Raw genomic sequence first — 72,089 nt, forward strand, 5'->3', positions numbered from 1 at the left:
TCCGAGGCTTACACAGGTGGAAGCAAAATAAACTGTAATATAAGTTTTGCAGCAACAGTCACTATTATGGCAAAGACATGGCTACCCTGCATGGTTTTAAAGGATATTTTCTTTGGTCAAGGCTTTAAGTTACAAAATATCTTTAAAAGTTTACTTAAAATTACAGTGTCTTTCCTTATGGACTTTACCACTATTCAATAGTTGCCATAAATTTGATGCATGATTTCATCATTTATTATAAAGCCAATAGTCTACTGCTGTGGATAAACTGCAGTTGCATGACTCCAGTCAACAAACCACTGGAGGCTTTAAGATTCAGTTGGGACCAAGGGGAAGGGTTGAAATCAGTATATGACTGCGTGCTTTATAAGGAGAAATATGGGTAGGTAGGCAGGAGAGGAAGCTTGTTACAATACATTTTGCCATGCTAATCAGTAGTATTAAATTCAGTGGAGTGCCATACGGCCTGGGGGGGAGGGGGTTTAGCTCTTTTAACTATAAGATTTAGAGGCATTCAAGGCATCTAGAGAAAAAAAGAGGCAGCGCACAACGTGCCACATCAAATAGTGGTTGTGGCAACAAAGTGCAGTGGTAGGGGCTTAAAACTTGAGCCTACTTCATGTGTCAGAAATATGTAAAGTATAGAGTGCAGGTGTCATGAGTATGTGATGTAAAAAGTGCAGGGGTCAGATATGTGTAATTTACAGATTGCAGGGGTCAGGAATGCATATCACACATGGCGCAGGGGCCAGGAGTGTATAATACACACAGTGCAGATGTAAGGTGTATGTAAGATACACAGTGCAGAAGTCAGAAGTATAGACAGCCCAGCACCCCTATGATTTATTTTGCCACTATTGCCTTATGCATAGCACAACAGGACCACACAATGTTATAACCTTATGCACATGCATGCACACAAACACTGCATACCTATACAGTAAAACCTTGCATTGAAAGTAACTTGGTTTGAGAGCATTTTGTAGGACAAACAACATGTTTTAATAAACTTTGACTTGATAAGCAAGCAATGTCTTGATACACAAACAGCAATATGTCACAACTGATTATGAAAGAGAAGAGAGGCGCCTCTAAGTGTAGCAATATGGTTACATTTAATGAAGGTACAACATTTAACAACTCACATAATTGATGATTAAAACAGGTACATCTAAGTATGCAGGCATCTGGGGCAAAGATGTCCACATAGACCATCTTCCACACTGCCATCAACGTCATCCCTTCCACACTGCGCTCCTCGAGCGTTTCAAGCCTCGTTTTTTTGGATCGCTCTACTGCAGGATAGTCTTCCTGGTCATGGCTCTACTGCAGGATAGTCTTCCTGGTCATCACTGCAGACTGACAGTGCTGAGAACCAGCGGTGCAGAAGATGGTCAATGTGGACAGCTTTACCCCGCATGCCTGCATACTTAGATGTGCCTCTTTTAATCATCAACCATGTGAGTTGCTAAATGTTGTACTTTCATTAAATGGAACCATATTGCTACACTTAGAGGTGCCCTCTTCTCTTTTATATACTGTAGCTTTCTGCTGGATTTTGTTTCTAATCCCCTTGTGGAGGCTGCCATTTGTGGAAGGACATTTTATGGTTACACAACCTATCACATTGCTATAATCTTTTTATATGGACTATAAACTGAAGGCCTTATGAATAAATGGTTGTGGAATGAATCATCTGATTTTCCATTATTTCTTATGGGGAAATTTGCTTTGATATGAGTGCTTTGGATTACAAACATGGTTCCGGAACGAATTATGCTCGCAATCCAAGGTTTTACTGTACATATATTTATGCACACACACTATCACATACCTGTATGATGACATAGCTGCTGGCTGTCCCTTCAGCTGCACTCTCTGGCGTGAAAGCGTGTCTCATGTTTAAGGCTACCTCCTCATGCCTGTATACTAACAAAAATGTGGCTGGCTAAAAGAAGCATGTTGGGCAGCTACACCCAAGCAATAGAGAAACATTGTCAATGGCATTGGAACCTGGAACACTAGACAAAAGATGCAGGGCAACTGCCTCGGATGCTCGGATTTGTCCACCTGTAAAACATATTCATTTTAAAGTGTGCAAAGTAGTCCTCAATAACACAGTGATGTGGAGCAGCTCTGCATAGCAACCAATCAGCTTAAAACTTTCATTTTCAAAGCTTAACTGAAAAGATAAAGATAGAAGCTGATTGATTGCCATGCACAGCTGCCCTAGATGCTGTCTTCTTCAGTTTTGATATTTTCCCCAAGAGTGTCTTCCCTCTTAATGCTGGATCAAGTGTTTGTGTGGAAAGTACTAAGAGGCTAATAGACAAGTCCTATTGATACTTGTATTTAAAACTACAGTTCATGATGTTTTAAATCATACAGTATGGCCAAAACTTTTTTGGACACCTAGAGTGTGTCTGTGAAAATGTATGCACTTTTAGCCAAATAGAATTTGTATGGTCAGGCAATGATGTTGGCTCAGAAGACCTGGCTTTCAATCAGAGTTCCAGTTTATTCTGAAAGTATTCATTAGGGTTGAGGGCACTGTGCAGGTCACTCAAATACCTCAACACCAAACATTTTAAACCATGAGCACTATATTGTCAAAAGTTTTGAGACACCTGCCTTTACACGCACATGAGCTTTAATGACATACCAGTCTTAGTCCATAGGGTTCAATATTTAGTTGGCCCACCCTTGGCAGCAATAACAGCTTCAACTCTTCTGGGAAGGCTTTCCACAAGGTTTAGGAGTGTGTCTACTGGAATGCTTGACCATGGTACTGTGGCTTTCCACAAGGTTTAGGAGTGTGTCTACTGGAATGCTTGACCATGGTACTGATGTTGGATGAGAAAGCCTGGTCTCCACTCTAATTCATCCTAAAAGTGTTCAGGTTTAGGTTAGGCCAGACAAGTTCCCCCTAAACTTGCTCATCCATGTCTTTTTGGACCTTGCTTTGTGCAATATTGAACCCTACGGACTAAGACTGGGATGCTATTAAAATTAATGTGTGTGTATAGACCGGAGTCCCATTACATTTGACAATATAGTGTATGTGCACCTGAACTTAGTGATCTAGAAGGTGTGTCCACAAACTTTTGTCCATTTGTGTACATAATGAGGTTAAATCCTTTTTTGTTTTGTTTTTTAATCAATTCTTTTTTTTTTTTTTAAATATCTACCTGTAGGCTAGTTTTGATATGAGGGAAAAAAACACATTATTTCTGATTGGAACGCTTCAAGTGTCTAATCTTTGATTCCTAACTGGAAAGGGGGTTTCCAAAACTGATTATAAAAAGAACATGTCAAAAGGCTATGCTATTTGGGAGAAGTAATTACTGGGAAATTCCAATCACGTGACAACTCACAATGCACTGAGCGCATTGGTTACCTATTAAAAATAATTTGTCTTTGCTTGAATTTTTGTGCATTGTGTTAAAGATTAAAGTAAAACATTCATTGATGCATAAAAAAAATTCAAATATACGCTAAGGTTGCATTCACACTGTGACTAGGGCCTAAAGGCATGGAAACGTACATGTTAGTGCATTGCAGGGCCAATTATTTTGAAAGGCACTCCAACAGATTAAAGCAAGGCACTAGAGTTGCAGTGCATCTGAGGTAATGCACTACTGTGTGGTATTGTATACTTTATTGAAAAACATTGTTTCCAGTTTTAGGTTCATTGTTCAATGGGCTGACTTAACATAATGCACAATAATGCAACAGTTATTTCCTTTTGCTAAGTGGTACTCATGCTGGTCCGCAAGGTGGGAGAGAGACAATGAGCACCTCTTGCACTTAATTTCTCAGTAATGTGCAAATACTGCACAAACTCAATCTCCCATGAACACATGCTCTATACTGTCACACATTCTGTGAATCAGTAACCTGGGGGGATCGAGCTGGGAGTGGCTAGTTGCTGGCCTGGCATGCAAGCTAGAGGGTGAGTATTCAAATTTTTAAATAAGACTCTGCATAACTGGTTCTCTTTAACAATATGGATCACCACACTTCTTTGTATAACCACCTCTGTTACAAGGCTGCTGTATTTTACATGTGAACAGCCTAAATATTTACGTTAAGGAATCCTGTGTGCACAGTAATGGCTGTCAAACCAGGAGTATGAAAAGTAGACACAACACAAAAATGCAAGGGGGAAAATAGGATATTAAATGATATTAAAAAAAAATTAAAAGAAAATGTCTAAAAGGTAAAAAAAACTGAACAGGTGACCTAAAATAAAAACCAAAACAAAATTGACAGTGCTCACTTTAAAATGTGTCTACAACAAATTGGAAAGCCACAAATAAAGTGAGTTGTAAGGAGGGATGGGTGCGCTGATAGTGTGTTGAAGCTGCTCCCGGTATTCAGTGCTTTTGAATATAAATAAATGTATATGTGGTGTGGGGTGCGCTAAACAACAAATAAATAATGAATATATATCATATATCTATATGTGAACCAAATCAACAATAATAAGCATATAACATATATCAATCCGTGACGCCAATTAATAATACAAATCAATTGGTGCATAAACATAAAAGTTCATAAGTGTCCATAAATAATGTGCAGGTGAGTAGAACTGTATTCTATCCAAATAGTACGTGTATCCACCACCGAGTGAAATTCATCCTTACCAAAGATGGCTCTCCTGTCAGACAGGCACAGTGAGATAAGCTGAAACACCAATCTCTGTGTGCCTTTCACAGAGCCCTCCCCCCACAGTCAGCAAGCACAATTAGGCTCCCACTTAACCCCTTGATCACCCCCAGTATTAACCCCTTCCCTGCCAGTGTCATTTATACAGTAACAGTGCATATTATTTAGCACTGATTACTGTATTAATGTCACTGGTCCCCAAAAAGTGTAACATAGGGCCGGATTTAAAGAAACTGCAGCTTCAAACATCTATGACGTGTTTCAGTTTCGCCGCGTTCAAATCAATTAACTGGCGCTGCGGCGAATTGGCTAGTGAAACAGCAATAATGAATTCCGCCGTCACCGGGATTCACTTACGATCGCGGCTTCGCCAATTCGCAAACTTATGTCTTCGTGCTTATAGCAGTTTCACATAGCGATGTGGGCTAGTGGATTAGTGCACACATCACACGTCTGTAATTCATCTCCCTCTGCTGTAGGTTCGAGGCTTACCATCTCCACCTACTTTTTTTATTTTCTTTTTTTGTTTATATTGCTAAAATGTAACGGATTCGATCATATATATTGCTAAATAATGTTACACTTAGAAGCGCTTGCAAGCTTACACCATTTTAAGTGTTTTTTTGATCTTGTCTGTGTGTCAAATCGATCTTATGATTGAAAGTACCAAAGGCAAGTGACCAAACCCCTACCCTACTTCAGGGCAAGATGAAACCTCACAATTTTACCATGGTCTTCTTCCCACATTCCATACAATGTTTAGTTCTTTAGCTATATGTGCTTTTTAGCCTTAACACACTCCTTTTTTTCCACCATACAGCTTTATTCTGCACAATAGCTAAGTGCTTTGCAACTTCACTGCAGTTAACAACGTCATGGGTTCAAATCACATCACTACACTTGGGATCTCTTTTCACTCTCATTTTTTTTAACAGTTTTTTTTAACTATCTTGAATTTGGGGGGGGGGGGGGTGTCCTACCCAAATTTCAAGCACATCAATGGAAACAACACAATTTTGATTTTATGAGTGTGGTCCTAGTTTTATCGAGATGCAATTCTTTACATATTTACCATGGTTCTTACAATTTCTTGACCAATAAACATAGGTGTCTGATATTGGACTCTCTCCATATTTCAACAACACAGACCCTCATAGTCCAACACTACATTTGCCTCACACCTCAACACAACACTGTCACATCCCTACTCTACATTACAACCCCTCACATCACCAGTACAAGCAGCATGCAAAGTGCAAAACTCCGGCCTTGGCAGCTTAATGGGCCATACACTAACAATTTGTCTAGACTTTTTCCTGTAGACTTAACCAAACCATATAATATAAGCTCAAACCTCAACACTTTCAATTTGGATGCAATCAGGCAGGCCCTTGCACTACATAGAAAATGTCAATCTGAAGGATAAAGTCTTCTCTAAATCTTACAGTGTGGATGGCCCTTTTGTCTGTAGGCACCCACACAAAACAAAAAAACACATGTTCAATTCTAAAGTCTTTATTTATTTGAGAATGACAGCAGAAGGAGGGATGCAGCAAAATAATATTGTCACTCTCCAGTCCGTGTGCCTTTACAGCGCCAGACCACGATCTTTGCTCCATGGCTACGGGATTCTGATGTCTTCCACAACTTCAGGCAGAGTTCAGAATCCATTCTGCACCTCTACCAGCTCATAGGGGACAGGCATGGCAAGGTTGCTGGTCAGCTTCCAAGCCACTTTCGAAGTTCCAGGGTGTTCATGTTGGTCATTGGCCATGTGCCTTACCAAATATCCACTGACCACAAAAGAAGATGAGTGGAGTCCATCAAGGTGGGTTTCTACCACCTACACCCGCAAGCAGTACCACTCCTGGAAAAATAAAACAAAGGATAAGACATTTCATTATGAAAATCACATCTTAATGCCTGTTTGCTTCATTCTGAACTTCATTTAATTTCGACATCACGAGTGAAATAACACATTTTATGCCAACTTACACAAACCAGAAATCATTAATGTAAACATTTGAATACACACCTGTGACGCCAGACAGCCCATCACCACAGGCTTCCCATGGTACGTGCCATGATTCCAAGATGTTGATGTTCTGGAAAATTACAACACCATAAGATACCAAGCAGCCGTTCATGTTATCAATAACTACACAGGTGGCATAGACACAAATAAACACCTGCCAGCTCTTCTCAGCCCTTTACACTATTCACAATACCAACATGTTTATGGTTAGAGGTGCATGTTTTTGCTCAAGTAACACAATTTTACCAATGTTGACTACACTTTATCTACAATGGCAAGTGTCATTGGCAGATGATAATGACCCTCTGTCTCCCTGTGAGTGGCACCTCTGCTAACTAGCTAATTAATACACATGCCCTATCTTGACCGGTTACAGTACTTACATGTAAAGTGGCTAGCAACCAGGGTATTCCGGGTGGCCATACCGGCAGCGGTGCTCCGCCGCCTGGGGGCCGCCGGCTGACGGACCTCTGGCTCCCTCTCCTCCGTCAGCTCCCAAGATTCATCCCGGGCAACGCACATGTTGTGCAACACGCAGCACGCCAGGATGATCTTGGAAGCCTTTGTAGGAGAGTACAGGAGTTCACCCCCAGGCCGGGCCAAGCAGAGAAACCGGGATTTGAGAAGACCTATGGTCAACTCAATGATACTCCGGCTTCTCCGCAAGGCCCTGTTGTAATTCCTCTCTGCTGGGCCCTGGGGGTACCTGATTGGAGCCATCAGCCACGTTAGCTGCGGGTAACCAGCATCCCCTGAAAAATAAGAAAAATATACATTAGTTCTTCCTATCATGTGACTTTAGATGACTCCTCAAAATGGGAGACAATTAGGCATTATACTAAACAACCTGCTCGTCTGTTTGCAAAAAATCATATGAAACATCTCAACTCTGTCTAACTGCCTAAATCACTAATACAAATGGGAAAAAGGACACACAAAGTGGTGGGTTTCTCTTGCAAGTTCCAACTTGGCCCCTATTTTGTTCCTATTACATTAGCCTAGGTCTTACTTCTGGAATATATCTGCAACTAGAGTGAGGAAACCAATATTGACTCACTTATGCAAAGTACTTTGGGGATATGGCAATACCATTGGAATCATTTGTAGGTTTTCTTTGGGTGGCTAGAGGACACCATTTACACATTGGTTAACCACCTTCATTGGACTCAAAGACAACTTTGCAAATCTTTCTTTTGTGAGCTGCTAAGCTGCTGATCTGGTTGTGTGTGAACAGCCTGACAACTCCTAACACATCCATTTTAGGTAGGCTTTGCTTAAATCAGGGTGTACACCGATGTAGCTTATTCCTATGTCTATGTAATCTTACAGTTTATGTTGTTAAGACAAAATACTTTACCAATAAGCCACCCTTCGGGCATTTGTCCACTTTCAAACACCTCGTACAGAGTACTGGTTCTTAACATACTGGAATCATGGCACGACCCTGGGTGACCAGTGTTGACACTCATGATGCGCTGTTTGGCGTCACACACTAATTGGACGTTCACAGAGTGGTACTGCTTGCGGTTCCGGTACTCACTTTCGTGGCTCCTTGGTGGCCTAATGGCTATGTGGGTGCCATCGATTGCCCCTAGGATTTGCGGCATGTGTGCCCGCAGGTAGAAACCCAACTTGACTTCATTCCACTCATTTTCATTCTGTGGCCAGTGGATAAAATTGGGCACTATATCCACTATGGCATTAATGACCAACATGAACACCCTTGAAACTGTGGGCTGGCTAATGCCCATGATACTTCCCGAAGTGGCTTGGAAGCTGCCACGCCCTAAAATATACAAAGTGGCCAGCAATCTGGCCATGCCGGGCACCGCATGGCCGCGCTGTGTGTCCGGGTCAATTTTGTCTGCTATGAGCTGGTAGAGGTGTAGAATAGTTCCTCGCTCGAGCCGGAACTTCCTCCTGACATCAGAATCCCGCAGCTTGTCCAAATAGATCCTTGGAGCAAAAATGCGTGGCTGGCGAGGTAAGGGCACACGGACTGGAGGTGCTGCTGCTGGAGGTGCTGCTGCTGCTGCTGCAGCTTCCCCACCTTCTGCTGCAGCTTCCCCACCTTCTGCTGCCTCCTGTGCCAGGGCCTCCTCAAACAAGGCACCGATAAATGCCAGCATTGCACCATCTAATGCGTCTGGGATATCGTCCTCCATTTTGAACGCGCAAATTCGCGAATGCGCAGATATATATAGAAACGGCCGCTAATTATCACACCTGTGAGCCAGCTATAAAAGGAGCACATGGCCAATATGGCTGCTGGATGTTATAGATCGATGTTTCTTATGTGCTAGCAAGACCCTGTGACCCACAACCTACATTATCTGGAGGTAAGACAATTGTATCTCTCTCTCCCAAAAAAAAGGAAGGAGAGAATTTGTACTTATCTTGGGTGTGCTTAAGTTGTCTATGGTGAATCCCCTCCAACCCACAATAGCTTGGGAACCCCTCAAGTGTCTTTTAATCATTGGCAGTTGGCCCCATGTGCATGTGGTTTGGACATGTGTTTTCTCATGTTTGTTAAAGGTGTGCAGTCTAGATTTGGCATCTAAACCTGCCCCCTTACCTTCCCAGCTTCCAAAGACACCATTTTTGCTTTCCTGATAACTGTAATTTATTATGTGCACGTATGTAGGTCATGCGATTTCTCATGTATGTTTAATGTTTGTAGCCTCCTTTTGCCTATAAAGGATTACACCACCCCCCCTCCACCAAGTCTGTTTGTGCCATTAGGTAAGTGTTTGGAGGGCCTTGTGTGATTTGTACCCATATGCGTTTTCTTATGTGTTTTTTTTTTCCATTTCTTTGCAGCCTCTTCTGCTTTTTTTGCCACCACCACCACCACCACCGTGTTTGTGCCATTAGGTAAGTGTTTGGAGGGCCTCGTGTGATTTGTACCCATATGCGTTTTCTTATGTGTTTTTTTTTTTCCATTTCTTTGCAACCTCTTCTGCTTTTTTTGCCACCACCACCACCACCGTGTTTGTGCCATTAGGTAAGTGTTTGGAGGGCCTCGTGTGATTTGTACCCATATGCGTTTTCTTATGTGTTTTTTTTTTCCATTTCTTTGCAGCCTCTTCTGCTTTTTTTGCCACCACCACCACCACCACCGTGTTTGTGCCATTAGGTAAGTGTTTGGAGGGCCTCGTGTGATTTGTACCCATATGCGTTTTCTTATGTGTATTTTTTCCATTTCTTTGCAGCCTCTTCTGCTCTTTGCCACCACCACCACCACCACTGTGTTTGTGCCATTAGGTAAGTGTTTGGAGGGCCTCGTGTGATTTGTACCCATATGCGTTTTCTTATGTGTTTTTTTTTTCTATTTCTTTGCAGCCTCTTCTGCTCTTTGCCACTACCACCACCACCACCGTGTTTGTGCCATTAGGTAAGTGTTTGGAGGGCCTCGTGTGATTTGTACCCATATGCGTTTTCTTATGTGTTTTTTTTTCTATTTCTTTGCAGCCTCTTCTGTTTTTTTTGCCACCACCACCACCGCCACCACCGTGTTTGTGCCATTAGGTAAGTGTTTGGAGGGCCTCGTGTGATTTGTACCCATATGCGTTTTCTTATTTTTTTTTTACATTTCTTTGCAACCTCTTCTGCTTTTTTTGCCACCACCACCACCACCGTGTTTGTGCCATTAGGTAAGTGTTTGGAGGGCCTCGTGTGATTTGTACCCATATGCGTTTTCTTATGTGTTTTTTTTTTCTATTTCTTTGCAGCCTCTTCTGCTCTTTGCCACCACCACCACCACCACCGTGTTTGTGCCATTAGGTAAGTGTTTGGAGGGCCTCGTGTGATTTGTACCCATATGCGTTTTCTTATGTGTTTTTTTTTTCCATTTCTTTGCAGCCTCTTCTGCTCTTTGCCCACTACTACCACCACCACCACCACCACCACCAAGTCTGTTTGTGCCATTAGGTAAGTGTGTTCTGTAACTGTTCACTAATTATACTGTATATGAAGAGCAATCTGCAAATCCTGTTTTTTCTGTTTTCTCTTTTGTCATTTCAGATTTAGGAGTTTGGGGCTCTTTGCTGCTGCTGGACAGCCAGATTCTCTGCCCACCTCGTGCTCCCACGGCCCCACCCACTGGAAGGATGAGAAGGGGCAGGGTGGCCAGGGTGGCCAGGGGGGGCAGGGTGGGCAGATCGTCTGGCTCTGGTGTGAGGGAGGCTCCAGCTGTATCCATGAGGGAGTCCACCATCCCCATCCCGGAGGAGGAAGCCGGGGGAGGTGGTAACACACCAAGTGGACAAGCTGGCTCTTCTGACAGTAGTCCTGGAGCGGGTCCGTCCACCAGAGTCAGCTTGTCCACATTATCCCGGCTTCCCCGTTTCACCCACAATCAGTGCTGTGCCCTGGTCCACGCCTATATGGCCAGATATCAGGCGATACATGGGACCAGGGCCGCGTCTTACTCAGTAACAGAGAAGAACAGATTGTGGGATGAAATCCGGGATGCTGTAAATGCACTGGGTGAAGCACCTCGCCACCGTGACAGTGTGCGGAAGAAGGTCAACGACATCTGTGGGTCCGTTCGGAAGAAGCTAATTGCATGGGCTGCGGAGGGTCTTTATGACCGACAAGGTCGGCTGGATGAACGTGCACGAAGTTCTCTCTGGGATTATCAATTACCTTTCTTGAACATCATAGGACCTGATACCATCTTTACCAGAGAGGACTTAGATTCGGATGCTTTGCACCGAGGTAGGATATTATCTTGGATGTCAATTGTGTGAGTTGTTTGGAAAAGATTAACTACTATCCTATGTGTGACATTAATAGAATGTGATACTTGCCCTTCCAATTGTCCTTTTTTTGTTTTCCCCAACCTGCAATTTGTTCATCTGTAGCACGGATCTCAGCCCCTCCACAGCCCATGCAGCTTGGCGAACCAGACGGACTCACAGGTGTTGACATCAGTGCTGACCCTCCTCCTGGTAGGTCCAATATCATACTGTGCCAAACAATGTAGATGTTTTTTTTTTTCCAAGATAGCTCATATTGCTATGTCCTTTACAGAAGATCCGCAGCAGGGAACACACCCAGTGCAGCTAGGCCTGGAGGAAGGTGTTGGTATGTCTAGCCAAATAATGTTTTTTGGAATCTTATTAACCCCATTAACACACATGTTTTTTCTTATGAAAGAGTGTTGCCTTTTAGATGTTTACCCTGCAAAACACAGTTGACAGCATTAATGGGTGCCGTCATTAGTAGGCAGACCAAGCCTTCTTAACCTTTGGGAGGGTTTAGCAAGTGTCCTATGAGCCCAGGAAAGCACTTTTGAATGTTTGGCCTCAATGCTTCATTCATGAAGCTAGGAGGGCAATCTGGCCATAATCATTACTGACTAAGGTTATGTACTAAACATGTTTTTTTTTTTTGTTTTTAAAAGAACATCAGGCCCCTCTTGACGTTGCAGCTGGAGTTGGATCAGGAGCTGGCGACGATTCTGCATCCAGTGCTGTGGTATGTGATATAAGGGAACAAGGTGCACATGTAACATTTCAATGGTAGCATTGATTTTGGACTAGATGTGGCTTACATTGTGTGTGTTAAATTAGTGCTATGACATTCTGACGATGCACCAGCACAACAAGAGTTCTATCTTGAACATCAGGGAATTATGTTATAATTTGGTGTGCCACTAATGTTCCAAAAACATCCAGGATCTTTAAAGTCCGGCCCGTCTTTGATTTTCCAGGTCCAAATTCATGGGTATCGTTTGGTTGGGTTGTCCTCTAGCCGATTGATGGCAAGATTTTAGACAACATACGTAGATGTATAAAGTCATTGGTGTAGTAACAGATTTACCAAAAGCATAAACAACCTACCACACCAGGGTTAATTGGGAACACCTTCATGTTGAATCTTTTTTGCCTTTGTCATATTAGTCCTACCAATATAATATGTACCCATTATCAGAAGTGTTGCTAGCTTGGATAATCTTACAATGAACAAGTACTCATTAGAAGCACATCAAACTTTTCAACGTTCTGCTTGGGGTGTTAAGTTGTCAAACTAATCTGAAATATTTAGTCATGATGTTTGATAATGATTTGGTCTATTTCTTCTGCTTTCAGGTAGCCTTAGATGCAGAGGGATTGTCACCTACCCAACTTCGTCCATCTATGCTGGATGTAGCCGAGAGGCTGCTTGATGAGTATCAGGTCCAAAATGAGTTAAGGAGGCGTACTCAGCAATCTACTGAGGCAGTACGTCTGCTCGGGCTCATACAGGAATCTGTAGCAACAATGGTACAGGTTCACCAGGATATGTTACAGGTTCAACAGGATATGCGTAACAGCTTGGTAAGTTTAGCAGACCAGCATCAACGGGATCGGCAAAGTGTTGACACTCAGGTGCTGGCCACACGCCAATGCCTGTTTGGATCTGAAGATGCCCCATTGGCAGAGCCCTCCCAAACATCTCACTCACCTGCCACTGCAGGTTGTGGTAGTGGGAGGGTAATGCCAGTGTTGGCCACTTGTCAGGCAGCTGGGGATGGGACAATTCCTCCTGTAGCCACTCCTAGCACTTCACACTCCGTTCGGACTCCCACACCCCTCAATGAGCAATCCTCCTGCACAACCTCAATGCGCACTGGTTCCACAGTACCCCTTCCACCTGACTACATTCCCTCCACACCTTTATCACTTCACTCCTCCCCAGGCCATTCTTCTTTTTTGTCACCAATGCGACATGTCGTTTGCCCCCGCACCGTGGACCACAACAACCAATCAACCACCACTCCCCACACATCTTCACAACCCTTGCACCACCAGCAGCATCAAATAGCCTTGGAGCAGCAACGATCCCATCTCATGTTAATGGCACACGTTGCCCAAATTCTTAGGCTGACCCCAGAGCAGATGAGACTATTGGCACAACATCTTCTGTCTGGGACATTTCCAAGGTTCAACACCCTGCATCATCAGCAGCCTCAGACACAAGATATGATCCTAATGGGCCACTTGACCACAACTCTACAGCTAACCCCAGACCAGATGGAACTATTGGCCCACCATTTGATGGCAGGAACCTTAACAGTGCTCACCACACTGCTTCAGGCACCACCACCAACTTAATTTTTTGTTTTTTTGTTTAATTTGGTTTAGTTTTGTTAATGATTGTTACATTGGCCAATTTGTTGGGCCATTTTTTTTTTTTAATTTGAGGGTGGCACAATATGATTTATTATAGTGCTTCTTTTGGGGATGAAATAAAATTTTATGCAAAATGATTAGTTTGTGTTTGCTCTTTGGTTTTTTAGGAGTGTTGGTGGCCAAGTAATGGCCCTGGTTAATGTAGGCATTTATACACACGTGCTTCTCGATCTCCAAACATATGATTTCATGTAAATTTAGATAACTCAATGTTCACATAACGACCCAAGAAAACAAGGCTTTTTTTGTTTTTTTTTGTTTTTTTGGGTCCCAAAAAAAGGGGTTTTTTTAAAATTTTTATATTTTTTTTGGTTGCCAAAAACAAGGCTTTTTTTGTTTTTTTTTGTTTTTTTGGGTCCCAAAAAAAGGGGTTTTTTAAAATTTTTATATTTTTTTTGGTTGCCAAAAACAAGGCTTTTTTTGTTTTTTTTTGTTTTTTGGGTCCCAAAAAAAGGGGTTTTTTAAAATTTTTATATTTTTTTTGGTTGCCAAAAACAAGGCTTTTTTTGTTTTTTTTTTGTTTTTTTGGGTCCCAAAAAAAAGGGTTTTTAATTTTTTATTTTTAATTATAATTTTTTTTTTAAGGGAGAAATGTCACATTGCTGGGTACAATAACAAAACCAATGAAAAAAAACTATGATCTTTTTAACGGGGTGACATTCCTCACAAATGGCTCCTTTGGGTCTGGAGCAACCCCCGAAATGTTTTCTAAAACTAGAATTCGGTCAATACACCATGTCACATACTCCAAAAGATCCTCATATGTGAGGTGGGTGTGCCCTGGGTAGAAAAAGACATAACAATTAGTTTTAGCCAAAATGATCCAAACAACGATTGTAATTAATGTGCCTCAACAAATATGCTTAGGAGTCTATTGTTTGGCTTTTATCAACACTCTGAAGCAAGTATGCTAAATTGCTGTTGTAAACCTTGAACTCAAACTTTCACAGCAAATTGGTCAAAAGGTTACATAAGATGGCTTGGAATGTTAGTAGCAGTTCCACCAAAGCTAAGTAAAAGGCTTTTCTTCATGTCAACACAAGCAATCATTTAGAAGAATGTAAGGTGTTTTGGGTTCAATTGGTCAACACGATACATGTGCACACATTTATCTCTATCACCATTGGAGTTTGTGTAGCGTTCTCTCTCCCTCTTACTGTCTATAGATTGAACCTGACACATAGTAGAGACTTACCCTTTGGAATTCGGAGGGCCAGTTCTGGCCGGAGGAGATATGTCTGCTCCCCTTTATGTTTTTCCGCCATCCCAGCTGTGTTAAGAGAAAATAAAAAATGTATCTAAAAATCGAATCACGCTAACTGTAGGTTACGCAGTCATGAAAACGCTCTAACACCCACTCATTACCCCTGACAGTTAGATTTAGACTTTGATATGGTGGTGATGCAGATTTGTACAGTGCAAGCGTCATTCTACTGGGTGAAGCTTGTAGCGTTAAGGATACGTACTCCCTGCTTTGGTGCTGATTGTGTTTTTCGGATGTTTTTTGTGCCTCAGCCCTGCCTGTTCTAAGTGTTGGAAACATATCATTTTGGGAGGGCTGCGGAAAACTAATCAGGTTAGACTTACACTCTCTAGGTTTTTGGGGACAAGAGAAATAACAATCCTCCTTTTTACATGGCCCCTGTACACACCTCTAGGCACCTCCCTCCTGTTGTTTGACCCCACAGCAGGCAGCTTGCTATGGAGGCACATGAGATGAAGCCAAGCACCCTGTGCCTGTTCAGGCACTAGGCTGTGAGCCAGCCTTGCCCCCCTCCCTTCCAATGGTCTCAATGATTAGGAGTGACAGCATCAGGAGGCAATATTGGCATGCTGTCACCTCAGTTAAGGAGGAGGGGGAGTCTGTTCCAGACAAGTATTAGTGCAAAAATTTGGACCGTAAAAAATGGTCCCAGTAAGTCTTAGGGGGAATATGCACACCTATCACTTGGAATACTAATGCATAGAATGCATTCACATAAAGAACCTGCTGCCTTTAGAACAACTTGAAGCCTGAGCGGGGACATACACAGTTAGCATTTCTCCACTTACTAAGTAGACACATTACTGGAAAAGCACACAACTTACCATCATCAGGTTTTTTTTGGGCCCCTGAAGTGGATGGCGTGGCTGGCGTGGCTGGCTCTGGAGAAACTGCACAAAAAGAACACAAATTGTGAACTGGAATGTGTTACATTACCGAGGAAGAGTATTTATGAAAGATTGACAAACACACATTTTCAGTGTTGACTAAATCAGGACATGATTAAATTACAATGTCCACAAAAAATTTACAAGTACAAAGCACACCATTTCCAATGTAGAGAAACTAACACCAATTTAGAATAGGGTGGCTTGAGATAACTTACAAAAGATAACATGTCCTGTAAAGCTCCCCAAAACCACCTTTCAAACATGAAGGTTAAGCAAGAGTGTTTCATGACCAACCTTCCTGTCACATATAGCAAAACTACACTTGCTTAGACTCCAACTTAGATTATCCTAGATACACATCATCCTAGCACACACAATTCATGTGAGAATCTAATTTTAGGTACTTACAGACTAGTTCAGGGGAGCCTGGAGTGGGGGAGGATGGGGGAGACCCTACATGGGGGGATGGTGTCCCTTCATGGGGGGATGGCGTCGTATCTCCTAGAAACACAAAGACACAAATACAATCCTTGAACCAAAGCTATTTGATAAAGGCACACAGAAAGTAGTTGGGAAACATTGAAGGTAGTAGTTACTTTGGACTGGGTAAGCAGCGGCCCCTCTTCCCCAGTCCTCCACAACTAACATCCTCAATGTCAGCTGCTACATAACCCCAATGGCAAAATATAGATATTACAGCCCTTAGATTTCCCAGGACACATTGAACACACAAACACATGTAGAATACTTACTTCCCATTTGAGGAGAGCCCAGGTCCTCATCCGGTTCAGACCAATTGGCCTCTTCTTGGGCAACAATGTGTTCCTGGCCCGGATCCAGGCGACTTGGCCCTGCCTGAGGCTCCTCTCTTGCTGAAGTTACATCAACCACAAAAGAAAACAAAACAAACAATCATTCCTCCAAGTTCGACCTAATACACAACACACCAGCACATCCACATTACTTACAGTGGGCCTGAGAAGGCTGAGCCTCCACATCCTGATCACTGGTTTCTAAAATAAAAGAAAAACATTATATATTATTTATGGACACAAATAGGCAGTAACCTCTCATCATGCTAGCACCATACTCAATGCCCCTACAATTCAGAACATAGAAGTGCACTTACACCAATGAGATGCATTGACCATGTTTTAAAACAGGAGGGCACCATGCAAATTAAGCGGGCGCCTAAGGCCTCGCACCTACAGGGGCCTTGCGGCCAGTGGTGGAGCACCAACATTTCGAAGGGCGCAGTCAGGGAAATCTCCCAAGTAAAAGATTGCTTTCAATCCTCGGATCAAAAAGTTGCAGCAGTGTGCTGCAGTCCCTTCACTGCGTCTGCCAGGTGTCTGTTGTCCGCTGACACTTACTCCTCCTTCTCTGCCTGGGGATTGGCCGTCTGATCATGTTATCCTAAGATGTGGAGGAATCGGTAGGTGTGTACCTTCACCAGTAGGAAGTGACTGGCCGGTCAACTCACTCTGCTATCATCAGTTGTTGCTCTGGGAGGAGAGCTCCGCCCTGGACCCGGACCATACAGGTAACCAGGCCCAGACTTGATATTTTGCAGGCTGGTCATAGATTTGTTGTGTCCACTATGCAAAGGGGTTGAGTAGCCCCAGGGAAGTTGGAAGAGTCTGAAAATGGTTGGTGGAGGAGGAGGAGAAGAAGGCCCTGGGTGGCTGGGGGACAAGGAGAGGGCCCCTGGGGGTTTTCTAGAGGAGGAAAGATCCACAATGACGCCAGAGTCAATTGCCAAGGAAGAGAGTGGAGCTGAGCAAGTCCTGCCTATCTGACATGAAAGCCAAACATGGTGTAGATGGAGCCCTTTGCCCTACACAATGACAGCACCGGAGGTGGAAGGTGAGTGGTAGCGGGTATTTGACATTATAGAGCATATGGACTCTGTCCATTATTGGTAGTTTTGTTTGGAGTTGTCCTTTAGATGTTTAACTGTGTTGTTTTTGACCCGAGCTGTGAGGGACTGAGGTATGACAGCCCACTATGCTGAGACTTATAGTGCCCTAGAATGTTGAGGACTGAGGAATCCTTAGTCACTAACAGAGGGCACTACAAGTCTTAGCATAGCAGGCAGTATTTCCTCATTCCCCTACAGAGAGCATTACAAGTCCAAGCAGGTAGCCTTCTGCAGTGGGACTTGTTGTGCCCTTGACTGTGGTGGACTGAGGAAGGGAAGTGTAAGAGGGTCTCTGTAAGCTCAGATTTATGGGGGAGTTTTGGGGACCACAGAGTTCCCTTTTACACCAGAGTCCACAGCTTCCCCCCTCAAATAATGGTTCCCAGAACTCTCATTACATCAGAGTCTTCACACTTCCCTCTTACAGTGTAGTAAGTCTGGAGACTCCGATGTAAAGGGGGCTCTGTAAAATGTGATTAGAGATTTGAAATTTCTACCATTTTTATTTTCTACTTACGATCCACAATTTTCAGCTGCTCAAATGGCTCGCTGTCTCTGAAGGCATATTGGAGTGTGGCCGTCCTCCTCCTCCCCTTCTTCATCAAAAGCACAAGAGGGTGCCGGCCGTCCGCTTTGGCTAGAAGCAGAAGAAAAAAAAAAACATAAAAAATACGAATGTACATAGTAGTATTAAAGGTTGTGAAGAGACACTTGATGGAGGTAGGAAAGGTAGGAGCGAGAGGGAGGGGGGGGGGGTGTGTTGGTATTAGTGTTGTTGCATAGCTAAACACATGTCCACCTACCCAAAAAATTGTAACCTATCTGGTCACATGTAATGTATATTTTTACTTACCGGAGATTTGCTCCACAGCCTTTATCAGGAGCCTGGGTGAGCGCCTTTTGGCATCACTCCAGGCCCGCTGCAGATCCACCATATCAGCCTGGAACTGAAATCTCCGCTGCAGCCTCATCCGGACACGACACATCATCTTGTGCTTTTGGTGAAGATGCATGTTCACCTTATCATACCCCCAGAGGAGGAGGAGCTGTGGAAAGAGCAGTGTATGTTTGAGTCCAAGTATGTCCAAAATAGTACAGTCTTCAAATAACATGCTAGGTCGTCTTTGAGATATTGTAGAACAAAGAATTCCATTTCTGGTGATACATATACATCGATGTCCAAATCTAACTCCATGACATAGGTTGCCCCACACTGGTGATTTCCTCTACATGATATAGCCATTTTCTCAATTGGCCTTTCATGACACACCCAGGGCCGCCATCAGGGGGGGACAGGCAGTCACTGTATTTACAACCTTATTGCTGTCCATTTAGCAGGGTGAAAGTAACTTTACACACATGTAGCATAGGTATCAACTTTTGTCACCATGTTAAAAGGACAGCAGTATGGGTAGCATTACAGTGACTGTTATTAGTCCAGGCTCACTAAACTAGCCAATGCTTGGAAAAGCAAGCCATGCAGATTGCTTTTCAGGTCCCTTTTAACATGAGCTGTCTGATTGGGTGTGGCTGTTAATTTTTGACGCAGACCTGATAAGCTCCTCAATTCTCCTTTATGGAGTGTTATATGTAAATGGGATTGCTTCATTTGAGATGCAGATTTAAACTATGTATGGCCAGGCTGAAGGTACCCAAGTGGATTGCTCGATCACCTGGAGGACAACGTACAACCAGTCTGTCAGATTTTACACACACTTATCGCTAGCATCTCTTGTAGCCACTAGCAATAATCACTGTGTTTTCCTGGCAGGGGCAGCACCGGGTGAACACAATGGCTCCGCAGGAGGGTTTCCCCTGTCTGTGTTGATGGTGGAATCAAGGCAAAATGTTTTTCCTGCAAGCCACGGGACAAACAAAGATAGTTTTGTAATTAATCCATGATTTTGCCAAAATGGAAAAAAAAGAGGTTTGCTTTGTATATTCTTAAGTTTGCTACATAACTAGAACATGTAACAGTGTTATATCATTGCATGAGATTTCCCCTCACTTCCTGTCTTGGTGTCACCACGACAGGAAATGAGGGAATCTCCCGTGGGGATATAGCCAGCAATTCTTTCCTTTTATATATACTATGGACATTATAAGGCAACAATTGCAAGCTATTTCCCCACAGTGATATTCCCCTCACTTCCTGTCTTGGTGACACTAAGACAGGAAGTGAGGGGAAATCTCATGCAATGATATCACCCTATTAGAAATTGGAGTTCCGTCTAAAAAGTATACATAAAGTAAGCACTTGGTTTCCAAAGTGGCAAAATTATGGAGGAGTTAAAACCCCATAGTGTGATTGGGGAATCTGACGGTGTGCTCCTACACTCCTCAATGTGTCTGTTCATTATGCTGTGCTGAATTATCCTTGATTCGCAATTCCTGCAAGAGTTGCACATGGTATGTGGGATATGCGATTTTAAGGTGGCATAATTATCCACACAATCACACATAATCCTTTTTAAAGGTCCCCAGCAGAATTTGATGGCATAGTGGTTCACAGCAGTGCCATCAAATTCCAGTTAGATCTGTAAATTAACAAAGCAATGTGATCTGGGGGTGTATTTAACTTGCAATGGACACCCCCATTCATTATCATATGGCAGTGTGAGATGGGTGTGTTGGGAATGTGATCCATTAAGAAAAGTGATTATACACTCATGTGTTCTTTTAGAGGTGATTTGTTCAAGGCAATCCTTTGAAGACATGACCATTCCAGATTTTTGGGATCACTGATTCCATCTCAGGTGAACCAATTAGCTGCTGTGTGCAGATCCAGCTTATGATGGTAAGAGTGTCAGACAAGACAAACAGGGCCGAGCTTGCAGTGTGTATGGATGTATGTAAGGCAATAATTTTTGGCATTATGCATTTAGGGAATATAATAATGTTTCTAATCTTGCATATATGAAAAGGGTCAATACATTTGTCTTTATCTAGACAGATTCCAAAGCGTCAGAGCAATCTGTCACAGATAATTGTGTTTCATTTTGTGTAAACGTTGAAACTAATCAAATCTATCTATATACAGGCATAGCCCACTTTAAGTACACAATGGGACCAGGGCATGTATGTAAACTGAAAATGTACTTAAAGTGAAGCAATCCCTTTTTTCTTTTCTCAATGCATGAAAATACACCAGCTCCATTGTAAATTTTGGCCACATTGACATAGCCTTACTCCGAAACCATGTGGGAGCATGTTAAGGGGATCCAGGACTATGACATGATAGATTACCTAGGCAAGCTGCCCAGCCACAAAATGGATATGGTGTAGTCCTGGGTACCCTCTCGTTGCTCCCTAAGTTTGTTATCCCTGTCACTTATGGTTTGTGAGCAGTGTCATGGCAAGCTGAACAAGCTGTGTCCTTACTCACGATTGTATATAAAGTGAGTGTACTTAAAGCAGGGTATGCCTATCTATATCTATATAGAAAGATCAGAGATGTGAACCTGTTCCCTATTATATACACTAATATATGGTATATAACATATTCTATAATGTATATATTGTATATAATGTATATATTGTATATAATATATACATAGTATATATATTGTCTCGAATATATATATTTTCTATAATATATATTTTGTGTATATATATATATATATATATATATATATATATATATATATATATATATATACATACATACATACACATACATATATATATATATATATATATATATATATATATACATATATATATACACATACATATATATATATATATATATATACATATATATATACACACACACATACATACATTATATATATATATATATATATATATATATATAGGGAACAGGTTCACATCTAGGAAGTTTCTATAACAGGAAGCTTCTAGATCACGTCTAATAGGCAGAAAGTGCATGCGCAGATCAGCAGACCAAAAGTTTCTTGCACACCCGCTAGATAAGCGACCCACCCACCCACCCACCAACCAACCCACCAACCATCCCCCATCCCGCACATTCACACCCCCTCCTTACCTTACACACAAATGCCACAATTTCGGACGTGTAGAGCGCAGGAGCCATGATTGCGATAAGGGCCGGGACAATTTCCGGAAACGTGTGCACGCACCAAAAGTTTCGTTTCCGGTTTCATGTATAAATGTGAGAATGTGGGTTTGTATATTCGCGAATTCGCGAATAGTCACCATACACAACCATTAAGCATATTTAACTTAGAAAAAGAAATACAAATACATACATTTGTGGACACCAGAAAACTTTATTTAGACACATGAAGACATTTGTAAAAAAGATTGTAAACATGCTGTTTAATACACAAATACACAGCTCAAACATTTCACATGACATATTTTTGGCACAGTCTCCACAGTATCCCATTGAAGCCACAGATTTGTATTTTTCAAACAAAAACAACCTTTGTACAACATTTAGACCATATACATCGACAAAGAGCCCATAATCAACAGATGCATGTGCAGATTGACAGAATTATGTTAACAGCAATAAATACTTACAGAGAGTCAACACACAACACAGCCAAATCTCACCTCCATAAATAACAAAGGGCCACAAATGTGAACCATAAAGCATGTGACACACAAATATTTTGGACCTCTTCGTAGGTCAAATCTTTCCTGATGTCTGAGTGAGCTATATATAATCCAAGCAAACACACACCCAGAATGGTAACGCCCAGTCCAAAAATTAACTGTGTGTGTTTTGGAGCATGCTCAGTTGCCAAAACAAGGGAAATAGAAATGAGGAGGAGGAGAGAGACCTAAACTGCCCAAATCCATGTATGTATGTATGTAGGTGTGTATAGTATATGTGAATTGATAAAATTCTCTCTTCAAGTTTGCTAGTCATTATTTAGAATGTTTAGATACAGGAATACATACATATATATACAATTACATGAGAGAGCGAGAGAGAGAGAGAAATATATATTTAGGGAAACAATTGAAACACACCTTTTGGGATTTGGGAAGTGAGATTGTGACGATTGAACAGATATGTAAGCCAACAATCTGACTCATCACTCATGAACATCCCTAAATTTGGCGTGGCAATTATATCAGGCGTTCTTATGTGCGTTTTGGCTGGCGTTTTCACAGGCGTTTTGACATGCATTTTTTGGGCAGGCATTGTTATATGAAATCACCTAAAAAAGCCCCAAAAACAGACCACAAACACCTACATGTGAACGTAGCCCGTTTGGGGGCGTTTGAGGGGGATTTGTCCAGCTCAAGGATCAACTCCCAAAACAGGCAAAAAATCCAATCCTATTCAGTTCAATGGCCCCTGTTCCCATGTGAGCATTTTGCCGGCATGAGGAAAACACCCAACGCTCACTGAGAAATAGCACAATGATTAGGGAGTCTGCCTTCCTGCTGTAGGTTTGTAAGTTCGAATCCGGAAGGAGCCCTCTGTATGGGCAACACTTGGATATCTCCAATTCTCCAAATGTTGACATCAATAATTTTGTTCATGTTTGAAAAAGGCATGTGTATCAGCAAACTTTTAATCTAAAGACATGAACAAAATACAAAAGATGCCAGTCAATATGTAGCAATATCGTGAGCTAAAGCTCTATTTGTTTGTTGGGCATACTTTGCTAATTAGCCAAGTATGAGATATATATATATATACCTTCAGTTAAATGTGTATTAAAATGGTAACACTTGGCCATACCCATATGGAAGAAAATGTAGTATTTGCAATATATTTCTAAAAAAATTCTTTGGAAACACATAAAATATTGTCAAAATTGTGACATTTCCTTGATATGTGTGAAATGCTAATAATCTTTCTTTGAAATATGTTTTACATCTATTTTTTTTATATCTGACGACCAATTCCCCAATGTAATATTTTGTGGGTTTTTTCCGATAATGTGGAGGTTCTATATAAACACTGTAGATTTGACTGCTATGATTTCTGAGTTAGCAGGAAAGGTGTATGGAATGTGATGGTGTTTACTAAGGGATCCCTTGTTGGAAGTGTGCATGTTTTTCCAATTCCGCCGGTTTTTGCCATTTTCTATGGGCGAGACAGCGGATTTCCAAGCGGTATTCAAAAAAAATTTGACCCAAAATCGCGCTGGCGAAATTTTTGGAGCCTATTTGGCGTTGCGCATGCGCACATTCGCGCGTTCGCAGCTCGAGGCTGGAGGAGCTGTTTAACCTTTCTACACTTTCGCAGATATCTCTCTTTCTAAGTCAGTTTTTGACATTTTTTAAACGCAAGTCATCTCCAAATTGACTTCCACACCTTCCACAGTGATTTGGGATTTTTGGGGGTACAGGGGAAAATTTGGCTAAACTTTAGTCGAGCTTTTAGCTGGCGTGGTTTTAAGTCGCGCTCTGACCATATTGCATCTTAATGAATCTCACACTAGGCGCTATTTTCCGCCCGCCGTTCTTTGAATGCCAATTTCAGACTTAAATAATCGCCGGTTCGCAAAATCCCGCCGAAACGCCAATTCGCCGTACTATGAATTAGGCCCTTAGTGTCAGTTTGTCTGCCGCATTGTCACAGTCCCACTAAAAATCGCCGCCATTAATAATAAAACAAAAAAATAAGTCCAAAAATCTATCCCATAGTTTGTAAACGCTATAACTTTTGCGCAAAACAATTAATATACGCTTTTTGGGATTTTTTTTTTTACCAAAAATATGTAGCAGAATGCAAATTGGCCTAAACTGATAAAAAAGTTAGATTTTTAAAAAAAATTTTATTGGGAATGTTTTATAGCAGAAAGCAAAACATATTGTGTTTTTTTCAAAATTGTTGCTCTTTTTTTTGTTTATAGCGCAAAATGTAAAGACTGTAGAGGTGATTAAATAACACCAAAAGAAAGCTCTATTTGTGGGGAAAAAAGGACATCAATTGTATTTGGGTATAGCGTCGCAGGGCCGTGCAATTGTTAGTTAAAATAACGCAGTGCCGAATTGCTAAAAATGGCCTTGTCATTAAGGGGGTGAAACCTTCCAGAGCTGAAGTTGTAAAAAAAAAAGCTTCTAACCTCAAACGCTCATAACTGCTGCTAAACCCGCATAAATTTGGTATGTAAGAGCTGTAAACTGGACGTTTTTCACTGTTGGGTTCCAGCTGTCAAGTTTCCAGTGCTCAGAAAAGGTTTTCAACCTGTGTACATGATCCCTAGCTGGGTATACATGTACTCAAATTTGGCTGGTTCAGCAGGAACAGGCCAACTTTTGGTTTGTGTGCACTCCACTCTGTTCAACAGAAGCCGGTTGGTTATATAGTTCTACTTCGATGTTCTACTTAGTTTTTTGAAATGTGATCCGAAAGTACAGTTCTGTTATAATACTTTAATAATCACCACACAAACATGCATCCAACTGAGCTATAAACATAATTTTAGATATTGAACATGTCTAGCATACATCTGATTAATGTGCATGACCAGTTCTGTATAAAAAAAGGCCCACAGAAAACACAGTCAACCTGCTCAGGGCCTCAGTCTGTTGTGTGAGTATTGCTGCTGTAGTATAACAGTCCTTTCCCGATGATAAGTAAACTTGTGTTTAGAAAACCCTGCTTGTGACCAAGTCCCACTTTATGTTCAGTATTCAGAATAAAAAAAAAAAAAAAAAAAGACTGGAGAACCTCTGTAATTAAAACAGTAGATTGTATACAGAGGGGATCAAGCTTTAGATCTTACAGCCACATTTTTGGTCACTTGTGAACAAATGAACATGTAACCCTTGATGACTTCAGACGCACACTGACAAAACGCCTAGGATGGGAAGGAAGGTGACATGTTTCCTGGAACGCAGGTGGAATGCATGTGGAACGCATTACGGCGTCCTCTGGTTTATGATCATGCTCGTGATTATTACTGATTGTAAGTGTGTTTTTATTCAAATGTATTTGCACATACCGCACTGCGGGATGCTTCTCTCTTTTACCTCTACATAGGTTACCATGAGCATTTAGACACACAGGAAAACCGCCATTAACAGGCTCTCCAGGATTTGCCTATCTACAAGTGGGAACTTCTATTTACGCTGGTTTTGACTACCTGTAATGGGGGTCAATACCATCTGGTGAGTGTAATGTACATACAAATGTTGGTGGAGAGGAGACACACCAGGTCACGGGGGATTCGTCATCATGGGTGATTGGATGCTACTAATCACTTATGGGACTGTGTTTGTTATGAATTGATCTTGTGGGACTTTCTGCACTTTATTTCACTTGTCACTTTATTTGTATATGTGGTGTGGGGTGCGCTAAACAACAAATAAATAATGAATATATAACATATATCTATATGTGAACCAAATCAACAATAATAAGCATATAACATATATCAATCCGTGACGCCAATTAATAATACAAATCAATTGGTGCATAAACATAAAAGTTCATAAGTGTCCATAAATAATGTGCAGGTGAGTAGAACTGTATTCTATCCAAATAGTACGTGTATCCACCACCGAGTGAAATTCATCCTTACCAAACGGAAATAAATAAGGTGCAACTATATTTTCTTGTGCTGAAAAAATATACAATCTCCTTGTAAACAAATACCATGTGTAAATCACCAAGAATTAGCCTCTTACCAGATGGTAATAGGTATACACTGGTTCAGTGAAACCACCGCCTTGCTTCCTCTTTAAAATCCTGTAGTGGGATGTAGAACCGCTCTACCTTTCTTTCTCCACTAGATGGCAACGAGTACCAGCAAGAAACAGCCTCCTTCACAAGCTCACAGAACCACCATGTATTAAAGGAAAAAGGAGGACTAATAGTGTATTACCCTTGAGATTTATTCAAAAACAGTTGATAATGCACTTACAATTAGATGTCTTGTATTCAGCATAAACATAGGCATACGAATTCCTGCAAAGGCTTGCGGCCGGCTGCAGCACGGACCGCAAGTTGTGTGTGACGTGTGCGCCTCCTAATCTGACCGGTTTCTTCCCATAGGACTTCTACTGAGACAGGAGAATTCGTATGCCTATGTTTATGCTGAATACAAGACATCTAATTGTAAGTGCATTATCAACTGTTTTTGAATAAATCTCAAGGGTAATACACTATTAGTCCTCCTTTTTCCTTTAATACATGGTGGTTCTGTGAGCTTGTGAAGGAGGCTGTTTCTTGCTGGTACTCGTTGCCATCTAGTGGAGAAAGAAAGGTAGAGCGGTTCTACATCCCACTACAGGATTTTAAAGAGGAAGCAAGGCGGTGGTTTCACTGAACCAGTGTATACCTATTACCATCTGGTAAGAGGCTAATTCTTGGTGATTTACACGTGGTATTTGTTCACAAGGAGATTGTATATTTTTTCAGCACAAGAAAATATAGTTGCACCTTATTTATTTCCGTTTGGTAAGGATGAATTTCACTCGGTGGTGGATACACGTACTATTTGGATAGAATACAGTTCTACTCACCTGCACATTATTTATGGACACTTATGAACTTTTATGTTTATGCACCAATTGATTTGTATTATTAATTGGCGTCACGGATTGATATATGTTATATGCTTATTATTGTTGATTTGGTTCACATATAGATATATGTTATATATTCATTATTTATTTGTTGTTTAGCGCACCCCACACCACATATACAAATAAAGTGACAAGTGAAATAAAGTGCAGAAAGTCCCACAAGATCAATTCATAACAAACACAGTCCCATAAGTGATTAGTAGCATCCAATCACCCATGATGACGAATCCCCCGTGACCTGGTGTGTCTCCTCTCCACCAACATTTGTATGTACATTACACTCACCAGATGGTATTGACCCCCATTACAGGTAGTCAAAACCAGCGTAAATAGAAGTTCCCACTTGTAGATAGGCAAATCCTGGAGAGCCTGTTAACCACTTAAGCCCCGGAAGATTTTACCCCCATTCCGACCAGGGGGTATTTTACGACTCGGCACTGCGTGACTTTAACTGACAATTGTGCGGTCATGCAATGTGGTACCCAAACGAAATTTACGTCCTTTTTTTCCCACAAACAGAGCTTTCTTTTGGTGGTATTTGATCACCTCTGCGCTTTTTATTTTTTGCGATATTAATAAAAAAAGAGCGAAAATTTTGCAAAAAAATGACATTTTCAACTTTGTCTTTTAAAAAATATCCAATATACTCAATTTATGTATTTTTTTTTGGCCAAAATATATTTAGCTACATGTCTTTGACGAAAAAAAATTCAATGAGCGTATTTTTATTGGTTTGCGCAAAAGTTATAGCGTCTACAAACTATGGTGTAAATACAGAAATTTACGCAGCTTTAATTTTTGACTGCCTATCTTATTTCATGAAGTGCTAAAATGGCAGGGCAGTACAAAACCCCCCCAAACTACCACTTTTTGGAAAGTAGACATCCTAAGGAATGTTCTGAGAGGCATGTTGAGCTCATTGAATATTTCATTTTTTTGTCACAGGTGTTTGAAAAATGACTAAAAATTTTTTTTTTTTTTTTTTTACACAAAGTTGTCATTGAAATGATATATTGCTCACACATGCCATGGGTATATGTGTAATTACACCCCAAAATATATTCTGCTGCTTCTCCTGAGTACAGGGATACCACATATGTGGGACTTTTTGGGAGCCTAGCTGTGTACGGGACCACAAAAACAAATCCCCACCATCAGAATTTCAAAGGGCGTACATTTTTCATTGCATTTTCTCACTACCTCTAACGGTTTAGGAGGCCCTGAAATGTCAAGATACCACAAAACCCCCCCAAATGACCCCATTTTGGAAAGTAGACACCCCAAGCTGTTTGCTAAGAGGCATGGTGAGTCCATGGAATATTTTATATTTTACCACAAGTTTTGGGAATATTACTATTTTTTTTTTTTATTTTTTTTTTTTACACAACGTTGTCACTAAAAGATAAAATTCTCACACATGACATGGGTATATGTGGAATTACACCCCAAAATACATTCTGCCACTTCTCCTGAGTATGGGGATGCCCCATGTGTGAGACTTTTTGGGAGCCTAGCTGTGTACAGGACCGCGAAAACCAATCAACACTCCCAGGTTTTCTAATGGCGTAAATTGTGCATGTCACCTCTGCACTACCTGTCACAGTTTCGGAGGCCCTAAAATTCCAAGATAGCACAAACCCCCCCCAAATGACCCCATTTTGGAAAGTAGACACCCCAAGCTATTTGCTGAGAGGCATGGTGAGTCCATGGAATATTTTATATTCTGCCACAAGTTCCGGGAAATACATATATATATATATATTTTTTTTTTTTTTTCACAAAGTTGTCAGTAAATGAAATATTGCTCACACATGCCATGGGTATATGTGAAATGACACCCCAAAATACATTCTGCTGCTTCTCCTGAGTACAGGGATACCCCATGTGTGAGACTTTTTTGCAGTCTAGCCGAGTACAGGTCCCCGAAAACCAGTCCCCGCTTTCAGGCTTTCCAAGGGCGCAAATTGTTGATTTCACTCCTGACCACCTATCACAGTTTCAGAGGCCCTAAAATTCCAAGATAGCACAAAACCCCCCCAAATGACCCCATTTTGGAAAGTAGACACCCCAAGCTATTTGCTGAGAGGCATGGTGAGTCCATGGAATATTTTATATTTTGCCACAAGTTCCGGGAAATATATATATATATATATTTTTTTTTTTTTTTTCACAAAGTTGTCAGTAAATGAAATATTGCTCACACATGCCATGGGTATATGTGAAATGACACCCCAAAATACATTCTGCTGCTTCTCCTGAGTACAGGGATACCCCATGTGTGAGACTTTTTTGCAGTCTAGCCGAGTACAGGTCCCCGAAAACCAGTCCCCACTTTCAGGCTTTCCAAGGGCGTAAATTGTTGATTTCACTCCTGACTACCTATCACAGTTTCGGAGGCCCTAAAATTCCAAGATAGCACAAAACCCCCCCAAATGACCCCATTTTGGAAAGTAGACACCCCAAGCTATTTGCTGAGAGGCATGGTGAGTCCATGGAATATTTTATATTTTGCCACAAGTTCCGGGAAATATATATATATATATATTTTTTTTTTTTTTTTACACAAAGTTGTCAGTAAATGATATATTGCTCACACATGCCATGGGTATATGTGAACTGACACCCCAAAATACATTCTGCTGCTTCTCCTGAGTATAGGGATACCCCATGTGTGAGACTTTTTTGCAGTCTAGCCGAGTACAGGACCCCGAAAACCAATCATCGCCTTCAGGCTTTCCAAGGGCGTAAATTGTTGATTTCACTCCTGACTACCTATCACAGTTTTGGAGGCCATGAAATGCCAAGACAGCACAACCCCCCCCCAAATGACCCCTTTTCGGAAAGTAGACACCCTGAGCTATTTGCAGAGAGGCATGTTGAGTGTTTTGCAGATCTCACTTTTTGTCACAAAGTTTTGGAAATTGAAAAAAGAGGAAAAAAAATGCATTTTCCTGTTTTTTCTTCATTTTCCAAAAAAAATTAGAGCTGCAAAATACTCACCATGCCTCTCAGCAAATAGATTGGAGTGTCTACTTTGCAAAATGGGGTCATTTGGGGGGGGTTTGTGCAATCTTGGCTTTTTATGGACTTCAAAACTGTGATAGGTAGTAAGGAGTGAGATCAACAATTTACGCCCTTAGAAAGCCTAAAGGTGCGCATTGGTTTTCCGGGTCCTGTACGCGGCTAGACTGGCAAAAAGTCTCACACATGGGGTATCATTGTACTCAGGAGAAGCAGCAGAATGTATTTTGGGGTGTCATTTCACATATACCCATGGCCTGTGTGAGCAATATATCATTTACTGACAACTTTGTGTAAAAAAATAAAAAAAAATAAAAAAAATTTTTTTCCTCGAAACTTGTGGCAAAATATAAACTATTCCATGGACTCACCATACTTCTCAGCCAGTAGCTTGGAGTGTCTACTTTGCAAAATGGGGTCATTTGGGGGGGTTTTGTGCCATCTTGAAATTTCAGGGCCTCTGAAACTGTGACAGGTAGTCAGGGGTAAAATCAGCAATTTACGCCATTAGAAAACCTGAAGATGTGGATTGGTTTTCGGGGGCGCGTACACAGCTAGGCTCCCAAAAAGTCTCACACATGTGGTATCCCTGTACTCAGGAGAAGCAAAAGAATGTATTTTGGGGGGTCATTTCACATATTCCCATGGCATGCATGAGCAATATATCATTTAGTGACAACTTTCTGTAAAAAAACAAAAAAAAAAAAAAAACAATAATTTTCCCGAAACTTGTGGCAAAATATAAAATACTCCATGGACTCACCATGCCTCTCAGAAAAAAGCTTTGGGTGTCTACTTTTCAAAAAGGGGTCATTAGGGGGGTGTTTGAACAGTTCCGGCATTTTATACTCAATCTTATCCACACATCACCCACTCTTCTAACCACTTGAAAACCAAGCCTTTTCTGTGCCTTTTTGTTTACATGAAAAAATATTTTTTTTTTACTAGAAAATTACTTTGAACCCCCAAACATTATATATTTTTTTAAAGCAGAGGCCCTATAGAATAAAATGGTGGATGTTGCAAATTTTTTTGTCACACGGTATTTGCGCACAGATTTTCCAAACGCAATTTTTGCGAAAAAAATACATTTTTTTTAAATTTATTGCACAAATACACTATATAATTCCAATTTTTTTGGTAAAATTTAAAAGATGATCTTATGCCGAGTTCATAGACACCTAACATGACATGCTTTAAAAATTGCGCATGCCTGCGCAGCGACAAAAACGTATGTACATTTTTGAAAACCTTTAAAAGTCTCTACAGGTTACCACTTTAGACTTACAGAGGAGGTCTACTGCAAGAATTACTGCACTCGATCTGGCGATCGCGGCGATACCTCACATGCATGCTGCAATTGTGGTTTACATATGACACTAGACCACCGCTTGCGTGCGCCATTGCGCGCAAGCACCGGGGGTAAGGGGGGGGGCTCAATTTTTTTTTTTTTTTTTCTTTTTTCTTTTGCTTTTTTATGTTATTTTGACACCTTTCCTTTAATTTTTTTTTTTTTTAAATCATTTTTATTGTTATCATAGTGAATTTAAATATCCCCTATGATAGCAATCTGTAGTGACAGGTACTCTTTTTTAAAAAAATTGGGGTCTTTTAGACTCTAGATCTCTCCTCTGACCTTAACGCATCTGACCACACCAAAATTGGTGTGATAAAATACTTTCCCAATTTCCCAATGGCCCTGTTTATTTCTGGCGAAACAGAAGTCATAAAATGCTCGTAGCCTCCGGCATCTTAGGCCATAGAGATGATTGGAGCCATTCTCATCTCCAATTAGCTCTATGGTTAGATAATTGAACCACCGGCTGCACTCTCGGGTTAACCGGTGGGACAGGAGAGCCCGAGAAAAACCATGGAAGGCTGCGGAAGGCAGCGGTGGGGGGGGGAGGCCCCTCCCACTGCATGTAAAAGCAGTCTAGCGGCCAATTACCTGCTAGAATTGCTTTTACATGTAAGCCGACCGCTGGCTGTAAAAAACGATACCAAGATGATGCCTAAATCTGCAGGCATCATCCTGGTATAACCACTCAAAGTCCAGCAACGTACCAGTACATTGCTGGTCCTTGTTTGGCATATAGGTTTTTTTTTTTTTCATGCAGCCTGTGGGCTGAACGGAAAAAAAGAGAACCTATCAGAAATCAGCACAGGAATAATGCGTAGTATTACTCATCATTAACCGCCCAAACAACCACCCACTGAATTTAATGATGGGTATACACGACACTATCCACGTATACCAAAATAGGATTTTAACTGCAGTGCTGAAATCAGAAAATCACCACAGCTGCTATCAGCAAAGGTATCCATATATGCTGAGCGCAAACGCTGTTTGTGTCAGAATATATAAAATCAATGCGTGGTAGCCGACGAGGGACCTGCAAGAGAAACAGGTCACAAAAGAATGAAAAAACAAACAAAGGACATTGAAAAAAAGTATAGTAGGAAGGAGTAGAAGGACATATAAAATGACTGACAAAAACAGTTTTTGGATCTTCATCATTAACCGCCCAAACAACCACCCACTGAATTTAATGATGGGTATACACGGCGCTATCCACGTATACCAAAATAGGATTTTAACTGCAGTGCTGAAATCAGAAAATCACCACAGCTGCTATCAGCAAAGGTATCCATATATGCTGAGCGCAAACGCTGTTTGTGTCAGAATATATAAAATCAATGCGTGGTAGCCGACGAGGGACCTGCAAGAGAAACAGGTCACAAAAGAATGAAAAAACAAACAAAGGACATTGAAAAAAAGTATAGTAGGAAGGAGTAGAAGGACATATAAAATGACTGACAAAAACAGTTTTTGGATCTTCATCATTAACCGCCCAAACAACCACCCACTGAATTTAATGATGGGTATACACGGCGCTATCCACGTATACCAAAATAGGATTTTAACTGCAGTGCTGAAATCAGAAAATCACCACAGCTGCTATCAGCAAAGGTATCCATATATGCTGAGCGCAAACGCTGTTTGTGTCAGAATATATAAAATCAATGCGTGGTAGCTGACGAGGGACCTGCAAGAGAAACAGGTCACAAAAGAATGAAAAAACAAACAAAGGACATTGAAAAAAAGTATAGTAGGAAGGAGTAGAAGGACATATAAAATTACTGACACCACAACAGTTTTTGGATCCTTTTATTTTTCTTTCTAACTGTTCCTTTACTTCTTGATTTGGGAGGGACTGCGATCATCTGCGATCTTCTCTTCCAGCTTGGGTCTCTCAAAATGTCGATGGACATCCAACATCCTTCGAGACCCTGTGTTTATGTGCCCTACACTGTGTCGTGCTGTACCCTACGCTAATAATCCACTAGTGTATGGTAGCGCTCGAAACATTCCCCGATGCAGAGACCAGGTTGGTCAGGACATTTGGGACAATAATAACGGGTGTCACGCCTAAATCCGCGCTTGCTACAGACACGACATCTTCTTTGGGGCCATCTTTGGGTAGGGGTACTCGGGAGGACATGTGAAAAATGCCTCTCATGCAGCCGGCTCACTGCATCTGGAAGGGGAAGTTGGGCAGGCATGCCTCCTGGGTACAGGTAGGCAAGGATGATCTCTTCCTGGAATTCCCGGAAAGATCCAGTTCGTCCTGACGCCCTGTATAGGACAAAGGCGTTCAGCATAGCCAATTGGTATAGGTAAACAGACACTTTTTTGTACCAGCGTCTGGCTTTACGGGCAACTAAATACGGCGCCAAAAGCTGGTCGTTAAGGTCCACCCCTCCCATGTTAAGGTTATATTCGTGGACACAGAGGGGTTTCTCCATAACGCCAGTTGCCGTAGGAATTTGGATCGTCGTGTCTGGGTGAAGGGAGGACAGAACATAAACATCCCGTGTATCCTTCCACTTCACCGCAAGTAATTTGTCCGTTTTCAAGCAGGCTCTCGCCCCCCGACTAAGACGGGAATCTACAAGCCGTTGGGGGAAGCCCCGGCGATTAGGTCGCACGGTGCCACATGCGCCAATTTGTAAATCGAGAAGGTGACTAAATAGTGGCACGCTTGTATAAAAGTTGTCCACGTACAAATGGTACCCCTTTCCGGATAAGGGTGACACCAAGTCCCAAACGATCTTACCGCTGCTCCCTATGTAGTCTGGGCAGTTGGGGGGCTCCACACAGCTATCTTTTCCCTCATAGACCCGGAAACTAACTGTATAGCCTGTGGCCCTGTCACACAATTTATACAGCTTGACCCCGTACTTGGCACGCTTGCTGGGGAGGTACTGTTTCATAGCAAGGCGGCCAGTAAATTTAATCAGGGACTCGTCAACGCAGACAACTTGTTCGGGGGTAAACAAGGCTGCAAACCGCTGATTGAAGTGGTCTATGAGGGGCCGAATTTTGTGGAGCCGATCGTATGCAGGGTCTCCCCGAGGACGACAGAGTTCATTGTCGCTGAAATGCATAAATCGCAGAATTTGCTCGTATCTCGTCCTGGACATAGAGGCAGAGTACATGCGCATATGGTGAACTGGGCTAGTGGACCAATATAGCCGCAATTCACTCTGTTTAGTTATGCCCATGTGAAGGGAAAGGCCCAGAAAGATCTTAAATTCGGAAACCGTTATAGGTTTCCAGCCGAATTGTCTGGCAAGGTGTGAATTTGGGTTGGCGGCGATGAACTGTTGTGCATATAAATTTGATTGATCCACAATAGATCTGTAAAGATCTTCCGTGAAGAACAGCTCAAAAAAGTTCAGGGGCGTAAAACCAGCTGTCTCCACGTGGATTCCAGGTTGGGCGGTGAATGGGGGAAGTACTGGCGCTGTAGTATCAGTGGGTTGCCAATTAGGAAATGCCAGCGCATCAGGGAGGGCACTATGGGCTCTACGGGCCTGTCTTCGAATACGCGGTGGCCGCGGGCCACTACTTGTGCTAGCCACCGCACCAGCTTCAACTGCACTTAGGGGACTCGCCACGTCACCAGGTCTTACTGCAGTGCTGGTTGTACTAGGTCCAGGTTGTACTAGGCCGCTGGCGCTTGCCAGGTCGCCAGAAGGATGAGCGGCACTAGTACCCACACTCTGCTCCATACGAGCACCCTGCGATTCCTGCATCACAACAACTTCAGAATGGGGTCGGGTACGCCTGGGTCTAACAGGGACCCATCTGTCGTCGGAGCTATCTGTCAGGGAGCCGCTGCCGTCATCAGGTTCATATACTGACACTAATTCGGTCATTGTAGCTTCCCCTTCGCTATCAGATGACTCGGTCAGCATATAACTGAGAAGCTCTTCATCCCTGTACGAACGTTTGGTCATTTTGGTAACTAAATTTACTCGTACAGTGATGCGACTCACAGGTAATAAAAGCACCTGGTTGTCGAAGATTATTTCAAGCGCTACAAAAAAAACTGCTAATGCTAGCAGGGATCAGGCCTGACTCTGCTAACACAGCGGTTTTGTGTCTTGTGTTTTTTTGCAAGTGACAGTAATCTATTGATTACTACACTTGCCTGGGTGAAAGGGTTAAACGCAGGTGCTGGCCGGAATCAGTACTGATCGTGCAAACACCGCGTTTTGGGAACCCTAAACTATGGGGGCGCTAGTATAGTTCTGATCAGATATTGATCTGTTCAAACACTATACTAGAAATGGAAGTGTAGGTGCGTGCGTGCGTGTGTGGCAATCAAGGGGTTACTTCTAAACTATGCGCTGGGGATCTGGGGGGGGTGGCGGGGACCCTAAACCTCCTTTGGGAAAGAAACTAGCTAGCTAGCGCAACCTCAAGTCACAATGACACCAATACAAAATACAGTAAAAACAGTATATTATGTGTGTATTAGTGCTAATGTGACAGAGGGTGTAGGGGTTAACGGGATGTGATCAGGGGGGGATCAGGGGTTTAAATCTTTATTGGAAGGGACTGGCGGGTATCCTAAGGATAAAAGGAACGGTGGCAAGCGCTAAACCTGGTCACAAGTCACACTTATACGGGTATATAGAAAATGCTATATACTGTATACAGTGTGCGTTGTGGCAGGGGGTGTAGGGGTGATCAGGAGGGGATCAGGGGATTAAATCTTTATTGGGCGGGTGGCGGGGACCCTAAACCTCCTTGGGACACAAACTTAGTCGCCTGCGCTAATTCTGATCACAATCACACTAATACAAAAATACAAAAACACAGTATATTACGTTTGTATTAGTGCTGATGTGACAGAGGGTGTAGGGGTTAACTAGCGGTGATCAGGGGGGGATCAGGTGGGATCAGGGGCTTAAATCTTTATTAGGGGGGGGTGGCGGGTAATTCAAGTGGAAAAAGGGGGGTCGCAAGCGCTAGACCTGACCACAAATCACACTTATACGGGTATATAGCAAAATGCTATATACTGTATACGGTGTGTGTTATGGCAGGGGGTGTAGGGGTGATCAGGGGGGGGTCAGGGGCTTAAATCTTTATTGGGCGGGTGGCGGGGACCCTAAACCTTCTTGGGACAGAAACTTAGTCGCCTGCGCTAATTCTGATCACAATGACACTAATACAAAAATACAATAACACCGTATATTGCGTTTGTATTAGTGCTGATGTGACAGAGGGTGTAGGGGTTAACGGCGGTGATCAGGGGGGGGTCAGGGGAGATCAGTGGGTTAAATCTTTATTAGGGGGGGGTGGGGGGTAATTTGAGTGGAAAAGGGGGGGTCGCAAGGGCTACACCTGTTCACAAATCACACTTATACAGGTATATAGGTATATGCTATATGCTGTATATAGTGTGTGTTGTGTCAGGTGCTGTAGGGGTTAATTGGGGGGGCGATCGGGGGTGAAATGTGCCTATCTAACTGTGTGTGGGTGTGCTTGGTGCAGTACTCACAGTAAGATGTGCTCTCCTCTCACGCTGGATCCAAAAAGACCGTTGTGGGGGGAGGGCACATCTCCTCTAAGCCTGTGTTTACATTTCACAGGCTTAGAGGATGATCTGATTGGGCAGGACCGATCAACAGGTCCAGACCAAAAATGATTGGCCTGGACCTGATGACTGATCGGTTCTGAACCCAATCGAGTCATCATCGGCGGCGGGGACGCGCGGGAGCGCGCACAGGGCCGGCAAATTGTGCTGACGTAGGCCTACGTCAGTTTGCCTGGCCGGGGCTGAGTGCCGACGTAGATCGTCGTGCGCCGGTCGTAAAGTGGTTAATGGCGGTTTTCCTGTGTGTCTAAATGCTCATGGTAACCTATGTAGAGGTAAAAGAGAGAAGCATCCCGCAGTGCGGTATGTGCAAATACATTTGAATAAAAACACACTTACAATCAGTAATAATCACGAGCATGATCATAAACCAGAGGACGCCGTAATGCGTTCCACATGCATTCCACCTGCGTTCCAGGAAACATGTCACCTTCCTTCCCATCCTAGGCGTTTTGTCAGTGTGCGTCTGAAGTCATCAAGGGTTACATGTTCATTTGTTCACAAGTGACCAAAAATGTGGCTGTAAGATCTAAAGCTTGATCCCCTCTGTATACAATCTACTGTTTTAATTACAGAGGTTCTCCAGTCTTTTTTTTTTTTTTTTTTTATTCTGAATACTGAGCATAAAGTGGGACTTGGTCACAAGCAGGGTTTTCTAAACACAAGTTTACTCATCATCGGGAAAGGACTGTTATACTACAGCAGCAATACTCACACAACAGACTGAGGCCCTGAGCAGGTTGACTGTGTTTTCTGTGGGCCTTTTTTTATACAGAACTGGTCATGCACATTAATCAGATGTATGCTAGACATGTTCAATATCTAAAATTATGTTTATAGCTCAGTTGGATGCATGTTTGTGTGGTGATTATTAAAGTATTATAACAGAACTGTACTTTCGGATCACATTTCAAAAAACTAAGTAGAACATCGAAGTAGAACTATATAACCAACCGGCTTCTGTTGAACAGAGTGGAGTGCACACAAACCAAAAGTTGGCCTGTTCCTGCTGAACCAGCCAAATTTGAGTACATGTATACCCAGCTAGGGATCATGTACACAGGTTGAAAACCTTTTCTGAGCACTGGAAACTTGACAGCTGGAACCCAACAGTGAAAAACGTCCAGTTTACAGCTCTTACATACCAAATTTATGCGGGTTTAGCAGCAGTTATGAGCGTTTGAGGTTAGAAGCTTTTTTTTTTACAACTTCAGCTCTGGAAGGTTTCACCCCCTTAATGACAAGGCCATTTTTAGCAATTCGGCACTGCGTTATTTTAACTAACAATTGCACGGCCCTGCGACGCTATACCCAAATACAATTGATGTCCTTTTTTCCCCACAAATAGAGCTTTCTTTTGGTGTTATTTAATCACCTCTACAGTCTTTACATTTTGCGCTATAAACAAAAAAAGAGCAACAATTTTGAAAAAACACAATATGTTTTGCTTTCTGCTATAAAACATTCCCAATAAATTTTTTTTTAAAAATCTAACTTTTTTATCAGTTTAGGCCAATTTGCATTCTGCTACATATTTTTGGTAAAAAAAAAAATCCCAAAAAGCGTATATTAATTGTTTTGCGCAAAAGTTATAGCGTTTACAAACTATGGGATAGATTTTTGGACTTATTTTTTTGTTTTATTATTAATGGCGGCGATTTTTAGTGGGACTGCGACAATGCGGCAGACAAACTGACACTAAGTTACACTTTTTGGGGACCAGTGACATTAATACAGTAATCAGTGCTAAATAATATGCACTGTTACTGTATAAATGACACTGGCAGGGAAGGGGTTAATACTGGGGGTGATCAAGGGGTTAAGTGGGAGCCTAATTGTGCTTGCTGACTGTGGGGGGAGGGCTCTGTGAAAGGCACACAGAGATTGGTGTTTCAGCTTATCTCACTGTGCCTGTCTGACAGGAGAGCCATCTGCTTTGTTTACATAGGCAGCAGCTCTCCTGTCAGTTTCCCTGAAGATTGCGGGAGGCCGGCGGCGATTGAGCGGCTCCTCCCGCAGTCTGGCTCTCGCTGTGTCTAATCACAGCGGGAGCATGGTTTCCGACGGCGTGCGCGTACCGCCGAGACCGCGTGCACATAATCACTTAGATTTACTTGATTATGCGCAGCGGAGCCGCCCTGCCGCAGTAAATCTGCATTGGGCGGTCGGCAAGTGGTTAAATATAACTTCAGGAGACCCTTCCAAATGCCCATAATGCATGAAAAACAATTATTAACTATTTCAGCCATTCTGTGAAAGAAGAGAGAAAAGCAGCAGAGAGAGCAGTGTGCTTGTAGGTAACTGTGTTTTTTTTGTGTTTTTGCTATGGATCCTATCATGAGCATGTGTGAGGAAATGCTCCTGATGTTACTCTTGCTGAGCCTCTGAAGACATATAAAATTGGGTGAGAGATCCAGAGCTTTTCACTACTGGACTCATTCATTGATGCAGCCAACAGCATGTGGTAAAATTTGTGTTTTTTCAACATTTTTATGTTAAAATATGTATTTTTTTTTAATCCAAAATTTATTAGAAAACAAACAAGAGTGGGTGTGGTTCGTCAATGGCTCCGTGAGAGGCCGAGCAGTGAGGAGCTCTGCTTGGTGGAGGAGAGCGCCGTGCAGTGAGTGAGTAGGCTCCCCCCCTCCCCCGCTAGGCGCAGAGCGGGGCCCGAGGCTCACAGAGGACGGTAATGGGGAAATCCAGGCTCGGGGAGCCATAAAGCAGCGGTGGTGGCAAGGAAGCAGGCGGTCATACGCTGAATGTGCGGGACCCTGCCTCAGAGTGAGAGAGGTACAGCATAGGGTGAAAGACTGTGCGGGTCGGCGCGGGGCTGAGGGGCTGTGGAGGAGGAGAGCCGGGGTCGAGTGCCAGCTGGGACAGTAGATGCGGAGGTCGCTGGTCTCCCCTGTATATATGACTCAAGCAGCCAGCCCGGAGCAGAAACAAGCCCTAGAGAGAAGGACAGACATTACCTCATATTTTCTGAGACACACAGTGGCATCACGAAGCACTGTTGGGACCAAGGCATCACAGAAACGCCAAACAAACTCAGGAATGGCAGTTCAGCAGAAAGGGCCCAAAGCTACAAACACTCAATCTATTGGGGTCTCTGCTGGTGGGAAGAAGCCTTTAGTAATGGATATATCGCAGGAACAAAGGAACGAAGAGCCCAAAGAGTCCCTGACTATGCCGCAACAGCCCCAAATACCATCAACAGCGGAGTGGGGTGAGTTTGTAAAGCTGATCCCGACGAAACAGGATATCCAAGATATGGCTGCAGCAATCGTGAGTGACATTAAAATGGAAATATGTGGTTTAAAACAAAAAGTTGACCAAATTGAAGGCAGATTGGTGAATACAGAGTCAGTACAATGTGATTTTGAAGCCAGAATCTCTGAATTAGAAAGTTCACGAGCACAGTTTCAAAAACAAGTCACCTGGTTGCGGCTGCAGCAGGATGATGGCGAGAACCGCAGCCGGAGGAATAATATTCGACTGCGGGGCTTGCCTGAATCCGTAAAGGGCCTAGAGCTCAGAACCACGGTAGTGGGTATTTTGAATGGTGTGTTGGAGAGACCCCAAATGGAAAAAATGGAAATTGACAGAGTGCACAGGGTTAAAGCGCCCCGAAGGACGGTAACAGAACTAATCCCAGATGTCCTCATTAGGATTCACCTGTTTTCACTTAAAGAAGACATAATGAGACAAGCATGGGCAAAAGGGCAGATTGAGTATGAAGGTTCTCAGCTGAAACTGTTGCCAGATCTTTCACGGGGGACCCTAAAGATGAGAGCCGCAATTAAAACCCTCCTAGAGGTCATAAGAAAAGTGGGAGCAACCTATTTTTGGGGACACCCCTTCCATTTGAAAGTGGTGAAAGACAGAGAAACGTTCTTATTGAAATGGCCAGACCAGCTCCCCGGGCTCTTTACATTTTTGGGGTGCGCCCCGATCCATGTGAGTGACTGGATAGATGTCCTAGGAAACTCCGTGAACTATTACATGAATTAAGTCATACAACATGGGTGAAATTTGGAGCAGATAGGTGTGGGAGCAAAACAGATGCTCAAGACAAGGAGACATTAATATAACGAACCTAAAAGTGCTGCACACAGGTTCCTGGCCTATTCCATGTTTTTTTTTTTTTTTGTTTGTATTTATTTTTCCGGTTTTTCCCATGCGTTTTTTTTTTCTTTTGTTTGTTTCTGGGGTTCTCCCTATCTCCTCCTCTCCCTCTCTTTCTGGGAGGGGGGAAAGTTAAGATGTGTGGAGGTCCCTGGTATCCCCACACCCGCCTCGAACATTTGCTTTGTCAAGATATGGGCGTTTTTTCTGCATTTTTTTCTGTTTTACTTCTTATATGTCCTTACTATCTGAGTCACCCTCGAAGGGGAAGGGGGGGGGGTTACTTTTAGTGTGATTTGTGTTATTTTTTCATGTTTTTCTCATGGGGGATTTGTGGTGTGCGTTTTTGGATTTTTTTTTTTTTTTCACAGGAAAGTTGGATATTATATATTTGTATCTGTAGAAATCAACTATAACTTCACATGGTGTTTTTTTTATATAAATTTTTTTTTTTTTTTTTGTTTCTGTTCGTGCCCCCGCCAGCCATGGAGGGCCGGAGCACGATCTTAAGGGTTAAGAGGGAAGGGGGCACTGAGGTAGAGGATAATTTGAGAGTGTTCCCTCACTTCGTGCGGGACACGCTTAAGACATAAAAAAGAAGATATGTGAGACTTAATAATACCGAATTTAAATCACTATTAGGGTGTATACAGAGGATATAGTGACTCAGGGAATAGTTATGGTTAATAGCAACTAGAAGTGAGTAAGAGAGATCCTCCCAGGACCTAGCGTAAGTCTGAAGGGTTAAGATGGAGTTGAGGGGAGGGTAGATGTTTTGCAGAAGGGGGGGTGAGGGGGCCCCGGGCCCCTCAGGAAGGGAGATGGGAGAAGGGGAGGGGAATCCATAGTGATAGGAGTAGAAGGCACAAGCAAGGGATCTGACCATGTAGCAATCAAGTCCCCTTTATCTGCGACCTGGCTCGGGGTAGTTTGACTAGATTGGGAGGCGTAAGAGGGGGTCTCTGGGGCGGGGGGGGGGGGGGGAGTAGGACATTGACATTATGTGAAGGGAGGCGATCATCCGCCGAGTTAGAGCTCCTCTAGCTGGACACTTTAAATTTATAGTTTTACTGTCTGCCAGTGATAAGATAGGGACTTCATCCTTACCACCACGGTAGGGGTGAGAGGGAATAGAGCCCATTTTCTTAGCTCCAATTTTTGGAGCCCAGCCTTTTCTTCTTTTCTTCCCTCTTGTGTTCTTGAAGGAGAGTGTCCAGGTACAGTGGCTTGCTCGCGGGGTTTTGGGAACCACGGCCCCCTCAGTAGATAGCGCCTGGTTGCGCTGGTTTAGATAACCATTAGAGCAGGGGCGTAACTACAGGGGTTGCAGGGGTTGCAATCGCAACCGGGCCCCATGCTCCAGGGGGCCCATGTGGCTCCCCTGTACACCTGAATAGGAGGGGCGGTGGGGGCAGCATGTAGAGAAATCACTGTCCTCCTTTTTCCTTCTCTAGCTGCAGGAGGAAAATGGAGGAGATTGGTTCCTCTGTACGCTGCCCTTTGTACACTTCTCCTATCCAGTATACTTGTGTTCTGCTGTCTCTGGTGTCTCTGGGCCCCTGTGTGCTCCCCTGGTTCCCCCCCCTTCTGTGCTGCCCCCCCCCTTCAGAATTCTTCCTTCCCTCACCGTAATAAAGGGCCCCGCAACTAGAGTAAAGGGTGCCAGGGGTCCAGGGGGCCCTTCATGGTTTCTTGCACCGGGGCCCTGAAGGTTCTAGTTACGCCTCTGCATTAGAGGGGGGTAGGGGTAGTGGGTATTAAACAGTATATACATACTTGTGTGGGGGAAGGGGGGTTTCTTTTCTTGTCCAATTTTTTTTTTTTTTTCGCATAGGTTGTGTGGCCGTAGGGGGCCGGGGACCGTTCCACAATGGTGGCTGGAGGTGGGGCGACCCAGGGGGGGGGGCAGCTGTTTGTAAGATTACGACCTATAATGTGAGGGGACTATCAACCCCACAGAAGCGTAGGAGACTTATGGGGGACCTAAAACGAGATGCTACACAAATAGCTTTCATTCAGGAGACCTACTTCCGCAAAGATGCAGTACCAAAATTGTACAATAAAGACTTTCCATGGGTTTACCACGCTACATCCCCTATTGCTAAATCAAAGGGTGTGAGCATTTTAATATCAAGTGCTATGAATTGGACCCTGAAAGAAGAATTGGCTGACCCAATGGGTAGGTTCGTGTTGGTGAAGGGGTGGATAGGACGGGTCGAGGTAACCCTCGTAAATGTCTATTTTCCCAACTATGAGCATGTAATGTTTTTACAGAAAATGATTCCAGTTGTCATGGAATTCCGGGAAGGGCACTTAGTGATGGGAGGTGACTTTAATTATGCCCCAGAACCTCTGTTGGATACCTCCAAAAGAAGCTCATATATGTCATTTGCTAAATTACGAAGGCTACAAAAAGAGATCTCCCTCCTGGGCCTCATCGACCCATGGAGGTTGATGCACACAGGGGAGAGAAATTACACGTTCTATTCTCCAATCCACAAGGCATATAGTAGGATAGACAGAATCCTAGTTACCCAGGCAGACCTGCCGTTAGTGACAGACTCAGATATCGGAGATTTTTCAATCTCTGACCATTTTCCGGTGTATGCGAGTATAGAGTGGGAATCAAAAAACTGTAGTCCAAGATCATGGCGCATAAATGAGGCCTTATTACAATCCTCGGAAACGGAGGGGAAGATAGATGAGGCGTTACATAACTACTTTTTGGAAAATACATCGGAGTCGCTCTCACCTTCCACGATCTGGGAAGCGCACAAGTGCGTGATATGAGGGGTTCTGATACAGTTGGGTGCACAGCGTAAAAGAGAGCGAGAGGCGAAAATTAAAGAATATCTAACTAAAATTGAACATCTGAGTAGACAGCATAAGAGAACGCTTGCGGAAGTTCATTTGATCCCTCTCATGCGGGTAAGAGAGGAATTGAATCAGATACTTTTCCAAAAGACAGTATGAAACATGTTATGGTTGAAAAGACACCTGTATGAATACGCAAATAAACCAGGGGCGATGCTGGCACGAGCATTGAGGGGCCCAAAAAGACGAACTCAAATTTTACGTCTTAGAAATACAAAAGGTGGGGAGGTTCACACTTCAGCTGACATAGCAGAAGAGTTCTGCTCTTTCGATCGGTCACTATATAACCTACCGGAAATAGGGAGCAAGAAAAGTCCAGAAAAGGGGAAGCAGATAGAGGAGTATTTACGAGACTCGGGCATGCGTACACTTTCAGAAGACCAAGTACTGACTTTGGAAGGCGAGATATCGGGGGAAGAGCTGGCCGCTGCGATTTCACAGACCAAGGCACATAAGGCACCTGGCCCAGATGGCTTTACTTTAAGTTATTACAAGAAATTTGGGGAGCGTTTAAAGAACCCCCTACTATCACATTTCAATGAAGTGGGAAGAAGAGCGGCGTTCCCGTTGGATTCTTTACGGGCGCATATTACTCTAATACTTAAAGAGGAGAAGGACCCCCTGTGTTGTGGCAGCTATCGCCCGATATCTTTGATAAATGTAGACACAAAACTATACGCAAGAATATTAGCAAATCGGCTCTTACCACATATGGCAGACTTGGTCCATTTCGACCAAGTGGGCTTTATTCCTACCCGGGAGGCCCGGGACAATACAATCCGAGCCATAGATTTAATACATCGGGCACGTACATCACGGAAGAAGATGGTTCTCTTCGCAGCAAATGCGGAAAAGGCCTTTGACAGGGTGGCGTGGGATTTTATCCGGGCCACCCTGTCATACATAGGCCTGGGACCACAAATGCTGAAATTTATACTGGCACTTTATACGGTCCCTACGGCTGCGGTTAGGGTAAATGAATGGAGATCGAGTTACTTCCCTATCTCTAATGGCACACGGCAGGGGTGCCCTCTATCCCCACTTATATTTGTGTTGTGTCTGGAACCCCTATTGTGCAGAATTCGGAGTTCTCCGGATATAGCGGGAATCCAAAGCGGGGGGGAACAACACAAGGTGGCCGCGTTTGCGGATGACCTGCTGTTTTTTGCTACTAACCCTTCTCTTTCATTACCAAATATTCTAGACGCCCTGAAAACATACAGTAGGTTCTCTAATTATAAAATTAATGTAACTAAATCAGCGGCACTCAACATATCGTTATCTGACCAAGAAGAGAGAGCACTTCGAATAGCGTCCCCGTTTTAATGGGCCTCAGATACGCTGAAATACTTAGGGATACAGTTAACGGCAGATCCCGCGGATCTCTATAGAAAGAATTACCTTCCGCTTGTAGGAAAGATTAAAGCAGATCTTAGAATATGGCAGCTGTTGGCAGTGACGTGGTTTGGGCGCTGTAGCGTTATTAAAATGAATGTGTTACCCCGTATTTTGTATTTAATGCAGACAATTCCAATAGCAGTTCCAAAAGAATTCTTTCAATGAATCAAGGGCATACTCCGAGCCTATATTTGGGCAAACAAATCCCAGAGAATTAAGATGCAGACGTTGGCCTTACCCAAAGTAAGAGGTGGGATGGGATTACCAGATATCCTGAGATATTACAGGGCGGTCCATATAGTAAGGGTGGTAGACTGGCACTGCAATAAACTTGCCAAACGATGGGTGGATTTAGAGAATGAGGAAACAGGTCAGCTAACCCCCCCAGCCCCATGGTCGGTGCTCGAATCAAAAGACGCTATTCTCAAACATCCTACAGTGGAAGTGACTATAAAAGAAATTAAGAGAATTCAGTCGCATTGGAGGGTAGCCCCGGGTATATCTCCGATGACACCGATCTTGGGGAACCCGGATTTTCCCCCGGGGTGTTTAAATGCCAGACTCCGTAGGTGGGCTCAGAATGGTAAAAGGCGCCTAGGTGATATATGGCAAAATGGGCCTATGCCCTCCCTAGAAGAACTTAGGACAGGTGCTGGAGAATTGCTAGATTATTTCAGCCTTTATCAGTTGTATAATTATATTAGATCAGTTCGGCAGAAAGGGTATGCACCACGAGAGCTAACGAATCTGGAAAATATGTGTAGAACAGGTAACAGGACGGTCCATTTGATCTCAAGGTTCTATACACAATTGTCAGAAGATGAGGGAGACCAACAATTGCCGTTTATCCAAAAATGGGAGCAGGAGTTAAACACTGTGTGGTCAAAAGAGCAGATAAATAAGATCCTGAGATTAGTTCACCAATCGTCACTAGATTGTAAGATCCAAGAGACAGGGTATAAAATTCTAACCAGATGGTATAGAGTCCCATCACTATTACACAGAATAATAGAGGCGGTCTCAGGAAAATGCTGGCGGTGTGGATTGGAGGATGGAAATATGGTACATATTTTTTGGGGATGTAAAAGAGTGCGGCCATTTTGGAATAAGATAGCAGTGGCTATAAAACATATAGCCAACGTGGATATACTAGAGGACCCCGCGTTGTGCTTGCTGCATTTGACAGGAAGCTCAGTGCGGAGCTACAGGAAGTCCCTGACTCTGCGTCTGTTGAATGCAGCAAGGGCATGCATACCTATTTTCTGGAAACAGACAGTGATCCCAACTTACGAGTTGTGGTGTGGGAAGGTCAACGAGATTTTTAAGATGGAAGAACTGTCCGCCATATTGGGAAATTCAGAGGATCAAGTTAAGTTGAGATGGATACCCTGGGTGCAATACTTGGAAGCCAATTCTTCTTAAAGGGAGTTTAAGAGAGGGTCACCCTGGGCGGAGCCTGGTCCAGGCTGCGGTGGGACGGTCCCTATGCCCCTTCTGGCGTACGGTAATATAGTATGGAATACATCTTCATACGAAGAAATGTTGGGAATGAGTGCATAAAAGTATAAAAACTTTCTTTTTTTTTTTTTGTTGGTTTAATTGGGGGGAGGAGGGAGGGGGAGGTAAGGGGGGTGGGGTTTGGTCAGATCATGACAATGTTTGTTTGAAATGTATGTATATATAAAAAATCACCAATAAAGATATAAATTAAAAAAAAAAAAATAAAACAAACAAACAAACAGCATAAATAGTACAGGAAATACAGTAATCATAGGAAATATAACACTGCAACCTTCCTTTACAGTAAATACACGGCAAAGTAAATGGACACACTGGGGGCAGAAATACATACAGTAGAACCCACCGATAACATTTTAAATCACACATTAGCAAATAAGTGCACAGGACCATGGGGTTCCATCTTCCGGCCAGCAGGCCCACCTCAAAGCCACTATAGACTAAGCCCCATTAGTAAACAACAAATGTGTATTGCAGGCTCTCTACAATACGATAGTGCAAAAAGTGGTCGTACAACCTAGAACAGGAAGATAAAAAGGGAGAGAAGATAGGAAAAGATAGTGAAGGGGGGGGGGGGGGAGAGTCTCTTTTCCTATCTTCTCTCCCTTTTTATCTTCCTGTTCTAGGTTGTACGACCACTTTTTGCACTATCGTATCATAGAGAGCCTGCAATACACATTTGTTGTTTACTAATGGGGCTTAGTCTATAGTGCCTTTGAGGTGGGGTGCCTTGAGAGGAGAGTCTCTCAGAGACTAGATTAAAAGAAAAACACCCTGAATTAGACCTGCAGAATTCTACCCATCAGCAATTGCGCCGGGGCTAAGCCCGGGCTAGCCAACCAATCCTGCCAAACTGCATAGAACTTTCTAAGTGCATTTCTATGGCGGTAAGCCAATTATTCTCGTAACAGAATAGAGTTCACACTAGTTATCCACTGTGCCACTGTGGGGACCGTAGGGCTCATCCAATGACTAGCTAAAACTTTCCTGGCCAAATATAATAAGCGTTGGACCATAGTGTTCATGCCCGGTTGATACGGTTCTGGATCCAGTATGCCCAGCAGGCACACTAGAGGGTCAACAGCTATCGTAATATGGGAAACCCGGGAAAGTGTAACGCTCCTGCGTTTTTGTAGTAGGCTGGATTTGCAGCTGCAGAATCTCCACTCAGTAGTCATGTAGAGATGTGTTGAATAACCAGATCCAACTCTCCAGACTCATCACTGTGGGCCTGTCAGCTTCAGCATACAGATATACACACTCAATAAGATGTTCCTGGAGTGATAGGATGTATATGATAGTATGAAGATGATGTGCTGAAGGGACAGGTGTGAACAGTGACAGAGATGGTAAGCACTTGATAGAAATGTTCAGGAGAGTATTAGATGGTATTTAGGTAGAATGCAGATAGGTTAGTAATCGAGTATGGTAACAGGTGGTAAGGACAGCAGATGACAAATACAGGATAGACTAACCCAGTGCAAGGATAGATGGTAGTAGACTCAAGAGCTAGCAATCTATGTAACAGTGCAGATGATAGAATTTAGTATGCATAGATAGTAACAGTCCTTATGTGCAGAGGTAGATAGTGTAAGTAAGGTTATGGAGGATTCCCCTGTGGGGTACTTATCACTAGTAAGTTAGTAGTAGAAGGGTCCAGTAGTAAGGGAGTGATCCAGTAGCGAGATACAGGGATCGGTAGCGAGGTTCCGGTCTGTTCCAAGTAAAAGAAAGTAGCTGGAGGTTCCGGCAGCAAGACAAGCTTGTAAAGCATATGGACACACAGGCAGGTTGAACGAACAATGTGAGAGAGAATGCCGGCGGTTGAAATAGCCGCTCTGCGGCGCTCGGCGATGACGTCATCCGTCTTAAAGGTGTATGCGTACCACCTAATTAGAAAGGTGGGACGCATATTTGAAAAGAAAATAGAAAATAAGGGTACCAGAGGTACCAGAATCTTACAGTACCCCCCCCTTAAGGCCGGCTCCGGAAGGCCTATAGCACTGGTTTCTCCGGGTATTTCGAGTGAAATCTTCGTATAAGTCTAGGTGCGTGAAGATCAGTGGTATCTAACCAGGTGTCGTCTTGGGGTCCATAGTTCTTCCATCTTATGAGATACTGGAGTCTTCCTCTGTGGATACGAGAATCCAAAATCTCCTTAATCTCATATTCTTCTCCGCCTTCAACTTGTACTGGAGGTGGAGGCAAGATGGTAGGCCTGATTCCTTGATTAGGAACATGGGGCTTCAGTAGCGACACATGGAAGATGGGATGGATCTTGAGATCTGCTGGTAAGGTGAGCTGTACTGCAGCTTTTCCAATAAGTTTCTTAATTGGGAAGGGTCCCAGAAATAAAGGTCCAAGCTTTTTGCTAGGGATCTTTAATCTTAAATTTCTTGTTGATAGCCAAACGAGGTCCCCAATAGCATACTGAGGAGAAGGTCTTCTACGTAGGTCGTAGTACCTTTTTTGTTGGCTGTGGGCGTGTGAGATAGTGGTATTAAGTAAACCCAGAGAGTCCTTTATTTGGGTAAGATAGTCTGAGGCTACTGGGTTACTTGATGGTAGGATGCGTGGTGGAAGAAGTGTGGGATGAAACCCATAGTTCAAGTAGAACGGACTTTGCTTAGTAGTACTGTGGGTTGGGTTGTTATAAGCAAATTCTGCCAGAGGGAGAAGGTCCACCCAATCATCCTGTAGGTATGATGTGTAGCAACGCAGATATTGTTCTATACACTGGTTGACTCTTTCAGTTTGTCCGTTGGTCTGAGGGTGGAAGGGAGAAGTGAGCTTTCGCTCAATCCGTAATATTTGACAAAGAGCTTGCCAAAATTTGGAGATGAACTGTGAACCACGGTCTGATAAAAGAGTCTTTGGTATTCCGTGTAACTTGAACACATGTTTCATCAGTAGTTCCGCTGTTTGTTTGGATGAAGGTAGTCTACGGATAGCGATGAAATGTGCCATCTTTGTCAGGTGGTCCACTGACACTAGAATGGTATTAAATCCTTTAGAAGGTGGTAGTTCTACTATTAAGTCTAAGGATGCAACCTCCCATGGAACCTGGGGTATTGGTAGACCGCAGAGTAGACCAGATGGTTTTGTAGTGTCAATTTTAGACCTTGCACAGATGTCACATGAAGATACAAATTTTTGTACAGACGTCTTCATATCAGGCCACCAAAACTGCCTAGTAAGCAAATTAAGGGTTTTCGTCATACCCATATGTCCTGCCATGGGCACATCATGTGATAACTCCAAGATCTTGGTGCGCATAGTAGGGGGTATGTAAAGTTTGTCGTTGTAGTAGAGGAAGCCTTCTGCATCAGTACTTAGTTGTGGTGGAGGTGAATCCAATCCTATACTGTGCAAAATCTCTTCCTTCAGGGAATGAACAACCCCAATAATACGTTCATAGGGTATTATAGGAATAGAAGGGATTTCAGCGCAGTTATCTTCGGTTAATCGTGATAGCGCATCCGCTTTTTTATTTTTGTCTGCAGGCGTGTAGGTCACTAAGAAGTTAAATCTTAGGAAGAATAATGACCATCGTACCTGCCGGTGGGAGAGAGTTTTGTTAGTCTGGAGGTATTGAAGGTTTTTATGATCTGTATATATGAGTATTGGTAACCGGGTACCCTCAAGTAGATGTCTCCAATTCTCCAGTGCCAGTTTTATGGCAAGCAACTCCTTTTCACCCACTGGGTAATTCACCTCTGGGCTGCTTATTGATTTTGAAAAGAAAGCAACTGGGTGGAGTGGTGAAGTATTTGTTGGTCGTTGGGAAGAGAACTGCTCCTACTGCCATATTTGACGCATCTACCTCCAGAATATATTGGAGGGATGGGTCTGGATGGCGTAGTATGGGAGCAGAAGTAAAGCTTGATTTTAACAAGCAGAAAGCTCGATTTGTTTCTTCTGACCATTTGAATGGTTTCTTTATACTTGTCAGTTGTGTGAGAGGTCTCACAATGGCAGAAAAGTTCTTGATGAACTTCCTATAGAAGTTTGAAAATCCAAGGAATCGCTGTAATGCCTTACGAGTTGTTGGTATAGGCCAGTCCAGAATACAGGATATCTTGCTCATATCCATCTTAATTCCGGTTTTGGATATGATGTATCCTAGAAATAATATTTCTTCTTTATGAAATAGGCATTTTTTTAATTTCACGTATAGATTGTGTGCAAGTAATCTGGATAACACAAGTCTTAAATGTTTTATATGTTCAGAGAGAGATCGAGAATAGATAAGTATATCGTCCAGATATACTACAACACAGACATCAAGTAAGTCTCTAAAGATGTCGTTTATGAACCTTTGGAAAGCTGCGGGAGCATTACACAACCCGAATGGCATCACAAGATATTCGAATAATCCGTATCTGGTTCTGAATGCTGTTTTCCACTCATCTCCGTCACGGATTCGGATTAGGTTGTATGCCCCTTTCAGGTCTAATTTAGAGAAGTAAGTAGCCCCACGCACTTGTTCAATGAGTTCAGGGATGAGCGGTAAAGGATAGCGATCCTTTATTGTAATCATATTTAATTGCCTATAATCGATAATAGGCCTAAGACTTGAATCCTTATTGCGGACAAAGAAAAGTCCTGCAGCTGTGGAAGAAGTAGAGGGTCTGATGAAACCTTTTGTCAAATTCTCATCCAAGTATTCCTTGAGATGAGAAAGTTCATCCTGAGAAAGAGGATAAACATGACCGAAAGGCAATTTGCTGTTAGGGAGTAGATCGATAGTGCAATCATAATCCCTATGGGGAGGCAACACTTGAGCATTTTTTTCAAGGAATACTTCGGACAGGTCCTGATAGCATAGTGGTGCAATCTCATCTGACACCACAGACAGGATCTTTCCAAAAGATGGGAGGTTACACGTAATCTCGCAATAGTGAGAAGGGAAAGACAAAGTCCGTCTTTTCCAATCTATGATTGGTTGATGTGTGTGTAACCAGGGGAGTCCCAAAATAATAGAAAAATGGGGTGAAGATAGTATATCAAAAGTGGTGTTCTCCATATGAGACTCGTTAGTAGTGACAAGGAGTGCTTGTGTCTGGTTGGTGATTGGACCAGAAGATAGTGGAATACCGTTAATGAAACAAACAGAAACAGGTTTAGGTTTTGAAATAATAGGTATTTTATTTAAGGTAACAAAACATGTATCAATATAGTTTCCACAAGATCCGGTGTCGATCATAGCCTTGGTGGTAATCCTAGTCTGGTCCCACTGCAATGTCAAATGAACAAAAAGATAGGGGTTAGAAAAGGAAGTCGTTAATCCTCCTAGCAAGACATGTGAACACTCACCCTCTTTTTTGCGGACAAGGGGACAGACGCTTATCAAATGATCCGGGGATGCGCAGTACATGCAGAGGTTTCTGGATCTTCTTCTGGCTCGTTCAGTAGTTGATAAAGGTGGGCATATGGTTCCTACCTCCATGGGAGTAGGGGTCAACGGCCGAAATCCGAGAAGGACTGGACAATGGCATTCCCATTTTTTCAGCCCTTCTTTCACGCAGTCGCCTATCGATGTTGATACTGAGTTGTATTAAGGCATCCAAGGTGCCAGGTAAATCCGCTCGGGCGAGCTCGTCTTTAACAGCTTCTGACAACCCGAGTCTGAATTGAGTTCGCAGAGATGTGTCATTCCACCCTGAATCAAGGGTCCATCTTTTGAACTCAGCTACAAAGTCTTCTACAGGTCTCCTTCCTTGTTTTAAAGCCCTCAATTGAATATCAGCAGTACTCTGCCTGTTGGGGTCATCATATAAACTAGCGAGTTCCGCTAGGAATAAAGAATAGGAGTTGAGAAGCTGATCATTTTTCTCAAAGAGAGAGTCTGCCCAGGCCCGTGGATCACCCGTTAAGTATGAGATAACGGTACAGACTTTAATTTGATCAGTAGGGTATGTACGAGGTTTTAACAAAAAAAGCAATTGACATGCGTTTTTGAATTCACGAAATTTTTTCCGATCACCTGTAAACACTAGGGGATGGTTTATTTTAGGTTCAGGGGGTTGAGCAGCAGTGAGCCGTGAAAGACGGGTTACCTGCTGTATCAGAGTCTGATTTTCTTCTTTTACTTCAGTAAGAGCAAGCATTAATGCATTTACTTGTTGTGTTAATTGTGTCACTTGAGTGGGTAATTCTGCTGAATCCATTTTTTAGGTTCGTTCAATCTGTAACGCTCCTGCGTTTTTGTAGTAGGCTGGATTTGCAGCTGCAGAATCTCCACTCAGTAGTCATGTAGAGATGTGTTGAATAACCAGATCCAACTCTCCAGACTCATCACTGTGGGCCTGTCAGCTTCAGCATACAGATATACACACTCAATAAGATGTTCCTGGAGTGATAGGATGTATATGATAGTATGAAGATGATGTGCTGAAGGGACAGGTGTGAACAGTGACAGAGATGGTAAGCACTTGATACAAATGTTCAGGAGAGTATTAGATGGTATTTAGGTAGAATGCAGATAGGTTAGTAATCGAGTATGGTAACAGGTGGTAAGGACAGCAGATGACAAATACAGGATAGACTAACCCAGTGCAAGGATAGATGGTAGTAGACTCAAGAGCTAGCAATCTATGTAACAGTGCAGATGATAGAATTTAGTATGCATAGATAGTAACAGTCCTTATGTGCAGAGGTAGATAGTGTAAGTAAGGTTATGGAGGATTCCCCTGTGGGGTACTTATCACTAGTAAGTTAGTAGTAGAAGGGTCCAGTAGTAAGGGAGTGATCCAGTAGCGAGATACAGGGATCGGTAGCGAGGTTCCGGTCTGTTCCAAGTAAAAGAAAGTAGCTGGAGGTTCCGGCAGCAAGACAAGCTTGTAAGCATATGGACACACAGGCAGGTTGAACGAACAATGTGAGAGAGAACGCCGGCAGTTGAAATAGCCGCTCTGCGGCGCTCGGCGATGACGTCATCCGTCTTAAAGGTGTATGCGTACCACCTAATTAGAAAGGTGGGACGCATATTTGAAAAGAAAATAGAAAATAAGGGTACCAGAATCTTACAGAAAGATACTGCACAACCTGGGTCCAGTATCTAGTCAGTTTCGGGCACCGCCACAGTAGGTGAATGAAGTCCCCCTATGTTGGTCACATTTGGGGCAAAGGGGGGAGTCACGACGCCCCCATTTAAACAAGTGCACTGGCGTATGGTACGTCCTATGGAGGATAAACAATTGGGACAGTTTATGAGATGCTGACAATGATACAGAGCACTTCCAGAGCCTGATCCCATTGATCCCCATCAATGGGTCCCAAGTCCTCCACCCACGCTGTCCAGCATCGCAGGGCCGCCGGGTCCTGTATACAGGAGAGAAGCCACTGATATTTGCAAGAGATCATACCTTTCTTCTCCTGTACCCGAATCATGGAATCTGTCATTGTGGGGTCAGACCTGCAAAGTGGGGATAAATGTTGTTGAGCTTGCACCGCAGCTGCAGGTATCTGTAGAAGTGATGGCGAGAGAGCTGGAAATCTGCTCGCCACGTAAAGTATCCCTAGATCTCTCCACCCCAAGGAGTCCTGCAACTTGGCTATTTCTGGATATAACGGGTTATCCCACAAGGGGGTACAATCAAGGAAACCCACTGTATGGTAGAAGGCCTTCAGATCCCTCCACACCCGTCGCAACAAAACTGAAGTGGGCGCCGATCCCAGAAGCGCAGGGAGACCCATTTCCAAATGGGATACCGCCGAAAGCAAAGGGTTCGTACTGGACAGCAACACAGCCGAGGGATCCGACAGACCCACAGATCCCCAAGCCGCTAGAGTTTGGAACTGTGCCGCTAGAAAATACAATTTAGGGTGAGGCACCGCCAAACCGCCCCTATCCTTGGGGAATTGGAGGGTGGATAATTTAACCTGGGCTGTTGCCTCATCCAGACAAGGTCCCGAAATTGGGACTCCACCCGCCGGAACCAAAGCTGTGGGATCCACACCGGAGAGTTATGGAAAATATATAACAGTTGGGGGGGGGGCCCAGATCATTTTTATTAAATTCACCCTGCCCACGACAGACAGGGGAGCTTGCACCAGCAATGACCCTTGGCATGTTGTTTATCGAGAAGAGGCAACAGGTTTATATCCAAGTACTGAGAAGGGGGTCGGGGAAATCACTATACCCAAATAACGAAAAGTGTTCTGTACTCGCAACCGTCTCAGCATAGGCGAAGAAACAGCAGGGAGAGGGTCAAGTGGCATCAAAATAGACTTCCCAGTTAATGGTAAATCCGGAAAAAGACCCAAAGTCCTCAATCATTCGCATAAGAGTGTCTAGGGACCCAGCTGTATCTCCCAGGTACAACAATGTATCATCCGCATATAGTGACACCCGCTCTTCAACTTCACCCCTGCGGAAACTCACCACTTCCGGACTGCATCTAATAAGAGCTGCAAGCGGCTCAATGGCCAGTTCAAATAACAGGGGAGAGAGGGGACAGCCCTGGCGAGTGCCCCGAAAGAGTGGGAACAGAGAGGACAATTTCCCATTTACCCTAATGCTGGCATGGGGTGCCAAATACAGGGCTTGTATCCAGCAGCCAACAAACTCAGTCCCCAGTCCAAACCTAGACAGCAACTCCCACAGATAGGGCCACTCTACACTGTCAAATGCTTTGGCCGCGTCCAGTGATAGAACAGCTCTATTGCCCGGATTATTAACAGGGATTTGTAGGTTAAGGAACAGTCTCCGGATGTTAAGGGCAGTGGACCTCCCCGGAATGAACCCCGACTGGTCCGGGTGGACAAGTTTAGTAATAACCTTGGATAGTCTATTCGCTAGTATACGGGCCAAAAGCTTGATGTCAGTGGTCAGGAGAGAAATAGGTCTGTATGAGTCAGGAAACAAGGGGTCCTTCCCAGGCTTAAGTAATACCACTATAATAGCCTCACTCATGGAGTCCGGCAGAGTGCCAGTGCGCATAATATCCTGCATGGTGGCCAGCAGGGGGGGTAGAATGACCTTACCATATTTTGCATATACCTCAGCCGGGAGACCATCCACCCCAGGGGCTTTACCATTAGAGGCCTGTGCCAGAGCATCGGTGAGTTCATCCATCGTCAGAGAGGCACTCAGGGACATCCTGTCCTGATCACTCAGGCAGGGAAGAGAGCACCTATCTAACAAGGAGGACATAGCAGATGGCTCGCCTACACATTTTGACTGGTACAGGTCAGCGTAGAAATGACGAAAAACCTCAACTACTGTCCCCGACGCGGCTGTAATCGCCGCCACTGAGCCTGGGACCTGCTGGGCCCTCACTATCATGGCCAACATGTGGCCCGTGTTTTCTCCCTCCACAAAGTAAGTTTGTTGTAAAAAATAGCCTCAAACCAAGCCTTATGAGCAGAAGGGGTCGGATCATGTATCAGAGCCTCCTCCCTGCGTTGCATGTCGCCCCGAATGGTGTCCTCCCACTCCGCAGATCTCCGCTTGACACCGGTAATCCCCCGTATGAGGAGACCCCGCAAAAACGCATTGAGGGCCTCACACACAGTGGACACAGAGGCCGTGTTCAAGTTGACATGGAAAAAATCCGCTAGGTCAGCCATAATAGGATCCGGATCAGGAAATAAGGTCAACCAAAACGGGTTCACCCGCCACAACAGGCGAGTCGTTGTTCCAGCAATGGAGACCCAGACCCAGAGTGGGGAGTGGTCAGAAACCAGCCGAGGCTCATATGCCAAATCAACCACAAACGGTCGTAAATTTTCATTGCCCAGGGCAAGATCAATATGGGAGAGACCACCATGATTGGCCGAGTGAAAAGAGAAACATTTATCAGCTACGTGGCTATACCTCCAGACATCTCTGAGGCCTAGTTCCAATAGGAGTTTGGCAAACCCCGTGGGGCGTGAAGCAGGGGGCGGGGACCCCTGTGGGCAGGGCTGAACTTATCTAGGGAAGGGTCAAGAAAATTATTATAGTCTCCCATGGCCAAAGTTGGGCTAGTGGAATGGGGGGCTACAAATTGTGCCAGCATCCGCAGGACCTCATGCGAAAAGGGTGGAGGGATATACACGGAGGCCAATATGCATAGAAACCCACTAATTTTACATAATAGAAACACGAACCTCCCATGCTCATCCAACCATTGTTGCAAGCACAAGAATGTCACTCCCCTGGACACCAGGACACTCACCCCTCTGGAGTAAAAGGAGCAAACCGAGTGATACAGCAAAGGATAGGCTCTAGACCTCAGTAAATGTGTAGTGGTGCTAAGCAAATGAGTCTCCTGAAGACAAATTATATTGGGCCGTAATTTATTAAAGTAGCTAAAAACAGCCCTTCTTTTAACACCATCTGCCAGGCCCCCGCACATTCCAAGTCAGTACCTTAATATTGGAAGCTAAAGACATTTTGCATTCATAGAAGAATTACTCTCAGGTGTCTCCCCGAGGAAGACCCCACAGGACTCCCCCCAGTAAGACACATATGCCACGTCACTGCCCACCTCGGTGGGCCAAAAAGTACATGCCATGAACCATCAGCAGCAGGCAGTTCCATCTGGCAGAAGTGTCTGGAAAAGTTCAGGTCCAGATAGGTCGTGCAGGTCAGTAGAGTGTTAGGCAACCCGCCTGAAGAGAGTCTCACCTGTAAAAAGTAGCAGAAAAACAACAGAAACTGGAAAAAGAGGACCAACGGGGTCCAGTAGAGCATTACATTCTGCTGCTTCACAGAACAAAAGCGTCCTTGCAGGACAGCAAAATAATGAAAGGAGCAGTACAATAACTGCATCCAATGAGCAAAAAGAAACTGAAAAAGAATGCGATCACGCTCGGCGGAGCGGAAAATCACACACTCTATACCCGGGGGGGTAAAAAACACCGGGCGATGAGGTGATTCTCGAAAAAAGGTTTCATACTTGCTCCAGGGCAACATTTCACCATTGCAGGATAAGGAATCCGGGCAGCTAGGGACGAGCATTCTTCACCAGGTGGCGTTCCTCTCTGTCCAGCCACTGTAGAGCTGTGGATGGATTAAGAACTGGGTAGAGCGGCGTTGCACCTCCACGGAAAAGTCCGGATAGAGAGAGACCCTTGCATTGCTGATGGAGAGATCCGCAGTAGATCTGGCTTTATTAAGAATCGCATCCCGATCCTTATAGTTAAGGAGTTCGAAGAGGAAGGGTCTAGGGGGCGCCCCAGGTGAAGGGGGTCTAGCGGGAACACGATGTGCACATTCTACCGTAAACATTGGGGAAAAAGAGTCCCTGCCAAACGTGTCAGTCAGCCAAGTTTCAATGAATGAGACAGGATTTTTCCCCTCAGACTTTTCAGGGATCCCCACTGCTCTTACATTGTTCCTGCGGAGGCGGTTTTCCAAAGGAAAGAGGGAGAGCTCCATCTTCATCCCCTTCACCTCCCCCGCCAGCACGGCTATGTTAGCGTTTCCTGCGGTCACTGCAGAAAAGATTTCCCGCAGGGGGGGTTCAGGGGCAGAGTGTAACGCTCCTGCGTTTTATGTATGATGTGGATTTACAGCTGCAGAAATATTCCACTTCAGTAGTCATGTAGAGAAACGCTGAGACACCAATCCCAACTCCCTAAGACTCATCATGTGTGGATGATCTCAATTCAGCAAGTAAATACACACACTCAATAAGATGTTCCTAGAGTGACTTATGTATATAGTAACACAGTGATGATAGGCTGAAGAGACAGGTTGGGTAGAGATGGTAGATGACAGACACTTGAAAGGAAATGTTCTTGAAAGTAAGATAGTAGCAGATGGGATGCAGATAGGTTAGCAATCATGTATGGTAGCAGATGATAGAGTAGCAGGTGAACATACAGGAGAGACCAACCCAGTGCAAGAGCAGATGGTAGTAGGCTCAAGAGCTAGCAATCTTAGATAATGCAGATGTAATAATAGTCCTTAGTATGCAGAGCTAGATAGTGTAAGCTTTAGTATGAAGGTTATAGAGGTTTCCCCTGTGGGGTACTTATCACTAGTAGCAATGTAGCAGAGGAGAGGTTCGGCAAGAGCGGATGATCTGGTAGCGGGATACAGGGATCAGCGCAGCGGGGTTCCGACAGCGAGGTATGCTTGCAAGCATGAGAGCTTCAAGACAGGTTAGCATCAAGGCACAAAGCAGGTTGAACGAACACATGTGAGTGAAAGCTGCTGATTTAAATAGCTGTTCAGTCCGGCGCCTCATGATGATGTCAGCACTCTTAAAGGGAAACACACCTATATGTGCTTCATCTATCTAGGTAGATGGAACGCACCCGGAAATGATGTGATAGGAGGCACTGAGAGTGCCAGAACCTTACACAGAGTCAGTGGTGCCCGCTGCAGGCCGTACCGGGAGCATGGCTTGGGAGGATGAGTAGGCCAAAGTCTAATCCACCAGCAGCGGTGGGGCATCCTCCCCCTCTGCACACTCCATCAGCGTGTCCTCTCCACCCCCATCATTAGCGGGGGGCTGCTGCAGTGTCTCCCTACCTGACTGCTTAGAAAAGAGCCGCTGGGCTGCCTCTCCTTGGCTGAGCGGGCCGCGGCGCCGCCATCTTGGAATCCCTGCTCCGTCCCCTGGCGGGTGCTTGGTCTCCGTCCGGTCATCGTGGGATCCGCAATAGGCACCGGGCGGGTAAGTATGGATGGTCCGCAGGCTGCCCTGAGTTGTTCCAGGTAAGTACAGGGTAGGATGGTGAAGATAATCAGGAGATTTAGTCAGGATGACAGCAGAGCTTCAGCAGGACACATCATGCGCCGGCCACGCCCCCCCGTTAAAATTATTTTAGAATTTTTTTTCCCTTTCAGCTGTAGTGTACATGAGGCCTTACAAGTGTCAGTTTTTTTTTTTGGCCAAAATGCTGCTGCCAGGAGGAAATGCTTCTAGGAGAGTTTGCAAAACATCCTGTGTGCATGAGGCAACACAATACAACAAGATGAGACCAAGTTTTCTCTATTTGTATTGTTTTAAATTCAACAGTATGAGTAATATGGGATCAATGTGTGCATTGCAGGAGTAGTGCTTATATAGTTAAAAAAACTCAATAGGTGACATCATAGACTGCTCAAATTAGCAATGTTAAGATGTTCTAGAAGTTTATAGTACGCAGATGCTGTAAAAGCACTTGTGTACACCAATTCTAAGAGTATAATATAAAAACAGGTTAGCAAATTGCACCATTTTCCAGCCCTTCTGTGCTTTTCACACATTAGACCTCTAAGCCTCGATTGCTGAACAAGCTGGTAAACTGGCAGCACATATTCGATTGCTGACATACGCATGATTATAATCTGATTGTCGAAATATCCTTTCTTTTTTACTGTGTGTGTGTGTGCTACAAACATAGCATGCATGCATACATACATACAGTAACTGAAACAGGGAGGGAGAGAACAACCTGAAAGCCCTGATATCCACCTAATGCTGTAAGAAGCAATAGCAGTCAGCCAACAAAAAAAAAAATAAATATAACTAAGTGCTAGCTCCAATAAAAATGTCCACAGGGAATGTCTGCTGCTGTCTGCTAAGTAGCTACAGAAATGAGAATACATCTCCCGCCATCAGGGGTGTAGGAAGAGGTTTGTCAATTTCAGGCTGCTCCTCTAGTCTGTACAAAAGTCTGAGGTAGTTGTATAGCCTTTAATTATTTTTGTTGAACTCGTCTTGTGTCAAACAATAACCTCCTGGAAAACTGACATACTAATTATTATACCCAGAATAAACATACGGAAACCTGCTGAGTCACTAACTATGTCAGGGTGTTTACACAATAGTTTTTTTGTAAGTAATGTATTATTCTGGAAACCAGTAAATTAGGAGCAATATTAACCAAGCTAATGGATTTATTGTGATAGTATTTATCATTGGGATAGCTTTACATGATAAAAAGCTTTTGTGGACAATTGTTCTGTAATTGCAGTATCCACACCTACAGTATATCCAATTTCAAACTAGCTAAGTTCTTTCAGAGTGTCAAAACTTTACCACTTACTTCCCAGGCCCTGCACCCTACATCCTAAAACTATAATACACCCTTTTAATGTGGATGGGGGAATTACTCCTGGGAGCACCTGACGCCAGAAAACACTGATCAGCATTGCTAGCTATAGCCAGGAGAACTGATCGTGCAGACATTTTAAAACAGGCTGGTTGTACAGATATCGATCGGTAGATCAACTGCTGTAAAACTGGCTTATCCATACATGGGTACAAATTTGGCCAGTCCCTGGCCATGTATGGCTGGCCTAACCCCTAGGTTTTCCTGATTTGATTGGTTGTCAGCAGATTAAAATTGCCTGTCACTTCTCAATTTTGTCTCTAAACATCAACTTTCACATAGCAATATGCCACCTACTGTTGCGATCATTTTCCAGGTAAAAGTGAATCTAAACTCAAAGATAAAAATGGAATATATTGCAACTTACCAGTCCTTAGGCCCAGAATGTGCTAAAACTGCATTTTGCAATTTGTGCATGATCGAGTTTATACGAGCATGGCGTATACCCGAGTATAGCCAATTATTACTATGGGCAGCTTAAGCTGCAGATGTCTCTCCTGGCCACAGTAATAAGTCCACAATTTGCATCAAACATCTGTGAGCATGAGACATTAGATGTGGTGCCTCCGTTTGTTTTCTTTTTTCAGGGAATAACAGACTTCCTTCCTTGGTGACTTCAATCACTCCTCCTCAGTATTTATGGAAGGAGCCATTGTCACCCAGGCTGGATTTTAATTTACATTGGGGTGATGGGATTAGGAAGTGACAAGGAAATAGCATTTCTTGCAAGAATAATATGTATTTTTTGTGCTTACTAAAATGTTTGTAACCTGAAAAACTGAAGTGGTTCTAAAGGCATACCATTTTTTTTTTTACCTAAATGCATTCTCTACATTAAAGTGGAACATTAAAATAGGTTCCTATACTGTTGAAAATCCACAAATACAATGTTTCACCCTGCTCTGCACATGCTCAGTTGCTCTCCCATTTTAGGCACTGCTGAGTTTGTAGAGGCCGATCTGCTGACAGCCTTAAAGCAGAATTAAACCCTCCTATCCTTTACAACCAAGGAAGCTGCTTCTGTTTAATCTGGAACTGCAATGGTGTTGCACATGTGATCAGTTATGACACCAGCCATTTGATAGTTTGACAGTTTGGTTGAGGACACAAGCAAATGTGACAGTTAGCAATCCTGGAATTCCAGAAATGTAACTGTTTTTGAAACCGTTAAATCAATGGGTTTAGTTCCACTTTATAATTTACTGCTGTTTGGTTACTCTGCAGTGTAGTTGAGCATCATGGGAAATGTAGTTCCAAAAACACCTGGGATGCCAAGGTTCACCATTACTGGTCTAGAGGAACTATGTTGTCTACTGGCATGCCTTTCCTGACATCTCCGCACTGTCTGTTTTAAAAACAATCGGTGGTTGCTGGCGTACATCCAGTGCCTGGCACCCACAGATCGGCTTTTGCTGTGCAGAAGTGTGCCCCCTGCAGGCAGAAGTGCAGAATCACGCATTTACAGTATATGTGATTATGCACAGGAGAGCAGCCCTCTGGCAGTAAATCTTCTATGGGGTGGTCCTGAAGCGGTTAACCATTTGCTGAGCACGCTATAGCCGAATGACAGCTACAGCGTGGCTGGCTAGTTCTGGGACACCATTATATGACAGCGTGCCTCGATTGTGCCCACTTCATAAAATGCACTCACATTTGTAAAAAACAAACACATAATAAAATCCAGCTTCTCACGTAATTTAGTAAAAACTTTCGCCGCTAGGCTCAACCGCTAAGCATTACGCCACCAATAGACGTGGCTTCATATGGAGAGAAAACACGATGGGGGAGGGCAGGGAAAAGGAATGGGGCAAGCAGGATTTTCTTGGTATCGTCAAAAAGCAAGAACAATTAAGTAAAAACAAAGTTCTATAGTAGGAGAAGAAAAATATGGCAATTAGTAATGCATTACAAATACATAAAAAATGGTCAGCTCAAGAGGCACAATTACAGTGACTATATTTTACCCGTGTTGTGAAATACAACATATCTCTGGGTTAAAACCTACAGTTGGGCCACACTTGACATGTTTCATGTCTGAAGCCGCTTCTTCAAGAGTTCAAGAACATAAAAGAGGACCATAGTCCTGCAAGGACAAAATATGTGTAAATATACAATATACAAACAATGGTAAATGAATACATTTTCCTTATTAAAATTGTTTGGTAGCTATGGAGAACCACAGGTGCTCACCCTGGACATCAAGACTGCAGTTGTGCCTCTTAAACTGATAATTTTTGATGTATTTGTAATGTATTACCTATTACCATATTTTTCTTGTCATACTACGGTATATGTAATAAAGATCTTTGTTTTTCCTTAATTGTTCATGCTTTTTGACATTACCAAGAAAATCCTGCTTGCCCCATTCCTTTTCCCTGCCCTCCCCCATCCCTTTCCCCTTTTAGCCAATATTTTGGCCTGGAAAGCCTATTTGCTAATAGGATGAAGGTACCTTGTTTATATAACATTTTAACATTTTCAAGGAGCGCTTTCCGTTTATAAATTCCTTGGGGTGTCTACTTTCCAAAAAGGGGTCCGTTGGAGGTGGTGATTGTTCTATCCTGGCATCTCAAAAATTTTAGAAACTGTGCTAGGTGGTGAGGAAGTGACATGAGGAAATACACATAAGCCTGAAGGTGATCATAGGATTTTGGGGGCCTGTATGTAGCTAGGTTGCCAAAACATCGCTCATATGTGGTATCCCCATACTCAGGAGATGTAGCAGAATGTGCTTTGGGGTGTTATTCCACATATACCCATTAAGTGTCAACTTTGTGTAAGAAAAGAGAAAAATAAAAATTCTGTAATTTTCTAGTATTTTGTGGAAAAAATGTAAATCTTCCTCGGACTCAACATACCTCTCAGCAAATAGCTTGGGGTGTCTACTTTGTGAAAATTTGTGATTTGGGTAGGTTGTGCTATCTTGGCATTTTAGGTCCTCTGAAACTGTGATAGATAGTGAGGAAGTGGAATGAGGAAATTACGCCCTTTGAAAGCCTGAAGGTGGGCATCTGTTTTTGGCACCCGTAAGCAAAAAAGTCTAATGCTCGGAAGAAGTAGCAGAATGTATTTAGGGGTGTTATTCCACATATACTCAGGCCATGTGTGAGAAATATCTTATTAAAGTGACAACTTTGTAGAAAAAATAAATAAAAAAAAGGAAAACATTTTTTTGTTATTTTTTAAAAACTTGTGACAAAAAATAAGATCTTGCATGGGCTCAACATGCCTCTCAGCAAATTCCTTGGGGTGTCTACTTTCCAAAAAGGGGTAATTTGGGATTTTTGTACTGCCCTGGCATTTTAGCACCTCAAGGAATGTGATAGGCAGTCAGAAAGTAAAAGCTGCGTAAATTCCACTATATATATATATATATATATACCATCGTTTGTAGACGTTATAAATTCACACACACCAATTAATATACACTTATTGGTATTTTTGTTTTGGCAAATACATGTAGCGGAATATATTTTGGCTAAATTTATGACGAAATTTAAGTTTATTGGAAATTTTTATTAGAGAATGTCGAAAATATTTTTTCGTTTATATTGGAAAAAAAATAAGAAAAAACAGTGGTGATCAAATACCACCAAAAGAAAGCTCAATTTGCGTGAAAAAAAAGGACATACATTTATTTCGGGTGCAGCGTTGCATGACTGCGCAATTACTAGTTAAAGTAGCACAGTGCCAAAAAGCAAAAAATGCCCTGGTCAGGAAAGGGGTAAAAACCTTCTGGTGGTCAAGTGGTTAAATTGGATAAAAGAAGATATCAAATTGGCTATAATAAAAACAATAGCATGGAAATTGTTAAAAATGAATAAGGTCTCATGCAAACAGGACGTTTTTACAGCTGCTGTTTTTGGCGTCAGACATTTTTTCTGCAGCCAGTAAACTTCCTAGCATGTTATCCTATGTGTCCATGCACACATAGGCTGTTATCAGCAGTTTTTGTAAAAAAAAAAAAACAACAGAACTAGTGGGTTTTAAGAGGCGTTTTTCAGCTGTAAAAACGCTGTAACTCTGCTGTAAGATGCCAAAAAACGTGGCCATTCGGTGTTTATCAACATTTTTGAGCCATGAGATTTTGTGGGAATATAGTTTTGCTAAAAAAAAGCTAAAAAACGCTACAGCTGAAAAAAAAAAGCTAAAAAACGCTGAAAAACACTACTGCAACAAAGCTGAAAAACTCCTTCTATAGCCTTCTACTGATGTTTTGATAACGTCCAGTGTGCATGAGGCTTCATGCATATCAACCGTTTGAGGCTGGAAATCTGCATTTGGTGTGTATCTGTGCCCAGGGAGCTGATGGTGGTGTGTACAGCCAGCTATAATGAATGGCTGTACAAATCCATACTTAGGTATATGCTGTTTTTTTTTTTTTTTTTGTGAACCAGCGAAAACACATGTATGTCTGTATGATGTATTTACCATTCTGCATATGTGCACTTTTACAGCTAGATGTACATGCCACATGCAGCTCCCAAGGTTTGAAGGATTTTACACTAGTGCAGATTTTCAGCTGCAAACTATCCATGGGCATGAGGCCTATGGAAGAATACCTGCTGTCATAATTCTAACAAATTATATACATGTAACAGATATTTGAGGATAGCTGGATTATTGGGAATAAGAAGCATGTTTCGTTTGTTTTAAGGTGAACGGTTGATTGAATGTATTAGAAGATAAATATATTTGTAACCTGTTGTATAGTATGGGGATTAAAAATAACGGAATTTTTGTAAAATCTTACCGTCCTCCGACAGTCGCCGCCCACTCATACATTCTTCACCAATGGGGTATTGACTTCCTCTCCACAGGAGTAGCTAGGCATAAGACTTGTTAAGAACAAAGCATTTACATAGTCACACCCATGGGGGCTGTCCCACTGGTCCAATACCCCCCTGCAATAGCCATCCCAACTCAGTTTGGTAGCAAGCAGTTAAGTGTATAAGAACCCCAAAAGAGGGGCGGGGGCGGCGACTGTCAGAGGACTCAGAGAAAGGAATTTTACGGTAAAATTTTACAAAAATTCAGTTTTCTCTTACGTCCTCCGACAGTCGCCGGCCCACTCATACAGTCTTCACCAATGGGGATGTCCCAAAGCAGTGTAGACATGAGGGGTGGGAAACGCAACCGTCAGAAAGGCAACGCAGTACCCACATCAGAGAAAGGAACCTTACATGAACAGCAAGGGAACCCCCTGGGCAACAAAAAAGCTCAACAGGAGCAACAACCCAGGAAAGCAAATAACCAAGGGGGTAAAAAACCCCAACAGCCAGGGACCCGCAACAAAAAACAGGGTCCCCTTCCGGCACTGCCGCACAGAGAACTTTGCGGCCAAAGGAGGCATCAGCTGATGCCAGAACATCAATTTTTTTGTAGAATTTGGAAAAAGTGTGCACTGACGACCAAGTCGCAGCCTTGCACACCTGGGCCACTGAGGCCTGATGCCGGAGGGCCCAGGACGCACTCACCGCTCTGGTAGAGTGTGCCTTGACAGGGAAGGGCGGTACCCGTTCCTTCAACGAATAGGCCTGTACAATCGTCTGTCTGATCCATTTTGATATGGTCACCGCAGAAGCAGCCATACCCTTCAGAGGACCATCAGGAAGGACAAAGAGAGAATCCGATTTTCGAAAGGATTCAGTCAACGACAGGTAAACCCTGATCGCCCTGACAACATCCAAAGAATGCAAGGCAACCTCCTTAGGATGCTTAGGATTCGCACAGTGCAAAGGTAAAACAATGTCCTCATTAAGGTGAAATTCCGAAACCACCTTTGGAAGAAAGGACGGGTTAGGTCACAAGACCACCCTATCCCTATGAACCACCAGGTAAGGGGAGCGGCAGGACAACGCCACCAATTCCGACACTCGAGCCGAAGTGATCGCCACCAGAAAGGCAACCTTTTTAGACAGCAGAGGTAACGAAATTTCCCAGATGTTTTCAAACGAGGAACGTTGTAACACGGACAGAACCAAGTTCAAGTCCCATGGAGGTAAGGGCTCCCTTCTAGGAGGGGCCAAGTGACGCACACCTTGAATGAAGGTGCGAATCAAAGAATTAGACGCCACAGGGTGCTAAAAAAGAACAGCCAGTGCAGATACCTGGCCCTTACTCGTGGCCAACGCAAGGCGCTGATCCACACCAGACTGAAGGAAAGCCAACACTCTCGCCACCGAGTAAGAACGAGGAGAGAAGCCCCTGGACTCACACCAGGCAAAATAAGCTTTCCATGTACGGTAATAAATCTTACCAGACGAGGCTTTTCTAGCCTTGAATAAAGTTGGAATGACCTCTGAGGAGAGACCCCTGTCTCTCAGGACCTGGCTTTCAACAGCCATGCCGTTAAAGCCAGCGACTGTAAGGCAGGATGGAAGATCGGTCCCTGAGACAGTAGATCTTCTCGCATTGGCAGCCGCCATGGAGGCTCGACGGCCAGGTGAACGATGTCCGCGTACCAGGACTGGCGTGGCCAGTCCGGCGCCACCAGAATCACCAATGTTGGTTCCGAGGCCAACCTGCGAAGGAACCTGGACAACAACTGAATTGGAGGAAAGGCATACATCAGATGATACTGATGCCAAGGCACCACCAGCGCATCCGCGGCATCAGCCAGAGGATCGTGCGTTCTTGCCACAAACCATTCCACCTTGTTGTTTAGCCGAGACGCGAACAGATCCACATCCAGGGATCCCCATTTCGCACACAGCTTTTGAAATACCTCCGGGAGCTGGGACCATTCCCCCTGGTCCAGGGTCTGGCGGCTCAGATAATCGGCCTGCCAATTCTCTACACCCGGAATGTGAACTGCCGATATCGCCGGTACATGAGTCTCGGCCCAAGACAGAATACTGGTCACTTCCTGGGCTGCCCGGGCACTCCTGGTGCCCTGTTGGTGGTTGATGTAAGCCACCGCAGTGGCATTGTCCGTCTGCACCCGTACAGGATGGCCCTGAAGACGATCTGACCAGTGGAGCAGGCACAGCCTGATCGCTCTCAATTCCAAAATGTTTATCGGAAGGGAGGATTCCTCCTTCGACCAAGTGCCCTGGGTAGACAGGTTGCCCAGGACGTCACCCCAGCCCGACAGGCTGGCATCCGTGGTTATCACCGTCCCCAGAATTGGCCGGAAGGATTTTCCTTCCGACACAGCCGGGGACTGAAGCCACCACAAGAGATCCATTCTGGTTTGGCGACTCAGAGACACTCTCAGGTCCAAAGACTGAGGTAGTCTGTCCTACCTGGCCAGGATCTCCGCTTGAAGAGATCGCGTGTGAAACTGTGCAAATGGTATCGCCTCGAAGGCTGATACCATCAACCCCAGGGACCGCATACAGGTCCTGAGTGACGAGGATTCGTTGTCCCTGAGGGACCTGACCTCGGACTGCAGGGTCCGGAGCTTGTCCTCCGGTAAGAACACCTTTGCTTGAGCAGAGTCCAGAATCATTCCCAAATATGGGAGACGAACAGAAGGAGACAAGGTCGACTTCTGAACGTTGATGGTCCAACCGAACTCCTGGAGCGTCTAAACCGTAGTGGACAGATCGCGCAACAGGCTCTGACTGGCACTCGATCTTAACAGGAGATCGTCCAGATATCCCAAGACCGCAATGCCCTGTGCCCGCAACAGGCCCAGAACAGGCGCCAACACTTTGATAAAGACCCTTGGTGCCGAAGTGAGACCAAAAGGTAACGCCACAAACTGATAATGATCCTCCGCGATCGCGAATCGAAGGTACCTCTGATGACCCTCGAAAATGGGGATGTGTAGATACGCATCCTTTAGATCGATAGAGGCCAGGAATTCTCCCGGACTCAGGGAGGCCACCACCGAGCGGAGCGATTCCATGCGGGAACTTTCGAAAAGCGCACAAAGCGGTTCAGAGCTTTTAAGTCCAGAATCGGACGCACTTTGCCCTCCTTTCTGGGCACAGTGAACAGATTTGAGTAAAACCCCCGAAACCTGTCCCGATGAGGCACCGGGACGATTACCCCCTGGGCAAGGAGATCCTGTACCGCTTGATGCAGGTCTTGTAACCGCCCTGGGGTCAAATGAAGATTTGAGGGAAAGAATCTGTCTGCCGGTCGCAAAAGGAATTTGATCTTGTAACCTGATCAAATGATTTCCTGAACCTACCTGTCCGGAAATTCGGAGCAGCCAAGGTTGGAGGAAACCGTGCAAACGTCCCCCCACCCCTGAAATGGGTGAGGGCGCCCCTTCAGGCAGAGGCGGACTGAGCCGCCGCACCGGCCTGGCCGGATTTTGGTTTGCCGGCCCAGGGCTTTCTCTGGCCACCCTGGCCCTTGAAGGGTTTTCCCTTGTTCTGTGCCTTGAAGGCACGAAAGGACCCACGATTTGGTTTAAAGGCGGGACCCCGCTTGCCGCGGAAAAACTTGCCCTTAGGATTCTGGGGCAGCAGAGTGCTCTTGCCCCCAATGACTCCTTTAACCAATTCATCCAGGGAATCTCCAAAAAGGCGAGACCCCGCATTGGGAATATCAGCCACCGTCTTTCTGGATTTTTGGTCAGCCGACCAGCTTTTCAACCAGATCAGTCGACGGTTAATCACTGCGACACTGGACAGGCGTGCAGCCAATGGGGCCTCATTTAAGGCCGCATCGCACAAATACATGACCCCTTGATAAATCTGATCCACCATCTCCACGGTAGTGGGGGGGGGGGGGGGCAGAATCAGCCACGAGGGTGCGTCTGAGCACCTTGGTCCAATCCGCCACAGCCTGAGCCACCATAACAGAGGCAAAAATAGGTTTTAGCATGGAACCCGCCACCATGTAAGCATGGCGGGCAAGAGATTCCAGCCTCCTATCCGTAGGATCCCTAAATACCAGAGAATCTTCGGTGGAAACCAGAGTAGCCTTATTCAATCTGGCCACAGTGTGATCCACTTGAGGAGCCACACACCAGCGCGAAGCCGAAGGAGGAGACGCAAAAGGGTAAAGAAGTTGAAACCTTTTTGGCACCATGAAGGTGTGTTTCAAACTGCGCCATTGCTCATTCACTGTGTGATGAAACTCAGCGGGGCAAGGAAAAACCTGCGCAGTCTTGCGGGTCCTGTGGGTACCAAAAGAAGACACAATGCCCGGAGGATTGGGCTCATCCTCTAAATGTAGTGTTTCTTTCATGGCAAGAATCAGTGCATCCATAGCTGCGCCTTCCTTGGGCGTCCCAGGGGGGGAATCATCCACCCCTGCAACCTCCACCTCCCCCTCAGACTGAGAAGATTAAGACCCTGAAAGGGGAACGTTACCTACAGCAACCATGTCACATTCAGAATCAGAAGACAAAGAAATCTTGGGCCTTTTTCTAGCAGCACGTTCAGTCATCAGCACATCCATTTTGGACACCAAAGTCGCCACTACAGCAGACAAATTAGTCAGGGCAGAGGATTCAGAGGAACCTGAATCCCCCACCAAGGCTGGAGGGAATTTGCTGTCCTGAGATTCTATTGCAAAAAAAGTTTTTTTTTTTGTAAGGTACTGGCCCTTTAAGTGCGCCGCGGTCCCCGCAGCACACCGCTACAAAGACTATGGAACACAGACCCCCCGCAGGGACAAACTGAAAGCCAGGAAGATTGTACAAGGGAGTACAAATAAGAACAGCAGAACAGAGCCCCACAAGTGTGTTACCACCGCAGTCGGTCGCTCCGGAGTGAAAGAAGGAAGTGATGTCACCGCCAGAGACTGAACTGAGGCTGCAGGCTAAGGAAAAATGGTTGCCTATGGAAAGTAATGGGAGGCTTTGGTAAAATGGCCGCCGACATGTGCTTGGAACGATCGTTTGCCACACACAAGATGGCACCGCAAGGCGCCAAAATACACTACATACCATGCTGTATAAGCGCCCATAGTGAAGCCAGACATGCTGCCCACACCTAAAATGGCGGACCGGCGGTTTTTTAACCCCGCAGCAGTCGCCGCACGTGTCTGTACCTCCAAGCACCCTAAAGTGACACAGGAGAGGGACCCCCAAAAATCCACACAGCGCTGGCTGTGAGAGAAAAACCCCCGCAGGGACCGGGATCAGGGAGCCCAAAAACGCACAAACATAAGGGGACACTACAGACACACCGGACTGCCAGCCCCAGACAGAGGCCCCACACAGAGTGTACTTACCTGTGCGTGGGGTGCCTCATATCAAACGGGAAACCGCCCGCCCTCAGATGGCAGGGGAGTGCCGTCAGCCAAAAAGCGCAGGACACCAGTAGTGCACGGACGAACCGTGGATGTGTCCGGTGAGGTAGCCACCTCACAGGCTGCATCACTGAGGACAGGGATGGGTCGTTTGCGAGGCCAGGGCGAACACATAGCCTGCTAAACGCTCGATGGCGGGCTGGGATTCCATCTGACCCTCTGCCCTGGAGAACCAGGACGACCAGTCCGATTCCCAGCTCCGCAAACGCTGTCTTCATCCAAAGATCCGACTAACGCTGACAAAATAAACAGCTAGTGATAGAAAGAAAAAAATGACATTTGCAGAAAATAAAATTATAAAATAGAAGAAGAAGGTTGAGACTGTAGCCTCAGCACAGGGAAGCCTATCTACTCCTTAACTAGGCAGAAGACAAACTGAGTTGGGATGGCTATTGCAGGGGGGTATTGGACCAGTGGGACAGGCCCCATGGGTATGACTATGTAAATGCTTTGTTCTTAAAGTGGAGTTCCACCTAAAAAAAAAAAAATACATAAAA

This window comes from Pelophylax lessonae, assembly GCF_965119305.1.
Source record: "Pelophylax lessonae genome assembly, chromosome: 7".
Taxonomy (NCBI): domain Eukaryota; kingdom Metazoa; phylum Chordata; class Amphibia; order Anura; family Ranidae; genus Pelophylax; species Pelophylax lessonae.